We start from the raw sequence: 72,089 nt of genomic DNA, 5'->3' as shown, positions 1-72,089 counted from the left end.
TTAAAACTTTAACCACTTAAGGACCGCCGCCTGTACATATACGTCGGCACAATGGCACGGACAGGCACATCAACGTACCTGTACGTGCCTGCCTTCTAGCTGAGGGGGCGGCCATTGATTTCTGGCCACCCCCTCGCGATCGCTCCTGTCGAATGAGAAGCTTCCCCTGTCTTTGAACTGTAAACACAGCCAGGAGGAAGTGATGTCACTCTCCTCGTGGCAGTCTTTTTGACCAAAATGCCAAGGAGAGAAGACATCCAAGTAAGTGCACAACACTACACTGACACCAGGTACACATAGGCACACTTTCCACCCCCCAGTCACCCCCCGATCACCCCTAAGATCACCCTCTGCACCCCCAGTCACAGTGTCACTGCAGTGGTCATTTATTTACTGATCACTGCATTTAGTGTCATTTGTGGCTGTAAAAAGTTTCAGAGCAGTTAGCTTTAGGCCCCTTTAGGTCCAGGGTAGTCCCCCCCCAATAAGGGTTTAACCCCTTGATTGCCCCCCAGGTAACTATTTCACCCCTTTTGCCAGTGTCACTCCCAGGTAACCCTTTCACCCCCTTTTGCCAGTGTCACTAAGCAATCATTTTTCTGATTGCTGCATTAGTGTCGCTGGTGCCGCTAAGTATCCAATTATTTTTTTTAGGTTCACCGCCAGGTTTTTATAGCATCAGGTACCCCCATATACAACCTAATAAAGGTTTTAACCCCTTGATTGCCCCTAGAGTTAACTCTTTCACCAGCGATCACCGTATAAGTGTCACTGGTGACGCTGGTTAGCCAGTTAGTTATTTAGTTATTTAGGTTCCCCGTCAGGTTTTTATATAGCGTCAGTTACCCTCCTATATTACCTAATAAAGGTTTTAACCCCCTGATTGCCCCTAGTTAACCCTTTCACCAGTGATCACTGTATAAGTGTTACGGGTGACGCTGGTTAGTTAGTTTGCTTTTTATAGTGTCAGGGCAGCCGCCATTTATTACCCAATAAAGGTTTAACCCCCTGATCGCCTGGCGGGTGATAATCAATTAGGTTTTAGGGTCAGATAGGGTCTGCGTCACCCCAGGCAGCATCAGGTTTCTGCCTGTACCACTAACACCCACGCGCAAAGCATACACCTCCCTTAGTGGTATAGTATCTGAACAGATCAATATCTGATCTGATCAGATCTATACTAGTGTCCCCAGCAGTTTAGGGTTTTAAAAAAAGCATGTTAGTGGGATCAGCCCAGATACCTGCTAGCACCTGTGTTTTGCCCCTCCGCCCAGCCCAGCCCACCCAAGTGAAGTATCGATCGATCACTGTCACTTACAAAACACAACACGCATAACTGCAGCATTCGCACAGTCAGGCCTGATCCCTGTGATCGCTAACAGTTTTTTTTTGTAGCGTTTTATACAGTTGCTGACAGCCTAGGTGCTTTTTTACCTGTGAATCTCACTAGTTGTACCAGTAAATTTAGAGCCCAAAATGGCAAATCAAAGGTATACTAGTGAAGAGACCTGCACGTTTCTGAGCATGACAGAGGAGGTCACTCAACTCATCTGTCAGATTCAGGCTCAGAATACGATCCTGTAGAGGATAGCTCTGGCGACGAAGGTGAGGTCCCTGCTAAGGTCAGGCGTACCCAATCTCGATCTTCTAATGTTGTTGAGGTGCCAGTACTAGTGCCGCTATTCCTTCTGGTGAACTGGCAAGCACCAGCAGCCTAGTACACCCTGGACATACCATCCAGCACTGCAGTAACACGTGGTGACGTGGTGAGTCCCATAAGTGCAGTTCAAGCTGGCGAGGTGGCAAGCACAAGTAGTGTCCCGCTGCCACCAAGAAGAAGACAAAGGCAGGCCCGTTGTGCCCATATTGTCCTTCCTGCAGAATTCGCCAATCCTGATTGGGTGCCCACCACTTCTGCAGAACCCGTACTTCCCCCATTCACTGGTCAACCCGGTATTCAGGAGAAAACAGCTGATTTTACGCCACTTGATTTTTATTCGCTGTTTTTCTTGAAAGATCTCTATAGATCTATTGTGGACCAAACTCATTTATATGCTGGTCAACACATCGCCGCTAATCCCCAGTTGCCTTCCCGTTGCCAGAGATTGGAAACCAATTACGGTTTCCGAATTTAAGACCTTTCTGGGCCTTTCCCTCAACATAGGCATACATAAATTCACAACGTTGCGGACATATTGGCCCACGCGCCCAATTGACCATATGCCCTTGTTCTCTGCCTCCATGTCCAGGAAACGATATGAGCAAATCTTGCGGTTCATGCACTTCAATGACAATGAACTTTGTCATCCTCGTGGAGACCCTGAATACGATCGGCTCTACAAAATTCGGCCCCTCATAAACCACTTTAACCAACGTTTTGCAGCCTTGTTTACTCCCCATCAAGTTGTCTGCGTTGATGAGTCCCTGATTAAATTTTCTGGCCACTTGTCTTTCAAACAGTACCTGCCCAGCATGTGTGCCAAATACGGGGTCAAGCTCTATAAGTTCTGTGACAGGGCAAAAGACTATGTATGGAGCTTTACGGTTTGTGAGGGAAAAGATAGTTACATAGAGCTGGAGAACTTCCCAGATTACATAGGGAGCGCTGGCAAGATAGTGTGGAACTTGGTGTCACCCTTATTCAGAAAGGGGTACCACTTGTACGTAGACAATTATTACATGAGCGTGGCACTGTTTAGTCATTTGTTTGATCAGCAGGTTGGAGCATGTGGCACCGTGCGACTAGACGTGTGCAAAAGGAAAAAATTTGTTTAGTTTCGTTTCGTTTTAATTCGTTAATTCATTAATTTCGTTTAGTTATATTCGTTAACTTCCTTAAATTCGTTTTCGGATTTCGTTTAGTTTTCTACCGAATTCGAAAAATCGGCCACATTCGAAAATATTTCAACGAAATTCGAAAATATTTCTACCGGATTCGAAATGATTTCAACATGATTCGACATTATGTCAACCACATTCGAAAATATTTTGTGACCCGACTTTAGGGCCATGTATCTCGGGGTCACTTGGTGCTAGAAACTCCAAATTTGGATATGTTGTAGTGCTAGTACTGTTGTGTTTGCATACCAAATTTGGGGTTTCTAGCTATAAGTGACCCCGAGATATGTGGCCCCAAAATCGGGTCGCAAAATGTTATTAGTTAATAGAGCAGAGAATGACATTTTGCGACCCGATTTTGGGGCCACATATCTCGGGGTCACTTATAGCTAGAAACCCCAAATTTGGTATGCAAACACAATAATACTAGCTCTACAAAATATCCAAATTTGAAGTTTCTATCTCCAAGTGACCCCGAGATACATGGCCCTAAAGTCGGGTCACAAAATAGTTTCGAATGCAGTTGAAATAATGTCGAATCATGTTGAAATAATTTCGAATGCGGTTGAAATAATTTCGAATCTTGTCGAATTCGTTCGAATTCATTCGTTATATTTCTTTCGTATTCGTTGTAATTTGTTGTTTTTTTTATTCGGACATTCGGACATTCGGACATTCGGATGCAAAATTCGGCCGAATTTCGATTTGTTACGAAACGAATTGCACAAGCCTACGTGCGACCTAATCACCGGGGCTTTCCCCATCGGCTTGTAGATTCCCGTCTTAGGCTGGGGGAGAGAGCCGGCTTGCAGTGTAATAACTTGCTATGAAGTGGATAACGTCGCTATGAAGTGGAAGGATAGTACGGATGTTTTCGTTCTTACCTCCCTTCATGCAGACACGACAGTCCAAATTACTACGGGGACTGGTGTTGTGGAGAACCCCCTCTGTGTCCACAAATATAACCAAAATATGGGAGGGGTAGACCTCAACCACCAGTTGTTGGTGCCATATCTAGTTGCCCGTAAGGCCAGATGCTGATGCAAAAAAGTGTCTGTTTACTTATTTCAATTGGCTTTGCTGAATGCTCATTAGGGATGAGCCGAACACCCCTCGGTTCGGTTCGCACCAGAACTTGCGAACGACCCCCGCGTTCGGTACGAACGTTAGAACCCCATTGAAGTCTATGGGACTCGAACGTTCGAATTGGAAAGTGCAAATTTTAACGGCTAATATGCAAGATAGTGTCCTAAAAAGGGTTTGGGGACCTGCCTCCTGCCTCAGGGGACATGGGTCACTGCAAAAAAAAGTTTTAAAAACTGCCGTTTTGGCGGGAGCACTGATTTTAATGACGATTAAAGTGAAAAAAAAAGTGAAATATTCCTTTAAATATGGTGCCTGGGGGGTGTCTGTAGTATGCCTGTGAAGTGCCACGTGTTTCCCGTGTTTAGAACAGTCCCTGCACAAAATGACATTAAACGGAAATAACACCATTTAAAACTGCTTGCGGTTTTAATGTTATATCTGGTTCCTGCAATATGGTTGAAAATCATTTAGAAACATGGCATGGGTAGCCCTCCCTGCCCATTACCAGCCTATTTGGGTCTTGTACGCATATTAAGGGGAACCCCGTACCCATATTAAAAAAAGGAAATGCGTGTGGCCCCCAGGCCCTATATACTCAGAACAGCAGTATACAGGCGGTGCAAACAAGACAGGGACTGTGTAGGTTTGTTGTGTTAAGTTGAATCTGTTTGTCATTTTCAACCGGTACATTTTTAAAGTATAGCTCCAGTCAAAAAAACTATCTTTAAGCTTTTTGGAAAACATAGGGAAGGGTTATCACCCCTGTATAATTTGTTTTGTCGTCCATCTTTTTTCATCTCACTTGCTGCTGTCTCCTTGCGTTTGCAAGTAGGAGATGTTTGTAAGTTGGATGTTTGAAAGTAGGGGCCTGCCCTATATTATAGCGGTATGTACTGGGTACAGAGCACGCAGACAGCACGCACTATCTCCTAACACTACTGACTGCAAGCTCTATTATTAACCACTTGTTAGCCCAATGTTTGCATAAAGTGAAAGATTAAGTTATGCTGAGTAAATAGATATCAAACATGTCACTCTTCAAAATTGCACATGCCCGTGGAATGGCGCCAAACGTCGCTACTTAAAAAATCCCCATAGGCGACGCTTTATTTTTTTTTTTACTGGTTACATGTTTTGAGTTGCAGAGGAGGTCTAGGACTAGAATTATTGCTCTTGCTCTAACATTCTCGGCGATACCTCACATGTGTGGCACATGCGAGCACATGGGGACATGGGCGCTTTAATTTTTATTTTATTTTTTTATTGTTCATTTTACTTTATTTATGTTAGTTATACATTTTTTTCCCCAAAAATATATTTTTGATCACTTTTATTCCTATTACAAGAAATGTAAACATCCCTTGTAATAGGAATATGGGGTGACAGGTCCTCTTTACAGTGAAATCTGGGGGGTCAATATGACCCCACATCTCACCTCTAGGCTGGGAAGCCTGAAATAAAAAATAAAAAAAAAGATTCTGGCTTTGATCGTACTGGCGAGTTGGTAGAAGCACCGGAGGGCGGTGAGGGGTGGGGGGCGTCTATGGCTGGGTATTTCAGGGTATCACCGAGTATGGCTGGGTATCTCTGAGTATGGCTGGGTATGGCAATTTATGGCAGGGTATTACAGAGTATTGGCGGGGTATTGGCGGGGTACTACAGAGTAATAGCAGGGTACTACAGAGTAATGGCAGGGTACTGCAGAGTATTGGGGTACTGCAGAGTAATGGCGGGTACTGCAGAGTAATGGCGGGTACTGCAGAGTATTGGGGGGTACTGCAGAGTAATGGGGGTTACTGCAGAGTAATGGGGGGTACTGCAGAGTAATGGCAGGGTACTGCACTGCAGAGTAATGGCAGGGTACTGCAGAGTATTGGGGGTACTGCAGAGTAATGGCGGGTACTGCAGAGTAATGGCGGGTACTGCAGAGTATTGGGGGGTACTGCAGAGTAATGGGGGTTACTGCAGAGTAATGGGGGTACTGCAGAGTAATGGCAGGGTACTGCACTGCAGAGTAATGGCGGGGTACTGCAGAGTAATGGCAGGGTACTGCAGAGTATGCACTGGTATTGCAGAGTATTGGCAGGGAATTGAGGGGTTAAATTCGGTGAGCAGCGATGTGGGCACTGCAGATGCAGCCCACATCGCTGCTGACACCGATCTCTTTCCCCTCCGCTGTACCGATCGGTACAGAGAGGGGAGGGAGGAACTGGCGTCATAACATGACGCCGGTTTGTTTCCAAGTGATCACTCCGTCATTTGACGGAGCAATCACGTGGTAAACGGCCGCTATGAGTGGCCGTTTACCGTGATCCGTGATGCGACCCGGCGGTCACGGATGCTCTCGAGTGCGCACACCTCGGGGCACGCGAGAGCAGAATTCTGGGAGGCCGTTAATTAACGGCCTCTCAGAGTTAAACAACCCCCCTGAAGCCGTTAATCGGCAATGGGCAGTTGTTAAGTGGTTAAAGCTAGATCACTAGCTATATAGGTGAGGTGAATATAGTGGTGTATACTGCAGTCAGGGCACAGACAACAACCACTACACAGCAGCAAGATAGGAAATCAGCCAAAAACGATTGGTGTGTACTGTGTTGAAGGTACACAGAACACCCACTGCTTCAGATGCTAAGTAACACACTACACGAAGCCGCCTCAAAGGCGGCCTTATAAAGTGTGGGGCGTGCACTACACAGCCTGAGCTATGATTGGCCACAGGCAGGATGCCTGTGGCCAATCATGGCTCTCCTCGCTGCCGGCGCTGCGATTGGCCAAGCATGCGGGGTCACAGTGCATGCTTGGCCAATCATGGGGCAGCAATGCACTGCGCCACCGCAGTGCATTGTGCTCCGCGCGCGCGTCACTCGAATTTTGACGCGAACGGCCCAAACGTTCGGAATTCGCCGAACGGCCGAACAGCCAATGTTCGAGTCAAACGTACGTTCAACTCGAACACGAAGCTCATCCCTAATGCTCATGTGCTATACAGATCTTCAGGCGGGACTTTATACTTCCTTACATTCCAGGAAGAGATTGTCACAGACCTCCTGTATCCAGGAGGCTCTGCACCTCACCACTCCTAACCAAATGCAGTAATCTGGCTGCATGAGAGGCATTTTCCATATGTCCTTGAGAGTACCCCTACCCCACGAGCCCCCCAAAGAAGATGTCATGTCTGTACCAAGCGCGGGTATAGGAGTGACGCCCATTATTATTGTCCATTGGTGAATGTTTTGAACGCTACCACACACTAGTAACGTTTTAGCGTAGGGTACAGCATTTCACAGACTAGGACAAACTTGCACAGGGTCTCCCAAGATGCCATCGCATTTTGAGAGACCCGAATCCTTACAGTTGTTACAATTACTCTTTTTTACTGTATCCTATTCTACAATGTTTTATTATGTTTTATCATACTTGCTTTTCAGGTATGTCATTTTTTTATACTTTACTCTTTACTGTGTTTTAATGTTAACCATTTTTTTGTTTTCAGGTGCGCCATTCAGCTGCAGCGCGGATTTATTTATCTTGACAGCAACAGCGTTTGCTTCCACGATACATAAAGCCGTGACTCCAATGCTGTAGGAGGCGATCTCACCACCACAGTTTAAAAAAAAAAGAGCATATATGCCGAAGCATGGGGGCAGCAGGAGCAGAGGAGCGATTTTGCTCCAATGCCGTGTACATATGGTCAAAATTCCGACGGAGGCTTGCCCATGGAAAAGTCTGACCGTGTTTACGTGGCATAACTTTTTTGTGGGAGGATGGCCCCATGCTTTGGCATATATATATTTTAGGCACAGGTTGCATTAAAAAACGTTTTATTTTTTACTATGTTTTTTTTGGTATTTGCTTTGCAGGTATGGTATGGTAAGGTCTTACTGTTATAATGCAATGTTACTTTGTTTTAATGTTAACCATAATTTGCTTAGCAGGTACGCCATTCAGTTGCAGCGCAGATTTATTTATCTTGACAGCAACAGCGTTTGCTCCCACGATGCATAAAGCCGTGACTCCAATGCTGTAGGAGGTGATTTCACCACCACAGTTAAAAAAAAGAGCATATATGCCGAAGCATGGGGGCAGCAGGGGGGGAGGAGCGACTTGCTCCTAATGCCGTGCACATGTGGTCAAAATTCCGACGGAGGCTTGCCCGTGGAAAAGTCTGACCGTGGCATAACTTTTGCGGGAGGATGCCCCCATGCTTCGGCATATATAAATGGTGCATGTATGCCCATCATTAGAAGTGGGTGGATGAAGGGAGGTATACTAATAGTGGGCATACCCACCGATCAATCTCTTTTTTTTATTCAGCCAACAGGCTGCATGAAAAAAAAGATTACAATATATGTCCAACAAGGACCAGCATTGTACTGGTATGTTGCTAGACTTTGAATGGTTATACCAGAATGATGTCTGCGGGTTTAAGTATCATCTTGGTATCATTCTTTTCAGCCAGTGATTGGCTTTCATGTAAAAGCAATCCTTTTACAAGCAGTGGGAGTGAATGCCCCCCCACCCGAATATAAACAGCACCATTGGGAAATTGGGAAAGCATTTTAACACACTGAACTTGGTGTGGTCAGATGTTTTGAGGGCAGAGGAAAGTACCTGTCACTACCTATTGCTATCATAGGGGATATTTACATTCCCTGACATAACAATAAAAATGATTAAAAAAAAAGTAAGTAACAGTTTAAAAATAATATAAAGGGGGGCGCATGCGCGGCGCGAACCTGGACGGTCGCACTTGAGCGGAGCTCCATCACAGCGGGGACACTAACCCACTCCCAGGGGCCGTTTAACATGCCGATCGAGCACTTAAAGTACCTGCACCCCCGGGGGAAAGATCGGTGCATGCCGTCCGCCAAGTCCCGTCGCGGGAAACCAGCACAGCGGTCCCTCACGAATTATCTCCTCAGGGCCCGGGAGATGGCGGGGAATTTCCAAGATGGCGCTGACCTGGGACGCACGCCGGAGCTCAGAGGCAGCCCTGCAGCCTCCCCTACGCATTCGTTCAGGGATGGTGAGTACCCCTTACAACTCACTAAAGCGGACTTGGATGACAGCCTCACAGCCATGTATACAAAGCTGGCGGAGAAGTTTTAAACTGAACTCCATAAGTCCACCAGCACTTTACAGCAGGAGCTCGCTGCATTAGGGGGCAGAACTGATTTATTGGAAACTAAGCATGATGAGCTGCAGCTTGCATACTCTGACCTCCGTAGAGATCATGAAACCCTCTCTGAGTCTGTCTCCCAGCTCCAGGGCCACTTGGAGGACCTTGACAATAGAAACAGACGTAACAACCTGAGGCTCAGGGGGGTCCCGGAGGACATTACTGACCTAGCCCCTGCCGTGCTGAAGCTGTTTCAATCCCTACTGCCTGCTTCTCCTATCACTGCATTTACATGTGACAGGCTGCATAGAGCTTTGAGGCCCAAGCCCCCGGAAGACAAACCTCCAAGGGACATTATTTTGTGCCTCAAAGATTATTTGGCGAAGGAGGAGATCCTGAGGGCTTCTCGAGGCACCCCTAACATTACCCTAGAGGGGGTCAAGATCCAAATCTACCCTGACATTTCCCCGGCGACCCTAGACAAGAGGCGTAAGTTTAAGGAAATCACAACTCCCCTGCAAGAAGCCCGAATACGGTACAGATGGGGATTTCCATTCAAACTTCAGGTTATACAGAACTGCACCACGTACTCGGTCACCACCATCCAGGAGGGCAAGGAGCTCCTGGTCAAGCTGGGACTCATGGCGAAGGAAGACCTCCCCAGGATGCCTTCTATACCTCGCCCTTCGGCCATCTGGGCCACCCCTTCCCCGCACAGAGACCGCAGGCGGCAAAGGCAAAACATCAGAGCCCACCTCATGTGAGGGCTTGTTTTTTCATTTTTCTATTAACCCGCAGGCCTTGTTTTTTACCCTGGCCTGGGATTTGATGGGGCTGGTGGACTGGTATATCGGCCAGATGGGGGATTTTTTGCCTTGACTACAGTGCCTTCAACACCCTTCCCCCCTCCGGCCTATTGCGCAACTATTAGCTCTACCTAGTCCATGCTGTGTTGGGATACTGGTCCCGCGCTTGTCTGTCCCCCCGCTCTTACGTCCCTGCGGGAGAGTGGAGAGTTGGGGTGAGCGGAGGCGAGTTGGTCCCTGCTCCTCCCGCCCTCTATCTCCTCTTAGGAGGACGAGAGCGTTGGACCCTGAGGTCCTGCTGTTCAAGAAGGTCACTCACCTGACAGATTATGGTCTATCTTTATGTCGGGATGGTCTATCCCCTCCCGACCCCAATGGTTTATTTGTTCACTATGTTTTTTATGGTTGTTTTTATTTTCAGGTACGGGACACTTTTCTGTTATATTGCTCAGTTGACGAATGATATGATCCTCTGGAGACACTATTTTGTATACTTTTATTGCCTTCTTCTGCAGGGTGGCCTATTGGGTTGTCCAATGTGTACATGTTTATTTTTCACCCCCCCCCCTCGGGATCGGAGCTATATTCTTTTATAGGGTTATGCTTGCCCCTCTATATAATCGATGGGGATTAAGATAGTCTCACATAATGTTAAGGGGTTTAACTCCCCTCAGAAACGAAAGAAAGCATTCAGAGCCTATAAACAGTTAAATGCGGATGTGTTGCTTCTGCAGGAGACACATTTCTCTACGGGTAATCACCCCTCATTTTTTGATAAGGCCTATTCTCGTGGTTATTACACCACTTATGCATCCCGATCCCGGGGGGTGGCTATTTTTTTCCGTAATGGGGTACTGTTCAACATGGATAGAGTGTATAAACGCCCGGAGAGCAGGTTTATCATCCTTCAGGGTTCCCTGCAGGGTAAACAGGTCACTTTGGCAAATGTATATGCACCCAATGACTCACAACTTGCTTTTTTTAAGGGGTTCTTTCGGGTCCTAGATGGTTTTATTTCTCCTCACATGTTAGTGGGGGGTGATTTCAACTTGGTAGCTCACTCAATGCTAGACCGTAGTAGGGACAGAGGCTCCGCTAACGCCTTTTCGAAATCTCTGAAAGCAATGCTTCTTTCCCATAATTTGACAGACTCCTGGAGGGCCCATAATATAGGGGCCAGGGAGTATACCTTTTATTCCCACCCTCATGACAGTTACTCCAGGCTAGATTATTTGTTTTGCTCACCGATCCTCCTGGCAAACTCCACTACTGCGACCATTCACCCCTGCCCATGGTCTGACCATCAGATGGTTTCCTTGGACCTGTCCCATATGGGCCTTAAGCCCTCAGTGGCAGGTTGGAGGCTAAATGAGGCACTTCTTTCTGACCCAATTTTGGTAACACAGATTTCCTCCCACATTACAGATTATTTTGCTAATAATGATACGAATGAGGTGTCCCCCTCAATACTGTGGGCTGCACATAAGGTGGTGGTTAGGGGACACCTGATTCAATTAGCAGCAGAAAGAAATAGGCAGAGATTGGCAGACACACGCAGACTCACGATCGAACTTGATAGACTTTATCATTTACACTCTCAAAATCACGACCCTGACCTCCTACAACAAATCAACTCGCACAGACTAGAACTTGACAGAATCTTGTCGGACAGAACTGAGAAATCTTTACGCTGGTCTAAGGCCAAGTTTCTGTTACACAGCAACTCGGCCTCGGCCATGTTTGCTAAAAAGCTAAACCAATTTATTCAAGCCCCTCACACTTATAGGTTAAGAAACGCTCATGGCACAGTGGTTTCCCAGCCCGCTGAGATTCTTAAAAAAATTTCCGGGTTTTACGCGGACCTCCTTTCCCCCCCGGCCTCCCCTCCGGACCGGGCCCTCGAGACTTGGCTGGAGGGGATACCACTCCCTAGTTTAACACCGGAACAAATTCAGAATTTAAATGCCCCGTGCTCTGATCGGCCCAATACTATAAAAAATTTCAGGACTCCCTGACACCGTACCTCAGGGCCATGTTCGACCATGTCCTTGGGGGTAATACCTTCCCGGAGGACATGCTGTTAGCGAATATGTCTCTGATCCCCAAGCCTAATAAGGATCACACCCTCCCACAAAATTATAGCCCGATTTCGGTTATAAACACTGACCTTAAGATTTTTGGGCGCATTTTGGCCGACAGGCTCTCTAAAATAATCACCTCTCTAAGCCTTCGTTCACGGTTTCAGGGCACTTTACCACCACCCTCGCACTCGAATCAAGCTGCCAGGTTGTAACTCAGACTATTTTACTCTGGGTCGTGGAACCAGGCAGGGGTGCCCATTGTCCCCCTTACTATTTGCCCTGGCCATAGAACCTCTGGCCCGGGCGATTAACCTCAACCCCAACATTAGGGGCTATGTTAAGGGGGATCAGGAGTTTAAGCTGAGCATGTATGCGGACGATGTGCTCCTGTTTCTGACGGACCCCGTTTCCATACCTAACCTAGTTTCCATCCTGCATGATTTCCGGGGTCTGTCTGGTCTGGGTGTCAACCTCGCGAAATGTTCGGCTCTACCGATTAATTTTCCCCAACAGACTGCAGCACAGATTCAAGCGAATTTTGTCTTTCCTATGGATGGTCAGACCTTCTCCTATTTGGGGATTAAACTAGCCACTTCCAGCCATAAAATATACCTTGCTAATTACCCTGCTATGTTTTCCCGCGTTAGACAACTGTTACACACCTGGGACTCTTACCATATTTCATTTCTGGGCAGGGTTCAGGCAGTCAAGATGTCGATCCTCCCTAAACTTTTATTTCTATTCAGATCCCTACCCAACTATATTTCCCGCCTGACCCTGGAATCCTTACAATGGGATATTAATAAGTTCGTCTGGCACAACAAAAAGCCCCGTTTAGGCAAGCATATGGTATACAGGAGTAGAGACCGGGGGGGTCTGGGTCTGCCGAACATCTGGTTATATTACCTTTCAGCCAGATTCCTCCAACTAGCCCAATGGCACTATTCCCCGAGGACAGTACCCTGGCTGCGCTTCGAGCGCTCCTCAGTGGCCCCCTATTACCTCCCCGGCCTTCTATGGAATAAATTCTTACATATAAAAGAGATCTCGGCCCTGAACTCAGTTGTGAGTCAGTCACTTCGCCTGTGGTCTCTGTACGGTGGGAAATTCTCACTTCGCACCCCCAACCCGAGGATGGCCTCATTTATCGGGAATCCTGAGTTCCCGGCTGCCCTTCATGATCACAATGGTTTTGTATTATGGACTCGGGGGGATCTGATCACCTATGGTTCCCTGCATGTCAGGGGGACTTTTCGGTCTTTCGAATCTCTCCGGTCCTCCCACGCCCTTCCTAATTCAGAATTTTTTTCGCTACCTGCAAATTAGACATTTTTATAATACCTACTTCCCAAAGGCCACCTGGGGGGCAGACACCTTTTTTGAGAGACTCTGTGGCCCGGAATCTAGGGATAGGGGCGGTATCTCCATTATATACTCATCCCTTGCAGGTGGGCCTCTCGGAGAAATCTGCGGCCATACTTAAGTGGGAGCTGGAGACGGGAGAGGAGGTCTCCCCGGAGGAGTGGACTCGCAGGATTTCTAATATGCATAAGTGTACCAGGTCCGAGGCGGTGAAGGAAACGGTGATGAAGCTACATACCAGGTGGTATTACACCCCTGCGAAAATACATACCTTCTTCCCCACCGTTTCTGGATCTTGTTTTCGGGGTTGCCCTGACTCGGGTACTCACCTCCATATATTTTGGAGCTGCCCGGCTCTCAGGACCCTCTGGCAGAAAGTACAGGATAGGGTATCGGGGATCATCGGCACCCCTTTCACGCTTACCTTCCAAATGTGCCTTTTCTTTGCTGATATCCCAGGTTCTACCCCCCCTGAACAAAAACTTTCCCATACCCTCTTTAGTGCAGTACACTGGTCGATTGCCTTATTCTGGCGATCGCCTACGGTTGCATGGGATCAGGTGCTTAAGAGGATGGCTGCAATACAGTTAATGGAGAGGATTTCCCATACAATCTTGGACACCATGCAGATATACGACCTTAAGTGGAAGTCTTGGACCCCCTGAGGCCCCGGGCCTGTGGGCTGGGACAGTCTGGGAGTCTGCTCGCCCCTAAACGGGGTACCGACTTAGTTCGAGGATCTTTTAGTCCTGTACCTTCTGGAGCACTTATTTAGATATTACAGTTTAGTTTATGTTTTGTGCTATTTTTCTTGTCTTTCTTAGGTTCTCAATGGCATATCCATACTCGGATCCTTATTTGGCGTTACAGTTGCTACTCCAGTACTTGGTATAGTGGGGGATGCTCTGACCCTGATTGTTTCCTTGCGTTCTATACCCCCAGGAACGATGACTAATAGGTTGGGTGGCAGGTACTGTTCGGACAATCTTCTGTTATGCACTAGGAAGCCTGTAACTCCATTAATGCAATCAATGTACTGTTGTCGCTCTGTTTATTGTGATATGATGCTCATGTTCAGGAGCAATCAGTCGCTTAATGTATGTGCCTATTTTTTTTTCTTTCTGTCTCAATAAAAGTTCGTATTAAATAAAAATAATATAAAAAAGCAAAATAAATAATAATTAAAAAAGCTCCCCCCCCCCCCCCACTCTTGCTCAAAGGCGAATGCAAGCTTCGGTCTGGCGTCATATGTAAACAGCAATTGCACCATGCATGTGGGGTATCACTGCGAAGCTCAGATCGAGGGCAGTAATTTTAGCAGTAGACCTCCTCTATAAATCTAATGTGGTAACCTTTAAAGGCTTTTAAAAATGTATGTAGTTTGTCGCCACTGTGCGTTTGTTCGCAATTTTAAAGCATGTCGTGTTTGGTATCCATGTACTCGGCCTAAGATCATCTTTTTTATTTCATCAAGAATTTTGGCAAAATAGTGTGTCTTAGTGCATTAAAATTTAAAAAGTGTATTTTTTCCCCAAAAAATGCGTTTGAAAAATAGCTGCGCAAATACTGTATGGGAAAAAAATGCAACACCCACCATTTTAATCTGTAGGGCCTTTACTTTAAAAAAATATGTAATGTTTGGGGGTTCAACGTAATTTTCTTTCAAGAAAAAAAAGTTTTCATGTAAACAAAAAGTGACAGAAAGGGCTTTGTAGTTAGAAGAGTGGGTGATGTGTGACATAAGCCCCATACACACTATCAGTTTTTTCTGATGTTTTTCCTTCAGGTTTACAAAAACCATGTAGTGCAAGGGCCTGCCTGATTGCATACTGTACACATTGAAACTTTTAAGGTTTGACCTCATATTATATGGTTTTGGTAAATCTGAAGGAAAAAACTTAGCAGAAAAACTGATAGTGTGTATGGGGCTATAAGCTTCTAAATGTTGTGCATGAAATGCCAGGGACAGTTCAACCCCTCCCCCAATGACACAATTTTGGAAAGTAGACACCCTAAGCTATTTGCTGAGAGGCATTTCAAGTCCATGGAATATTTTATATTTTGACACAGGTTGTCACTAAATGATATATTGCTCAAACATTCTGTTGCTTCTCCTGAGTATGGGGATGTCACATGTGTGAGACTTTTTGGGAACCTAGCCGCGTACGGGACCCCAAAAACCAAGCACCGCCTTCAGGCTTTCTAAGGGTGTACATTTTTTATTTCACTCCTCACTACCAATTACAGTTTCAGAGGCCATGGAATGCCCAGATGCACAACCCCCCCCCCCCCCAAAATTATCCCATTTTGGAAAGTAGACACTCCAAGCTATTTGCTGAGAGATGCAGATCTCGCTTTTGGTCACAAAGTTTTGAAAATTGAAAAAATAAATGTTTTTTTCTTAACTTTCTTCATTTTCAAAAACAAATGAGAGCTGTAAAATACTCACCATGACTCTCAGAAATAGCTTGGGGTGCCTACTTTCCAAAATGGGGTCATTAGGGGGAGTTTTGTGCTATCTTGGCATTTTATGGTCTTCGATACCGTGATAGGTAGTGAGGAGTGAAATCAAAAATTTGCGCCCTTAGAAATTGTGAAGGCATTGATTTGTTTTCGTGGCCCCCGTACGTGGCTAGGCTCCCAAAAAGTCCCACACATGTGGCATCCCTGTACTCCGGAGAAGCAGCAAAATGTATTTTGGGGTGCAATTCCACATATAACCATGGCATGTGTGAGCAATATATAATTTAGTGACAACTTTTTGTAGTTGTCATTTGGGACAAACAAAAATGTTCAGTGGGCTCAACATGCCTCTCAGCAAATAGCTTGGGGTGTCTACTTTCCAAAATGGGGTCATTTGGGGGGGGTTGTGACATCTTGGCATTTTATGGCCTTCAAAACTGTGATAGGTAGTGAGGAGTGAAATCAAAAATGTATGCCCTTAGAAATCTTGAAGGTGGTACTTGGTTTTTGTGTGGTATTCCCGTACTTAGGAGAAGCAGACGGATGTATTTTGGGGTGTAATTTCACATATGCCCATTGCATGTGTGAACAATATATTATTTCGTGACAACTTAGTGCAAAAAAAAGAAAGTTTGTAATATTCCCGCAACTTGTGGGTGTCTACTTTCCAAAATAGGACAACACCACGAAAACGCTACATTTGATCTCCTATGCCAAGACACACAATATCCCCACCTGCCTCTTGGCCTGCGATGCCGAGAAGGCATTAGACAGGGTGAGCTGGCAGTTCCTTCGAGCATCCCTGCAACAAATAGGCTTAGGCCCCAATTTACTTTCCAAGATTATGGCTCTCTACTCTCGCCCAACTGCTCGGGTCTCAGCTAACGGGGACTCGTCCACACCATTCCGAATTAGCAATGGTACTAGGCAGGGCTGCCCCCTGTCGCCCTTGCTGTTCGCAATCACAGTGGAGCACCTGGCACAAGCTATACGCAACAATGCCTCTATTTATGGTATTCCTACCCCCTCGGCTCCCCGCAAGCTGTCACTCTATGCTGATGACTTACTTTTGTATGTCACAAACCCTCACACTAGCTTACCACATATTCTCGCGGAATTGGACCGCTTCAGTAGTTATAGTAATTTTAAACTTAACATAGCAAAAACTGAAGCCCTGAACATTTCTCTGCTGGAGCGGGACCTGGCGACCCTGAAAAGGGACTATCCGTTCCGGTGGCAATCACGCTCTATTAAATATCTAGGGACTGCAATCCCGAGAGATCTGCAAGACATTTATTCCTTGAACTATAGCCCCTTGCTGACCAGCATTAAACGTTCCCTTGACTCCTGGTATAATTTGAAGCTCACTTGGTGGGGGAGGATGAACGTCATTAAAATGGACATACTGCCCAAGGTTCTGTATCTGTTCCAAACCCTCCCCATACTCCTCCTTATAAGTTGTTCTCAAGTAGAATCTGTTTGTAATTTTGAGCTGGTACATTTTTTACGTGCAACTCCAGCCAAAAAAACTATTTTTAAGCTTTTTGGAAAACATAGGGAAGGATTATCATCCTTGTAACATTTGTTTTGCTGTCTGTGCACCCGTTCAGAAGATTTCACCTTACTTTCTGTCCCAATGACAATTGGATTTTGAAAATGTGGGGTTTTTAGTGAAACAAGGAACTCTTCCAGGAGAGAATTTCCCTTCCTAGGGGCAGATTTCCTATCACTTCCTGTTGTCTCCTTCCGTTTGCAAGTAGGAGTCGTTTGTAAGTTGAATGTTTGAAAGTAGGGGCCTGCCCTATATACTCTGCAGAAATTTGGGCCTTAGGCATTGATGTTGAGACAACACTGTACGCCCTCACAATTACTCTTGGTGCGTGCAGGAATTGGCCCTGCTGTCAAATATTAGATCAAGAATAGTAATTACACGTCAACAGAAAAGGGTAAAAAAAAAAAAGAATTTTTATAACAGCTTACCTGTAAAATCCTTTTCTTGGAGTACATCACAGAGTATTCACTGATGGGTTATATAGGCACCAATAGGTGATGGACACTGGCACACCCTAGGCAGGAAGTTTAGCCCCCTATATAACCCCTCCCCTAACTGGGAGTACCTCAGTTTTGTAGCAAAGTAATACGAGTGTAATACATATCCCCAAAAAGAGGGGTTGGAGCTCAGTATCCTGTGATGTACTCCAAGAAAAGGATTTTACAGGTAAGCTGTTCTAAAAATTCTATTTTCTTTATTGTACATCACAGGGCACAGAGCCTCAGTATTCACTGAGGAGATGTCCCAGAGCAATGCCACCTGAGGGGAAGGGACACAAACAAGTAGAGAGCCATCAGACCTGAGGAGCCTGCAGTACACTGTGCCCGAAAGCGATATCCTCATGCCTTTTTACATCCACCTAATAGAATTTGATGAATGTATGGACTGAAGACCAAGTTGCGGCCTTACAGATCTGAGCCATAGAGGCCTGATGATGCACTGTCCAAGAAGCACTAACAGCCCTGGTGAATGAATGAATGAATGAATGAAATACTTGTATAGCGCACAATGCGAACTGAATCGCCTCTAGGCGCTGTGGTGAGCTTTGATCATCTACTAAAAGAGGAAGGTCTTGAGTTTTTTCCTAAAAGCCAGGTGATTTTCTTCCAGGCGGATGTTGATTGGTAGAGCATTCCATAGCCGAGGCCCTTGGATGGTGGAGTGCACCTTGATTTGAAAAGGTGGAGCTTTCCCCTTTAAACCATAGGCTTGAAAAATAACCTGTCAAATCCATTTAGCAATGGGCAGTGACGCTGCCTGACCTATCTTAGGCCCTTCAGGTAACACAAACAAAACATCCATTTTGCGAACCTGAGCGGTTGCTTCCAAGTAAGCTTTGACCGCTCTCACTACATCCAGAGAATGTATCGACTTTTCTTCCTTAGAACAAGGATCTGAGAAGAATGAAGGCAGAACAATATCCTGGTTTAAATGAAAATTTGATACCACCTTCGGAAGAAAGCTAGGACAAGGACGTAAAACCACTCTATCCTTATGAACCATTAAATATGGCTCTTTACAAGAAAGGGCCACCAATTCTGATACCCTTCTTGCAGAAGAAATGGCTACCAGAAAAACGAGCTTCCTTGTCAACAGGACCAAGGGAATATGTAGTATCGGCTCAAAAGGCTGCATCTGTAAAGCCGACAGAACTAAATTTAAGTCCCAGGAGTTCAGGGGGGCTCTAACCGGTGGATTAAGCCATGTTGCCCCCTGAATAAATCTTTGGATCAAGGAATGGGAGGCAAGCGGTCATTGAAACAATACCGACAATGCCGAGACCTGACCCTTGATAGTACTCAAGTCCAACTTCATTTCTAACCCTGGCGGTAGGGTCTATGGGGACCCTACCGCCATTCTTACTATCTCTGCATACTAAGATCTTCTGGGCCACGCTGGGGCCCCTAGAAGCACAAACTTATTTTCCTGCTTGATCCTGCGAAGAAGCCGTGGTAGCAGCAGAATAGGAGGGAAAACATAAATGAGTAAGAACTGACACCATGGAATCACCAACGCATCCGTCCGCATGCAAGTGGATCCCTTGTTCTTGACACAAAGTTGTCGATCTTGTAATTGAACCTGGACGCAAACAGATCTACATCCGGGATCCCCCATCTTTGATATATGGCCTGGAAGATGTAGGGGTGAAGCGACCATTCCCCTAGGAACAACTGCTGGTGACTAAAGTAGTCCGCCAGCCAGTTCTCTACGCCTGGAATGAAGACTGACGATATGTATGGCACATGCGTCTCTGCCCAGATCAGGATCTGGTTCACCTCTTTCTGGGCAGCATGACTTTTGGTACACCCTTGGTGACTGATATAAGCCACAGCTGTGGCATTGTCGGATTGGATCCTGACAGGACAACCCTGCAATTTGAATGTCCAAGCTTTTAGGGCCAGGTAGGCTGCTCGAATCTCCAGAATATTGATGGATAAGGTCTTCTCGATCCTGGACTATTTTCCTTGGACAGTCACCTCTTCCAGAATGGCTCCCCAGCCCGAAAGACTGGCATCTGTCGTTACCACTTTCCAGGTGACTGGTAGAAAAGATTTCCCTTTCTGCAGATTCTCGGGTACCAACCACCAACTGAGACTTTGGCCTACTATTGGAGATAAGTGCATTGGAAAATCTAATGCCTGAGCTTTCTTGTTCCAAGCAGAAAGGATACTGTTTTGCAACAGTCTTGAATGAAATTGGGCATAAGGAACCGCTTCGAACGAAGCCACCACCTTTCCCAACAATCTCATACAAAAGCAAATAGAAGGACTCTTCTTTGCCCTGACTAGTTTAACCAGTACCTTTATTGCCCTGATCTTTGCCTGGGGTAGAATCACCCTTTCTTGGGTTGTATCTATGATCAGACCCAAATACTCTAGCCTTCTTACTGGTATTAAAGAAGACTTCTCTAGGTTGAGAACCCAACCCAGATATTCCAGGTAGTTGACATCTCCATTTGGCTTTGGTACCGTGAATAGGTTTGAATAAAAGCCCAACCCCGCTCTTGGATGGGAACTGTCATGATTACTTTTTGCGACAGAAGTTGATCCAATGCTTGGGAGAGAGATTTCTTTTTCTCTGAATCTTTGGGGACATTTGATCTGAGGAAACAAGGAGACGGGAATTCTCTGAACTCTAGTTTGTAACCTAGCATTATTGTGGAAACCACCCATCTGTCCTGAAATTCCTCCTGCCAGACCCTTGAGAACTGTAGCAATCTTCCCCCCACTCGAACAAGCGGGGGCGCCCCTTCATAAGGAGGTCTTAGTGTTCTGTCTTGTAGACTTTCTCCCCCAGGATTTCTTTTGTCCTTGAGGTTGACTCTGAGTTTTACCTCCTGAACCTGATGGCGGAGGCCGTCGCGACTGCCTGGATGCTGATGCCCCAGGGGCTGGAGAAAGAGTCCTTTTAAATGAAGGACGCTTACTGTCTTTTTTAACTGGCTGCTGGCAACTCGACTAATTCCTGGGCCTGTTGTTCAGGGAAGACCTTCAGCACCTGTTTCAAGTGATCTCTTAAGGACTGGTAAACCCCAATTGCCACCATTGCAGGTTGCGCTACTGAGCCTGCCAAGGCAAAAACATTTTTTAACAGAAATTCCATCTTTTTATTAGATGGATCTCTAAGCATTTGAGCATTGTCAACTGGACAAGTCAAATTTTTGTTCACAGAGGAGATAGCGGTGTTAATTGCCGGTATACCCCACATCTTTGTGAATTTTTCCTCCATAGGATAAAGAGTTGAGAACATTTTAGGAGGGAATTTTTTTTATCTGGGTGATCCCACTCAGAATATATAAGCTTTTCCAGAAGGAAATGAACAGGAAAAGCATGTACGGCTTGAGGAGGCTTAAGTAAACCCAAGCTTGATGTGGGTTTTTCAGGCGGGTCAGATACGGGTAACCTAAATGTGGAGCGGACCCTTTCAATAAGCAATTGCACCAGCGATCTTTCAGCTTGTGAAGCTGGAGAGGGACCTTCCTCACTAGATTCCTCAGAAGAGGAGTCATCCTCATCCCTATCTCCAGAGGGGAATCATCTCCCCTTTCCCAGAGTTCCTCCATTTGAGGGTCCTGGGTAGAAGGGAATCTAATACGCTTTCTTCCCCTTAGTGAAGATGTAATCACGGCCGTTAATCTTTCCTCTAATCCACTTATGGTTGAGGAGAAAACCTCCTGAGTGAAGAATACAGGGGTTGAAATGCCAGCAGCAGATGTAGCCCCTGACCCTGATGGCTCATCCTAACCAGCCTCCCTAGGAACTTCCAGAGGAGACGGTGCTGCAGTAGGGGGGTCTTCAGAGCCTGAGGGAGATCCCCTTGAGACCCTATTTTTTGGTGTACCCGTACCTCTTCTGCCCATAGTGCAAAGCACAAATGCCAAGGTACAACAAGAAATGCATGTACCGCCGAGCACTAGTTCAGCAATCTACTGCTGCTATAGAAGGCTTAGTCTGGTGCTAAGTAATGCTGCCTGGGGGATACCTGTGTCAGCCACACTTACATGTCTCCAACTGCTCTGTGTCCCTCTTAAGCAGTGCACCTGCAAAAGAGTGCATTTTAAATGCTTACCAGCCCTCATTTTTCCAGGGCCCCATACCGCCCCTCCCTTTGAGTTTTTTTTCAAACAGGTGCTGTTTTCCCACGCAAGCCGAGTTCCAATCAGAACATGGAGGGGAGGCTGGGGTGGAGGAGTGGAGCCTAGGTGGGAGAAAAAAACCCTGTACTGGCGGAAATGGTGGCGGGAGGTGTAGTGGGTACCGCTAGCTGCCCTTGTAATAAAGAGCACTGTAGAGAGACATTCTCAGCAGAAAAAAAAAACCACACCACCATCCTACCTGCAGCCTGAGCTCTGAGGAATCGTGCAGCCTGATCACAGAGACGAGAAAGACAAGCATGGAAGGTATGTACTCTTCACAGCCCCCGGTGGTGACTTTAGGCATAACAGCATTACTTAAAGGGGTTGTAAAGGTAAAAGTTTTTTCATCTTAATGCATTCTATGCATTAAGGTGAAAAAACATCTGAAATGTTGGCTCCTCCAGCCCTCCCCCCCCCCCCCCCCCGTTTTACTTACCTGAGCCCTTGAAAGTCCCATGCTTGCCCCCAACATCCTCACCGTGGCTGTTTATTGGCTAGAGTGAATGGATTGAAAGCAGCGCAGCCATTGGCTCGCACTGCTGTTAATCACATCAAAAGATGTGGAAATCCAGGGGGCAGGGCTAAGTGATACAGTGAGCGGCTACGGCCACCAGCTGTATCACGGGAGTGCGCCCGCAAGCACTCCACATCATGCGAGGAAGCTTGCATGAAGTTGTGGAGTCTTTGCGGGAGAGAGCGGAGACAGCCGCTGAGGGACCCCAGAAGAGAAGGTTCGGGGCCACTCTGTGCAAAACGAGCTGCACAGTGGAGGTAAGTATAACATGTTTGTTATTTAAAAGAAATGCCTTTAGTAATCCTTTAAAGAAGAAATACCATAAGAAACTGAAAAAATTCCTTAGGAATCTCCCTTACCTTATCCAGCCGCAGGGTCTGTAGGGCCAGACCCAATCTTCACCTCTCACAGTGGGCTCCATTTGAAAAAACCTTCAGGGACTAGGACCTCCTTAAAAAAGGGGGATCCTAGCTCTGGGACCGTAAAGCACCCCACCAGGGATATGGCTGAAAAAAACAAATACCGGGGTCCAGCTCTCTAAAAAGAGAAGCATTACAGTCAGAACCTAATTTCTTCGGACACGGGAACCGGGTACCATTCAATTCTGCCTAGAAAAAGCACTTTGAATGGATCCAGTTGCATGACTTTGCCCCAGTAAGGAATATTCCAGCGGAGCTCAGTCAGCACATCTTTACTCGTGACCAACACCTAAGACACTGGTGAAAAAACTGAGGTACTCCCAGTTAGGGGAGGTGTTATATAGGGGGTTAAACTTCCTGTCTAGGGTGTGCCAGTTTCCATCACCTATTGGTGCCTATATAACCCATCAGTGAATACTGAGGCTCTGTGTCCTGTGATGTACAATAAAGAAATTTGGCCTTTGGTGGTGGATGGTGTGATGGTGTGATGGTGTTGCCACAACACTGTAAGGCCTCACAGTTACTCTTGGTGGGAGCAGGAATGGGCCCTGCTGTGAAATATTAGATCAAGAATTCTAATTACATGCCCCTGTCAAACAGGGGCTGAAAAATTGGGCCTAAGGCACGGGTGCTGGTGCAACAACACTGCAACACAGATACTCTAGTTGGAACAAAAATAAACAACTGTAGAGCTGTACCAACTACAACGATTACTGAAAGGATTGTAAACAATTTGTTTGGCAATCATAAAGTCCATATCAGTTAAACCTCAATTGCCGATAATAACTTTTACATGGTGACCATTCATTTGCAGGATTAAAAGGGTTAAAAAGGAAATAGTCAAAAACGAAGTCCACTCTGGCAAATCGTGTTTAGGCACCAAGGTGATTCCACACATCTAAACAAAGTGAAGTGCCCGACCACCGAGATATAATTGCGCTTACTGGATGTCAAAGCCTAAGGAGCATTTAGATCTGAGTCATCAGCACCCTTAGGCATATGCCAGGAACCATGTATCACCCTGGGACGGGACCTCACACTCAAAGCATCACTTAGGTATCCGAGGCCTCACACTCCAAGCGTCACTTAGGTAGTCCACTGATAATGGCTCAAAGGAAAAGGAAACTGGCCATAGTCTAAAACCGTTTATACATTTTATTAGGATAAAAAAATTATTGCACTTACAAGAATACTTGCATCAATCGCATAGATTCAAAACAAAAGCCGGTTGGTGATTTTGGGAGCTCGTCCTCCCCTCGTGTAGCGTGGTGGCATCACTGCGTGCCTTTCCAGATGCGTTTCATCATAGATGACGTTGTCAATGGGGAACGGGCGTCGCAGCGACGCACCACCATTTTATAAAACCAGACCTCTTTCTGAGATGCTAAGGTCTGGCTAACAGCGCCATATTAGTTATGGGCATGACATCCTTACTTGGCGTTATAGGCAATACGGACAAAAGTTGTATAATTGCCTCAATATATACAGCCAATTATTATAATAGGACCCTAGCAGCAATGTAAATCCCATCTTTAATAAAAGCTACATAAAAAGCAGACAAAAAAACAAAATAAAGAAAAACAGGCAATAAAAAAACAGGGACCGGAAATAGTATTCCATTTTTTTTCCCTATTTTAAACGTCTCCAAACATTAAATGTTTAATTATACAAAACGAATTGATAAAATTAACGTATATGTCTATACATCTTTTTATCCAAATACTCAAGATCATAAATGTGTGAACAATACTGTAATAATAACAATTAAATAATTAATATTAAATTATACTAAAAATTACATATATAATAAACATATACCACATTATATAACTATTATTATTATTATTATTATTAATGAAAATAAATACATTAATTAATTAACAATTCTCTAAGTGGTAACCCCATAGTGATGATTACTAGTTTTCAAAAATTTATTTTTAAAAATAACAATCATAAATGTAAATATGTGATATTTAAATAATTGTATTTAATTATTGAAACTACTAATAATCATAAGTGAAGATATATGAAATTATTTTTAAATTATTAAATATTAGCTACTGTATATAAATGGTACCCTATAAGGGGTATACTAATCCACACATACTCTATTTATATCGGTCTGTGTGAGCTTTATTATTGTGCTTTTTATGTGAAAAAAAAACAACTATATATAAACAAAAATAAGAGTTAACAAATGCCATAAGTACTCACTTATAGGTATGCATATAATCATAAATCTTGGGTCACAATAAATAAGCCCACTCCTGCGTCTCAGATCGAGTTTGCATATGATTAAAAAATCAGATAGTAATACAGAAATGAAAATTTCAAAATTAAGAATTATCTATAAAAGCATTAACATTAGACATCAATAAATTTGTTTCGTTCCGTTCCATTACGGTTCGTATTAGAATTAATTCATACTTCGTATTTTGTGTCCGAAGTTCAGTTTCAATTCATACAAAATATGAATTGTCGTTAGGTTCATTAACTTGTATGAACGTTATTTACGATGAATTTAAAGGCAAAAATATACCTCAATATGACAGTCGATGCTGATGGAAGTTTGGTTTTTATCCGAAATACGAAATTCCATTGAAGAATTTCCTATCTGAAATACGAATTTTCGTTAGATGCGTTTCGGTCCAAATTTCGTTACTACAGAAACAACATGTGAGTTGCTTGACCAATCAGAGGTTTTCTTCTGCTGCTGAGGCCTACAGGGCAGGCCCGATCATGTGACTTCCCTTTGTGGGTTAGTTAGTATAGTGGAGCAGAACACACAATTATTTGTCTGTGCATCTGAGCGAATATCTTTGCAATCCTTAGTTTTTCATTGTTCATTTTAGTTTATATCTGTTGTAGTTTGCGAGTGTATCATCTGTTAGTGTTTAGTTTCTGGTTTTATTTGTTTTTTTGGTTGGTTTTGAGAGATAATTTTTTTTTTCATTTCTTGTTTCATTTAGTTAATATTTTGTTATTTTCTGTTGGTATAATTAATTTTTTTGTACATTTGGTGATTTTGGTGTTAGTTTGTTGCAATCAAAATCATATTTTTTTTTGACTACATTTGTCTAACTTTTAAAGGAAAAATAAGCAGCAAACAAGGCCAAAAGACTTGTTTTTTATGGAATTACACTATATGTGCTTTTTCTGAACATTTATTTTCGAGATATTTAACTAATGAATTGCACATGATGGTGAAGGAGAACACACTAAAGCCGCGTACACACGTAGCCGTCTGTCCGACGTACTTTGTCTGGCGGACTTCCCGCCAGACTGTCCGTCGGACTTTCCGAACGGGCTACTTGCCCACACACGGCACTTTTTCAGCGGACTAATACAGCGTACTAAGTCCGCCGTACTATCTGCCCTACTTTTGAAATGAACGGACTCGCCCACACACGCGGAGGAAAGTCCGCTCATTTCGAGCGCGTATCCAGGTAGGCGGGGCCCGCGAAGGAGACGTCGCTGGCCCCGCCGCCTGGTATGGACTTAAAGGGGACCCCCAACGCCGAAAAAAATTGGCGTGGGGGCCCCCCCAAAGTCCACAACAGACCCTTGTCCGAGCACGCTACCCGGCCGGGCAGGAAAGGAGGGGCGAGCGAGCGCCCCCCCCCCCTCCTGAGCAATACCAGGCCGTGTGCCCTCAACATGGGGGGTGCCCCACCCCAAAGCACCTTATCCCCATGTTGATGAGGACAAGGGCCTCTTCCCGACAACTCTGGTCGTTGGTTGTCGGGGTCTGCGGGCGGGGGGCTTATCGGAATCCGGGAGCCCCCTTTAATAAGGGGGCCCCCGGATACCGGCCCCCCACCCTATGTGAATGGGTATGGGGTACAATGTACCTCTACCCATTCACCTGTAAAATAAAGTAAAAAAAAAAAACACAACACACAAAATAAAATAATTTATTGCACAGCTCCGGGGGTCTTCCGTCTTCTGGGGTCTTCTCGCCGGACTCCTCCACTATCTTCTTGTAGCTCTTTTACTAGCGGAGGAGCCCGGCATTCTTCTTCGTCGCCGCAGCCTCTTCTTCCGACTTCGGGGGTCTTGTCCCCCTCTTCGGTTCTTCTGCCGGGCCACCGCGCCTTCTTATAGCTCTTTTACAGGCGGTGGCCCGGTCTTCTGTTGCCGCAGCCGCCGCCTTCCGTTCTTCTTCTTCTTCTTCTCCTGGAGATGTTGACTCGACGTTCTCTCCGGCCGCAATGCCAGGGACGCGCTGCGCTGCCACTTATATAGGGACAAGGGGCGGTGTCACATGGGTCGATGTCACATGGGTTGGTGTCACATGGTGACCCCGCCCCCTTACGATGTTACAGTCCCGGAGGATGCTGGGACTGTCGCCATGTGACATCAACCCATGTGACCAACCCATGTGACACCGCCCCTTGTCCCTATGTAAGTGGCAGCGCAGCGCGTCTCTGGCATTGCGGCCGGAGAGAACGTCGAGTCAACATCTCCAGGAGAAGAAGAAGAAGAACGGAAGGCGGCGGCGGTGGCGGCGGCGACAGAAGACCGGGCCACCGCCTGTAAAAGAGCTATAAGAAGGCGCGGTGGCCCGGCAGAAGAACCGAAGAGGGGGACAAGACCCCCGAAGTCGGAAGGCGACGAAGAAGAATGCCGGGCTCCTCCGCTAGTAAAAGAGCTACAAGAAGATAGCGGAGGAGTCCGGCGAGAAGACCCCAGAAGACGGAAGACCCCCGGAGCTGTGCAATAAATTATTTTATCTTGTGTGTTGTGTTTTTTTTGTACTTTATTTTACAGGTGAATGGGTAGGGGTACATTGTACCCCATACTCATTCACATAGGGTGGGGGGCTGGTATCCAGGGGCCCCCTTATTAAAGGGGGCTCCCGGATTCCGATAAGCCCCCCGCCCGCAGACCCCGACAACCAACGGCCAGGGTTGTCGGGAAGAGGCCCTTGTCCTCATCAACATGGGGATAAGGTGCTTTGGGGTGGAGGGGCCGCGCGGCCCCCCCTTCCCCAAGGCACCCCCCACGTTGAGGGCACGCGGCCTGGTACGGCTCAGGATGGGGGGGCACTCGCTCTCCCCTCCTTTCCTGGCCGGCCGGGTACCGTGCTCGGACAAGGGTCTGTTGTGGACTTTGGGGGGACCCCCACACCGATTTTTTTCGGCGTTGGGGTTCCCCTTTAAGTCCATACGAGGGGGCCTACCTGGAGACCCGCTCGAAATGAGCGGACTTTTCTCCGGGCGGGAAAAGTCCGTTCATTTCAAAAGTACGGTGGACTGGCATACACACGGCCGGATTGTCCGCCGAAATGCGAGTCCAGCGGGAAGATTGGAGTGTAAAACTACATTCTAAGTCCGCCGTACTTTCGGGTCAAAAAAGTATGCCGGAGGCTACACATGGGGGGATTGTCCGGCGGACTTGAGTTTGCCGGACTTTTCCACCCGCTTGTTTGATCGTGTGTACGCGGCATAAGGGACTTGCCAGAATCTTTTTATATTTATATCTGGATTTGCTGGATATAGATGGATATTTGATATGGACTATATGCATGTTTTGATTTTATCTATTTTTAGACCATATGAACATTTATTACACTTAGCAAGCATCTGAGGTTGCATAAAATGATAAGTGGTGCTTGATCTATTTATGGATTGATTTATTTAACCACCTCCCGCCCGCCCTATAGCCGAATGATGGCCGTAGAGCAGGCGGGTTCCTTCGCCTGGCCGTCCCTGGACGGCCTTGTGTTTACTTCCGCAATGCGCACCGCCAGGGGCGCGCATCGCGGAAGTTTTGTATTCGCCGTGTCTCCCGGAGACAAGCAAACACAGATCGCCGTGAACGGCCAATCAAAGCGGCCGTTCACAGCGCGATCGCAGCTGCCAATGGGAGATGATCTCAAATGTAAACATATGAGATCATCTCCCATTGCCGTGTCTCTCCCTCCTCACACAGAGACAGCGTGTGAGGAAAGAGAGGATCTGTGAGTCAGCCCCAGTGCCATCTGTCAGCCCCAGTGCCAGTGCCATCTGTCAGCCCAGTGCCATCTGTCAGCCCAGTGCCATCTGCCAGTAGTGCCAGTGCCGCCAGTGCCACCTGCCAGCGCCAGTGCCACCTGCCAGCGCCAGCCGTCAGCCCCAGTGCCGTCAGTGCCGCCAGTGCCGCCAGTGCCAGTGCCACCTGCCAGTGCCAGTGCCACCTGCCAGCACCAGTGCCATCCGTCAGTCCCAGTGCCGTCAGCCCCAGTGCCGCCAGTGCCGTCAGCCCCAGTGCCGCCAGTGCCGCCAGTGCCAGTGCCGCCAGTGCCAGTGCCACCTGCCAGCACCAGTGCCACCTGCCAGCACCAGTGCCATCCGTCAGCCCCAGTGCCATCAGCACCAGTGCCGTCAGCCCCAGTGCCGCCAGTGCCAGTGCCGCCAGTGCCACGTGCCAGTGCCACCTGCCAGTGCCACCTGCCAGTGCCACCTGCCAGCGCCAGTGCCACCTGCCAGCGCCAGTGCCATCCATCAGCCCCAGTGCCGTCAGCCCCAGTGCCATCAGCGCCAGTGCCGCCAGTGCCAGTGCCACCTGCCAGTGCCACCTGCCAGCGCCAGTGCCATCTGCCAGCTGCAGTGCCATCTGCCAGCCCCATTTGCCAGAGCAATTAGCCAGAGCAAATAGCCAGCACCATCTGCCAGTGCCATCTGCCAGTGCCAGCCCCAGTGCCATCTGCCAGCCCCATCTGCCAGCCCCATCTGCCAGCCCCATCTGTCAGCCCCATCTGTCAGCCCCATCTGCCTCCAGTGCCATCTGCCTCCAGTGCCATCTGTCAGTGCCACGTGTCGTCAGTGCCACGTGTTGTCAGTGCCACGTGGGGTCACTTTGTGGGCATTTCCATTGTCCTGGTGCTCCAGGGCCTTCAAAACTGTAATAGGTGGTTGAGAAATAAGATGTGTAATTTATGCTCCTAGAACGCCTGATGGTGCTATTTCAATATTGGACCTCTGTATGTGGCCAGGCTGTGTAAAAGTCTCACACATTTGGTTTTGTTATACTCAGGAGGAGTAGTAGAACGTATTTTGGGGTGTCATTTTTGCTATGTACATGCTATGTGTTGGAAATATCTTATAAATGGACAACTTTGCGTAAAAAAAAATGCGTTTTCATTTTTTTTTCACAAAAACTTCTGGAAAAAAAATGAACCATTCAAACGACTCATTATGCCTCATAGATTATACGTTGGGGTGTTAGCTTTCCAAAATGGGGTCACTTTGTGGGCATTTCCATTGTCCTGGTGCTCCAGTGCCTTCAAATATGTAATAGGTGGTTGAGAAATGAAATGTCCAATTTATGCTCCTAGAACGCCTGATGCTGCTATTTCAATATTGGGCCTCTGTATGTGGCCAGGCTGTGTAAAAGTCTCACACATTTGGTATCGTAATATTCAGAAGGAGTAGCAGAACGTATTTTGGGGTGTCATTTGTGGTATACACATGCCATGTGAGAGAAATAACCTATTACATTGAAAATTTTGTGAGAAAAAAAAAAATCTTCATTTTGCAAAGAATTGTGGGAAAAAGATAACAACATCAAAAACCTCACCATGCATCTTAGTAAATACCTTGGAATGTCTACTTTCAAAAAAGGGGTCATTTGGGGGGTATTTGTACTTTCCTGACTTGTTCGTTACGCAAGAAATGAGATAGGCCACCAGTACATCAGGTGTGATCAATTTTGTGCGATTCGCACCACAGCTTGTAGACTCTCTAACTTTCACAAAGACCAAATAATATCCACTAATTTGGGTTATTTTTACCAAAGATATGTATCAGTATAAATTGTGGCCAAAATTTATGAAAAAAAATATATAATTTGCAAAATTTTATCACAGAAACAAAGAAATATGCGTTTTTTTTCAAAATTTTCTGTCTTTTTTCATTTATAGCGCAAAAAATAAAAACCCCAGAGGTGATCAAATACCACCAAAAGAAAGCTCTATTTGTGGGAAAAAAAGGACACAAAATTCATTTGGGTACAGTGTTGCATGACAGTAATTGTCATTCAAAGTGTGAGAGCACCAGAAGCTGAAAATTGGTCTGGTCAGGAAGGGTGTTTAAGTGCCCAGTAAGCAAGTAGTTAATCATTTATTTATGTATTTATTTACTTATTTATAGATCTGGTGTGTATGTTTTACTGTTTATTCTGTGTAGAATACATTTAAAGCAGCTGCAGAATAGGATTGAGATTCCACAACCCCCAGTAAAGAAACACACATTTTTGGGTGTGTAAGCGCTTGTGTTTGTACACTAAACTGGGTGGTGGTTTTTGTGACAAATTTGGATACAATTTTAAAAGAATTGGTGTCGGTCAGAAGGCCAAATGCAATCACTGTGGCAGGGAGGTCAGCCGGGGCAAAGACATAGGGCATCTCAGTAATAGTGGCATGAACCAGCACATGCGTGTGTACCACCATGCAGTGCTGTTATGGGAGAAAATTATTATGGCCACTCCTCAAAACACCAAAAGGGGAACCAATAGTGGCACCGCCACAGCCAACATGAATGCCAGCACCACCAGCCAGTATAAGGCAGAAAAGAAGGCTGTTACCATCCTGCATCCAATCTATACCAGCCAGGTCACCCTGGAAGATTTTGGTGGCTTTCAGAGTAAGGGTATGTCTCGGGCGCAGGTGCGTAAAATAACACGCCTGATTGGCCAGCTCATTGCAGTTGGAGGAGCACCGTTCAACATGGTGGAAGGTGAGCCCTTCAAGCAATTGATGCAGGCTGTTGCACCACAGTACCGTGTGCCATCACGTAAGACCTTCAGCCAAACTGTGGTGCCAGCCTTATACAGGTCTGTGTCGGGGTGCTCAAGGAGGAGATTGGAAGGGCAGGTGGACAGGCAGTGCACCTGACCACTCTCCTGAGGAGTGCGTGTAGTGCCCAGCATGCTTTCCTGTCCCTGATGGCACATTGATGGCAGGCCAAGGTGTCACATGATGTAGTTCAAACATCTGGATCCTCGTCAGCAGTTGACAAACAGGGGCACCGTTCCTTCCTCCTGCACGCTGAGGTGCTTGATGAAAAGCACACAGTGCAAAACATCCTGCAAGCCCTGCAGAAAATGTTGTTGCAGTGGTTTGGACAGGCAGACAGCAACTACCGGATTGGCTATGTTGTCACTGATGGAGGCAGCAACATGGTCAAGGCTTTAAGGGATGGCAGCTTTGTGGGTGTGCGCTTCTCAGCCCACCTTCTCCACCAGGTGGTAACTGACAGTTTTCAGTTGATGGAGACCATTTCTGGTGGCGATGGAAGGCTGTCCAAAGTGGTGGACTCTTGTCGGAAGATGGCTGGCCACTTCCATCAGAGTGTGAGGGACAGACACCTCCTCAGGGTGGAACAGAGGAAGGCAGGCCTTCCAGAACACTGCCTAAAACAGGATGTGGGGACTAGGTAGAATTCAACCCTAGCAATGCTGGAACATATCCTTGAGCAGCGGAAGGCTCTCCATGCCATGGCCTGTGATCATAACATTGGCATAGAGAGACCTTTAGGATGGGAGGACTGGGCCATAATTGGGTAGATTGTGGCAGTCCCCAAACCTTTCCTCTCTGTCACAGAACACCTAAGCCGCAAGGATGCTAGCATTGGTCATGTGCTCCCACTCTTCAACCACCTTCAGAGCAAATTGGAGCGGTTCAAGTCGGTTGAGGAACCTTTGCCTGGTGGTGGCCCTCAACCTGATGTGTTGGCTCTGCTAAACACATTTCTGATGGAGTTGGGCAGGCGCACGCAGGAGTTAACCGCCTCTTGCCCAGAACTGATGCTGGCTGCCATGTGTGACCCTCGCATCAAGGGCAAAATGACTGTGCAGTGTAGTGCTCTGACAACATGGCGGGACAGACTAATCGACAGGGTGCGTCAGAGGGAAAGACAGATAGTAAGGCTGGGAGAAGAGGAAGAGGAGGAAGAAGATATTGAAGACCCCCTCTCCCATGCATCATCTGTCTTGGCTGAGGCACTTGGCACCCTAATGGGAACCTCCAGCATAGTGCGCCCCAAGAAACCCATATCAGCAAAGGAGGTTGTCATGTCCTATTTGTCAGCCCCACCAGTGCACCCCACCACAGATCCAATGTTTTTTTGGCAGGAGAAGAGCGAGGAGTGGCCTGTCTTTGCAGATATTGCCAAGGAGCTACTGTCCTGCCCTCGGACAAGTGTCCAGAGTGATCGGGTGTTTTCTGTGACAGGAAACATCCTGTCACCCCAAAGATCCCAGTTGTCCCCCTAGCTAATGGAGCAGTTAGCATTTTTGAAAATCAATTTGCCAAAGCTGGGGTACCCCTCCCTCACTCTGAACATTCCTTGAACTGACTGTCTGCAGCAGAGATGGCCATTTGGTCTTAGTTGGTCCCTGTCCGTCCACACAATCCCTCCCCTCACTTCTCATCTACCCCTATTTGCTTGTGACATCATCTGGGATGAACGAGAAGAGAGGAGGGGGCCGCCAGGGATCAGCGGAGAGAGTACTTATTACACACACTTCCTGCGCTACTCTGCATGCTGGCTGGTAAACACTGTGCCCTGATGTTCTCCAATGTGCCCTGATGTTCCCCAATGTGTCCCAATGTGCTCTAATATGCCATGATGTGCGCCGATGTGCTCTGATGTGCCCTGATGTGCCCCAATGTGCTCCAATATGCCCTGATGTGTCCCAATGTGCCCCGATGTGCCCTGATGTGCCCCAGTGTGCTCCAATATGCCCTGATGAGCCCCAATGTGCTCCAATATGCCCTGATGTGCTCCAATGTGCCCTGATGTGCCTTAATGTGCCCTGATGTGCCCCCACCATTCTTCTCATTTACACATATGACTGCTAGAACAGATAAAAAGACATTTAGGGAAATTGATCAAAATTGGAGCAAACAGAATCTGGAGCAGTTGTCCATGGCAATCAATCAACTTCTCTTCAGTTTGTTCTGTTAAGATTTGAAAACCAAAGAGAGAAGTGGATTGTCTGCCATGCACCGCTGGTCCAGTTTTCGCATGCTCCAGTTTCGATAGATCCCCCACACTGTTTGGGGTCACCGGTGATGTGCGGAGAGCACATGCGTGGTAACACCAAACAATTTCCAGTGACTTCGCACATCCCCGGTGACCCCGTACAGTGCGGGGGATCAAAACTGGAGCAGGCAAAAACTGGAGCAGCTGTGCATGGCAGCCATGTGCTCATTATGAGGGGCTCCCACCATCCCTGTGCTGTGCTGACTTCCTCCTGGGGCTGTACCCCTGCTGTGCTCAGTATGTCAGCACAGCACAGGAATTTGGTTACAGCCCCAGGAGGAAGTTAGCATAGCACAGGGATGGTGGGAGCCCCTCATAATAAGCATAACGAGTCGTCAACGCGACGACGACTGATCCAAAAATTCGTAAACAAAAGTTTGTATTTCGTACAAAATTCGGACTTATGGCAATTAGTATTTTGAATCCTCCCGAACGTACAAATTTAGGGAAATTTGTACGAATTTGAGATTCGTACGAAACTAATCCACATGTCTAACTAACATCGGTATCTATGTTTAATCCATACGGGGCATACGTTTTCAAATGGTGGATCCAAGCCATTTCAAGTTTTGATATTTCTCTCACTAGCAAGCTCCCTCACCAGTGGGGCTTGAACTTGTCAATACTAAGGATGAGCTGAACACCCCCTGATTCGGTTCGCACTAGAACCTGCGAACAGACCTTAACTTCGTGTGAACTATAGAACCCTATCAAAAAAGCCACTACTCATTTTAGGTGGGTCAATAACATTGGGTGCCAGTTGGTTTCTCAAAGAGGGAACGCCCCTAAACACTACTCTAGACTTTTCAGGTACAACACTTTTTAACACAGCATCACTACTGGCTATATGCCAATGTTTGTTCAACAATTGTTTAATGCTCTTATGTTGCAAAGAATATGCAGTTACAAAGGGGACACTTCCCTGAAAGCAATCATCTCCCTGTGGGCCTCGCTCAGCCAACAACTCCGCCCTATTCATATTTTTGACAACATCCAAAGTACCAGACAAAAAGTCCTGTTGGTATCCCTTTTCAAGGAACTTAGATGTAAGGACCTCAGCTTGCATAAAACTCTCCTGGAAGCCTCATGTATTGGCTCTTATGGACTGACCTTAGCCAGGAAGTATGACGACAACCAGACCCGGACTGGGACAAAAAATAGGCCCGGGCATATAAGACTGAGCAGCCAATTTTTATAGGAACTGGGGGTGGGGGGGGGGGTTGATTTCGGTAGACAGGGGACACTGATATAATGGGGACAGCACTGTAAAGTGGCACTGGAATAATTACAATGCCACTTTACAGGTAGGCCCCTTTATATTACAGTGCCCCTGCAATTACCCCCCCCTTTTCTCTATAATCACAGTGCCCCCTTTTACTCTCTGCTCACTGTGCAGTTCTCCAGCTCCTCCTGCCCCCTTACATCAGAGTCCGCACAGACCCCCCCTTACATCAGAGCCCCTTACATCAGAGTCCACACAGACCTCCCCTTACATCAGGGCCCCTTACATCAGAGTCTGCGCAGCCCTCCCCTTACATCAGAGTCCGCACAGACCCCCCCTTACTTCAGAGCCCCTTACATCAGAGTCCGCACAGACCCCCCTTACTTCAGAGCCCCTTACATAAAAGTCCGCACGTACCCCCCTTATATCAGAGCCCCTTACATCAGAGTCCACACAGACCCACCCTTACTTTAGAGCCCCCTTACATCAGAGCCTGCACAGACCCCCCTTATATCAGAGTCCGCACAGACCTCCACCCTTATATCAGAGCCACCTTATATCAGAGTACGCACAGACCTCCCCTTATATCAGAGCCCCCTTATATCAGAGTCCGCACAGACCCCCCTTTTATCAAAGCCCCTTTACATCAGAGTCTGCAGAGAGCCACCTTACATCAGAGTCCACACAGACCCCTCTAACAGAGTCCCCTTACATCAGAGTCCGTACAGTTCCCCCTTAGAGTCTGCAGAATTTCCACTTACTGTAAGGTGGAGCTCTGTGGACTCCAATGTAAAGGGGAACCCTTATTTAGTCTGGGTTCACATTTCTGCAATCCGAGAACCCTGTGAATCCACTGCGGGTTCCTGCATCGCACCCAGCTTGCACGCCAGTTCACACTGCCATATGCGAACTGCTGGAGAGTGTCATACTACATTAACGATGCTCCCATTTCAGCTCGCCTATCGCACTGCGAACTGACAGTTCAGACATGAATCGGATCGCATGGATGTGAACACACATGTGATCTGATTCTGGTGTGGACCAAAAAAAGTGTCCTGTGCGTGTTTGGCCTGAATGCAGTGCAATTTCAGCCATACTATTTGAATGGCTGAAATCGCATTGCATGGACATTGCATGTGATATTGCACAGTGCACTAGTGTGAACCGTGCCTTAGGCCGGGTTCACACCGCTGCGATGCGGGAACGCCGCGAATCCGCGGCGTTTTCCCGCATCGCATTACTCCCGCCGGCAGTTCACACTGCCCTATGCGGACGGCTGGGAGTGTCAATGATATGTTAATGACACCCCCAGATCCGTCCGCATATCGCAGTGCGATCTGCCGACTCGCACAGGAATCGGATCGCATGGTGTGAACCCCCATGCGATCCGATTCTGTTGCGGACCAAAAAAAGGGTCCCGTGCGAGTTTGCTGCGGGAGCGATGCGAATTCAGCCATACTATCTGTATAGCTGTACTCGCATCGCTACGGAGATCGGATGTGATTTGCGGTGCGAATCACATCCGGATCTCCCCCCGCAGCAGTGCGAACCCAGCCTTAAGGAGGATCTTATGTAAAGTGGTGTTCTGAGGACCCTGATTTAGACCAGGTTCACACTAGTGTGCTATGCGATATCGCATGTGATTTGCATTGCAGTGCAAATCACATGCAATGTCCGTGCAATGCGATTTCAGTCATACAGATAATATGGCTGATATCGAAATGCATTCAGACCAAACATGAATAGGACACTTTTTTGGTCTGCATCAGAATCGGATTGCATGGGTGTTCACACCTATGCGATCCGATTCATGTTCCAAACTGACAGTTGTGCGATATGCAAGCTGAAATGGGGGCGTTGTTAATGTAGTATGACACTCCGCAATCAAGCAATAATACAAAACAGCCAATAAGTTCCTAGAGAATGCCTCTCAAATTTTTGCCCACAATAAGCCAACTTTCAGCATTACCCCATGACTTCCCTGCAGCTACTGAAAGCCTCTCTTCTATTTGTGAGTGCTCCTGTCTTTAATAGGCTGGTTTAGGGGGGAGTACCTGCCCTCCCAAATTAACCCCATGTTCCAGGCTAACTCTCTATAAATGCTGTAAGCATCTAATTCTTTTTGTGACAGTGCCCCACAGAGATCATTTATTAATTCCATTAATATCAGAATGTGATATTAAGCAGACCCCAATCTAGCATGTTGGGAGACATGTCTCATTCTCTAACCACTGAAGGATTTCTGTGAGCACTAGAGATAATCAAACCTGTCAGGATTCACTTTTAGCCAGGTTTAAGTGAACTCAGTGGGAAGTCAGCAAAACCCAGAGCTTAGTGCCAAACCCCAGTGAAGTCTATAGGAAGAGAAAATACCTGTTTTCTTTCTGGCCTGTTTTAAGATGTTGTTGAAAAAAATACATGGGTAGCTGGGCACTGAAATGAAGCAGCATGTACCAATGGAAAGCTAACAAAAAAAAATTCTCTCAGCAGTTTTTTCATGTGGCACAAATGGCAACATTAGAAATACACACATTCTTTAAATAACATGCCTTGGGGGGTATTAAATTACTACAGAATTCACGCTGGGAGGCAGAATAGAGGGTGATCTTACCCCAGGAATGCAGGCTCAGGCACAGGCTGTCTGCTTCCTTCACATCTCTCCGAGTGTGTGGGCGTGGCAGACAAAGAACTAGAGGGGCGGGAAGAGGAGGAGCTATTTAAGTGGAGAGTGGAGGCTGAGCTGTGTGTGAGAGATACGCAGCTCAGCCCGTGCGCCGGAGAAGACACATGCACGGCCACCTCATAGCGGTAGGTGAGAGGCGGCCGCAGGCCTGTGTTAACCCCGTCCAGGCCGCCGCTTACCTCCCACTGTGCGGCCTGGACATCAACGTGCCACAGAGCGGGCGGCCCCAGCCCACGCAGTCCTGGCCCACCGGGCAAATGCCCGGTCTGGCCTATGGCCAGTCCGGGCCTGATGACAACTATCAGTGGGGATGAAGGAGTTCCTATCAGTCACCTTAAAATAGGTAGATGTGACGAACCGATCATCCCTCACTGAAATGTTGAGATCCAGAAAATGGATCCCAACCTGGCTCATCTCATAATTCAGCTGTATCCCCCTTTGATTGTTATTCAGGGACTGCATGAAATTCTGCAGGTCAAAACTCTGGCCATCCCATAGGAGGAGGATGTCATCAATATACCTAGCCCACAAAACCAATTGTGGTACATCATGGGCATCGATGACATCCTCCTCCCATCTGGCCATGAATAAGTTGGCCAGGCTGGGAGCATATTTAGCCCCCATAGCTACTCTCGTAACCTGCCTATAAAATTGATTATTAAACCAGAAGTAATTATGAGAGGCTACACATTTGAGTAATACCATAAGAAAAATCACCTGTTCTTCCGGGAGGCCAGAATCTCTATCTAAATATTCCTGAACTGCCTCAAACCTCAAATCATGTGGGATAATCGTATATAGGGAGGTAACGTCCGCTATTACCATCCAAATCTCTCGACCACCAGCCCCTATCTTTTCAAGCTCCTTCATGTATTGCATCTTAGGGTCAGAGGGCAACTTAATATAAGTACTATCATCATTCACAATTCTATTCATTTCAGCCATGTAGTCTTCCCTATCCAACACCACAATGGATCCCCCCTTGTCTGCTGGCCTGATGACAAGGTCCTTCCTATTACAGAGTGAGTCCAAACCTTCCTGTAATGTCTTTTTCATGTCTTCTTGTAATGTCTTTCTTCACCTCCAAAAGGTCAAGGTAAATACTCGCAAAGATGGTGCAAGTGTCCTTGGGGGGTTGAAAAGTGAGGCATTTGCCAATCCTGAATGAACAACCCATGTAGCCACAGTATCTGTGTTATTTCTGTTAGTAATATTGGAATTACCCATCATATATCTTTTAATATTAAGTTTCCTAACAAATTTATGAATGTCCATGAAGGTATGGAATTTATCCAAGCCTTTAGGTGGTGCAAATTTTAGACCCTTGTCTAAAATCTGTTGCTCAGAATCAGACAAAGGTTTTGAACTTAAATTGAAAATCCCCTTCCCTATTATACTCTTGGCCTTTTTTGCTACTTGGATCTACCTCCCCCCTCTGGTTCCTCTCTTCTTTCTGCCAATCTTTTGATGCCTTGTGGGGGTTTAGAAAAACCCCAATTGCTTGGTTCTGGTAGGAAAACTACCAGGGAGGGTGGGGTTATTCTACTAATAGAGATTTTGACCGGCAATCCCCCTCCTGTGACTACATGGGGGGCGCCAGGATTGGGAGTATAATGTTCCCACAAGGAACGCTTTCTTCCCACTTAGTGATAGGAATGGTCCTGATGGAGATTTTAATTCACATTCCTATTTTCCACCTAACTTGGGTGAAATGTCAACAAATGGTCCCCATCAGGCCCCTAATGTGGACCCTATGGTAAGAGGCCCTCTCAGTTTGGCAGGACCAAGCAATTGGGGTTTTTCCAAACCCCCACAAGGCATCAAAATATTGAGAGAAAGAGGAGAGGAACCAGAGGGGGGAGATAGACCCGAGCAGAAAAAAAGGCCAAGAGTATAACAGGGAAGGGGATTTTCAATTTAAGTTCAAAACCTTTGTCTGATTCTGAGCAACAGATTTTAGACAAGGGTCTAAAATTTGCACCACCTAAAGGCTTGGATAAATTCCATACCTTCATGGACATTCATAAATTTGTTAGGAAACTTAATATTAAAAGATATATGATGGGTAATTCCAATATTACTAACAGAAATAACACAGATACTGTGGCTACACAGGTTGTTCATTCAGGATTGGCAAATGCCTCACTTTTCAACCCCCCGAGATACACTTGCACCATCTTTGCGAGTATTTAGGGACGTGTTATTGAGGGATCTTGACCTTTTGGAGGTGAAGAAAGCTAAAATGAAAAAGACATTACAGGAAGGTTTGGACTCACTCTGTAATAGGAAGGACCTTGTCATTAGGCCAGCAGAAAAGGGCGGAGACATTGTGGAGTTGGATAGGGAAGACTACATGGCTGAAATGAATAGAATTGTGAATGATGATAGTACTTATATTAAGTTGCCCTCTGACCCTAAGATGCAATACACGAAGGAGCTTGAAAAGATAGGGGCTGATGGTCTAGAGGCAGGCATCATCAATCCTAAGGAGGGCCTATATTTAATTCCTAGGGCGCAGCGCACTCCCATCCTGTACTATTTACCCAAATTGCATAAGAATACAGTTTCCTCCCCGGGAAGACCCATTGTGAGTGGGATTGACTCCACGTCCCTGGTGGGCAGATATATTGACCATTACGTCCCTGGTGGGCAGATATATAGATTCTTACTTACAGCCTTTGGTTTGCAAAATACCCTCCTACATCAAAGACTCAAGGCATATCATTAAATTGTTGACTGACGTTAATGCTAAACCAGGCATTTGGATGGTAACGGCGGACGTTACCTCCTTATATATGATTATCCTGCATGATTTGGGGTTTGAGGCAGTTCAGGAATATCTAAATAGAGATTCTGGCCTCCCAAAAGAACAGGTGATTTTTCTTAAGATATTACTCAAATTTGTGGCATCTTATAATTACTTCTGGTTTACTAATCAATTTTATAGGCAGGTTATGGGAGTAGCTATGGGGGCTAAATATGCTCCCAGCCCGGACAACTTATTCATGGCCAGATGGGAGGAGGATGTCATCTATGCCCATGATGTACCACAATTGGTTTTGTGGGCTAGAATATTGATGACATCCTCCTCCTATGGGATGGCCAGAGTTTTGCCCTGCAGAATTTCATGCAGTCCCTGAATAACAATCAAAGGGGGATACAACTGAATTATGAAATGAGCCAGGTTGGGATCCATTTTCTGGATCTCAACATTTCAGTGAGGGATGATTGGTTCGTCACCTCTACCTATTTTAAGGTGACTGATAGGAACTCCTTCATCCCCACTGATAGTTGTCATCATACTCCCTGGCTCAGGTCAATCCCTAAGAGCCAATACATTAGGCTTAGGCATAACTGTTCAGATCCAGGAGAGTTTCTTATGCAAGCTGAGGTCCTTACATCTAGGTTCCTTGAAAAGGGATACCAACAGAAGTTTTTGTCTGGCACTTTGGATGTTGTCAAAAATATGAATAGGGTGGAGTTGTTGGCTGAGAGAGGCCCACGGGGAGATGATTGCTTTCAGGGAAGTGTCCCCTTTGTAACTGCATATTCTTTGCAACATAAGAGCATTAAAAAATTGGTGAACAAACATTGGCATATAGCCAGTAGTGATGCTGTGTTAAAAAGTGTTGTACCTGAAAAGCCTAGAGTAGTGTTTAGGGGCATTCCCTCTTTGAGAAACCAACTGGCACCCAATGTTATTGACCCACCTAAAATGAGTAATGGCTTTTTTGATCAGTTATCAGGGTATTATAAGTGTGGGAGATGTAGGGTTTGTTCCCTCAATTCATGTTCTTGGAGACGTACTACCACGTTTACCTGTACAGCCACAGGGACCAACCACATTATTAAGCCATGTATCACTTGCTTCACAACCGGGGTAGTCTACATGTTGCAGTGCTCATGTGGGCTGCAATATGTGGGACGAACCAAACACCCATTACAGGTACGTTTAAATGAACACATTACAAATATATTGACAGGGTTCCCAAAACATTCCGTATCAAAGCATTATTTATTGGAACATAATAAGGACCCTTCAAAAACATTGTTCCTTGGTATTGACAAGTTCAAGCCCCACTGGTGAGGGAGCTCGCCATTGAGAAAAATATCAAAACTTGAAATGGCTTGGATCCACCATTTGAAATCTTATGCCCCGTATGGATTAAACATAGATGCCAATGTTAATGCTTTTATAGATAATTCTTAATTTTGAAATTTTAATTTCTGTATTACTATCTGATTTTGTAATCATATGTAAACTCGATCTGAGACGCAGGAGTGGGCTTATTCATTGTGACCCTAGAGTTATGATTATATGCATACCTACTGTATAAGTGAGTACTTATATGATTTGTTAATTCTTATATTTGTTTATATATAGTTTTTTATTTTTTCACATAAATAGCACAATAATAAAGCTCACACAGACGGATATAAATAGAGTATATGTGGATTAGTATACCCCTTCATTATTTAAATATCACATATTTATATTTATGATTACTAATTTTCAAAAATGTATTTTTTAAAATAACAATCATCAGTATGGGGTTACCACTTAGAGGGTTGTTAATTAATTAATGTATTTATTTTCATTAATAATAATAATAATAATAATAATAATAATAATAATAGTTATATAATGTGGTATATGTTATATATATTTTTTTTGTATAATGTAATATTAATTACATAGTTACATAGTTAATTATTATTATTACAGTATTGTTGACACTTTAACTAGTTTTCACACATTTATTATTTTGAGTATTTGGATAAAAAGATGTATAGACATATATATTAATTTTATCAATTAGTTTTGTATAATTAAATATTTAATGTTTGCAGACATTTAAAATAGGGAAAATAGAATACTATTTCGGATCCAGTTTTTTATTGCATTTTTTCTTTTTTTCTTTTTTGTCTGCTTACGTAATTTTTATTAAAGATGGGACTTACATTGCTGCTAGGGTCCTATTATAATAATTGGCTGTATATATTGAGGCAATTATACAATATTTTAGTGACAAACTTTTGTCCGTATTGCTTATAACGGCAAGTAAGGATGTCATGCCCATAACTAATATGGCGCTGTTAGCCGGACCTTAGCATCTCAGAACGAGGTCTGGTTTTATAAAATGGTGGTGCGTCATTGCGTCGCCCGTTCCCCATTGACAACATAATCTATGACGAAACGCGTCTGGGAAGGCACGCAGTGATGCCACCACGCTACACGAAGGAAGGACGGGCTCTCGAAATTGCTGGCCGACTTTTCTTTTGAATCTATGTGATTGATGCAAGTATTCTTCTAAGTGCAATAATTTTTTTATGCTAATAAAATGTATAAACGGTTTTACACTATGGGCAGTTTATTTTTCCTTTGAGCCATTATCAGTGGAATACCTAATGCCGCGTACACACGAGCGGATTGTATGGCGTACTTAGTCCGTCTAAACACATTTCAGCGGACAATCCGCTCGTGTGTGGGCTTCAGCGGACTTTTTCAGCGTGCAGTCCGGAGTACTAAGAATTTTGTTTTTTTTCGAAATTCTGTCCGTCGTACTTTGGTTTCAGCGGACAATACGGTCGTCAGTATGCTAGTTCGACGGACTAAGAATGGCGCATGCCCAGAAAGGATTTACACGGCGGAAGGGTGCTTTGCTGTGTCTTGGACTTCCTATTTCTAGTCCCGTCATACGTGCTGTACACATCATCGCGCAAGCTTTCGACGGACTGTTTGTGTATCCGTGTGTGGTCAAGTCCATTCAGTGGAAAGTACGACGGACTGTCCGTCGGATTGTATGACGGACTAAGTACGCCATACAATCTGCTCGTGTGTACGCGGCATTAGTGACGCTTGGAGTGTGAGGTTCTGTCCCAGGGTGATACATAGTTCCTGGCATATGCCTAAGGGTGCTGATGAGTCAGATCTAAATGCTCCTTACGATTTGCCATCTGGTAAGCACAATTATATCTTGGTGGTTGGGCACCTCTTCACTTTGTTTACATGTGTGGAATCACTGTTGTGTCTAAACATGATTTGCCAGAGTGGACTTTGTTTTTGACTATTTCCTTTTTAACCCTTTTAATCCTGCAAATGAATGGTCACCATATAAAAGTTATTATCAGCAATTGATGTTTAACTGATGTGGACTTTATGATTGCACAAACTAATTGTTTACAATCTTTCCAGTAATCATTGTAGTTGGCACAGCTCTTCAGTTGTTTCTTTTTGTACTTTCTTGTGAGTGTATCCCACCTTGAGCTGAAGCCTGTTGATCTATTTAGCATAATTATTTATTTATTTTGTTTTTTTGTCAAGCGCAGTTTATTTTTCCTATACTCTAGTTGGAGTGCAGGAATGATCCCTGCTGCAAAGTATTGCATCAAAAATTGGAATTACACGCCTCTGTTAAACAGGGGCAAAAAATGTGGGCCTTAGGCACTGGTGCTGGTGCCACAACACTGCAACCCCTCACAGATACTCTAGTTGGAGCACAGGAATGAGCCCTGCTGCAAAGTATTGCATCAAAAATTGTAATTGCATGCCCCTGATAAACAGGGGCTGACAAATTGGGCCCTAGCCACTGGTGGCGGTGCACAAAACCAAAAATGTTCTTACAAGCTATCAGCATGAACATTGAGGAGGAAAGAGGATAGTCACTCAGCATAAGCATAGTCAGTCTTGAAGGGATCTCACATTAAAAATAAATATTTGGTTACATCAACATCAGGTGCTTGGTAGCTGGTGATCCAAGACTTATTCATTTTTATGAAGGTCAGACGATCGACTAATTTGGTGGACAGGCGCACACTGTGATCGGTTACAAAGCCTCCAGTAGCACTTAATGTGCATTCCAAAAGAACGTTGGATGCAGGACAGACCAGTAGCTCAATTGCATACTGTGCAAGCTCTGGCCAGTGATCCATCCTCAAGACCCAGTAACCCAGAGGATTTTCGTTGGGAAAGGTGTCCAAGTCTGATCTTGTCCCTAGGTATTCCTGCACCATGTGAATCAGACACTGGCGATGGTTGCTGGAACCTTTCATACCTTGGGGCTGTGGACTAAAAAATTGTCTGAACGCATTGGTCAGAGGGCCACCTTCTCAACCTCTCCTTCTGTGACTGACCAAAGCCTCAGCGACACATTGTCCAAGAGGACCAGGAAATTGTAACCTCCCAGGCATGGAAACGCGCTGCACAGTGTTGCTTCCTCTGCGACGGCAAGATAAGGTCCGCAACCTTACCCTTGTAAGGTGGATCAAGAAGGGTTGCCAGCCAGTAATGATCCCTCTCCTTGATACCATGAATACGAGGATCCTTCCGCAGGCTTTTCAGGATCAGGGAGGCCATGCAGTGTAGGTTTGCTGAGGCATTTGGTCCGGAGCCCTCTGGGTCACTAAGGATGACATAGCTACCTCCTCCCAGCCATGTACAAGTCCATGGGTTTCTTCGGACTGTAAATGATCCCATGAAAACTGCTGCTGATGCTGAGTGCTAGGCTCCATCTCCATGCTGACACAATCCTCCTCCTCATCCTCTTCCTGTGTGATCGGCAGGCATACAGGAACACCGTCTGGATAAAGGGGGCTTTGAGAGGTAAGGAAGTCCTCCTCTTCCTGCCTTTGTTCTGCATCAAGTGCCCTGTCCATTATTCCATGCAGCGTGTGCTCCAACAGATGGACAAGAGGGACAGTGTCACTGATACATGAGCTGTCACTGCTCCCCATCCTCGTGGCCTCCTCAAATGGTGACAGGACAGTGCATGCATCCCTGATCATGGCCCACTGGCGTGGGGAAAAAAAAAACAAGCTCCCCCGACCCTGTCCTGGTGCCATAGTCACACAGGTACTCATTGATGGTCCTCTGCTGCATTTGCAGCTGCTGCAGCATGGCCAATGTTGAGTTCCACCTGGTGGGCATGTCTCAGATTAGGTGGGGCTTGGGCAGGTTAAATTCCTTTTGGAGGTCAGCCAGCCGAGCACTGGCATTATATGACTGGGGGAAATGCACACAGACTTTCCTGGCCTGCCTCAGGATATCCTTTAAGCCCGGGTACCTGCCCAAGAACTGCTGTACCACCAAGTTAATGACGTGAGCCAAATAGGGCACATGGGTCAGGGCACATTCCTGGCTTAAGCTGGTGTGGCATCAACGACCTCTGAGCCTGCCCATGCAGAGCTGACAGAATCTCTGCCCCAGTGTGGCTCCTGTCCCCCAAGCACACCAGCTCAAGCACCGCATGGCATCTTTTTGCCTGCATGCTTGCATAGCCTCTTGAACTCCTACGGTGCACCGCTGGTTCTGAGGACAAATCAGCACAGGAAGAGGCCATGGAGGAAGAAGAAGAGGAGGGGGTGGAGGAGAGAGGTGTGGCAGAATCACCACTAGTAGAATTTTGGAGGTGTGGTGGCAGAACAACCTCCAACACTAATGCACCCTGTCCTGCATTCTTCCCAGCTGCCAGCAGAGTCACCCAGTGCACAGTGAAGGATAGTTAATGTCCCTGTCTATGCCTGCTGGACCATGAGTCAGCGGTAATATGCATCTTACCACTGCCCGCCTTGTCCAATGAGGCATGGACATTGCCTTCCACATGCCGGTAGAGAGCCGGAATAGTCTTCCATGAAAAAAGTGGCGTTTGGGAACCTGCAACTGAGGTACCGCACTTTCCACAAACTCACGGAAGGGGGCAGAGTCTACCAACTGAAAAGGCAGCAGTTGAAGTGCTAGCAATTTAGCCAAGCTAGCATTCAACCGCTGGGCATGTGGATTGCTGGGAGCAAAATTATTTCACCGGTGGAGCAACTGGGGTAGTTAAATATGCCTGATAGAATCGGATGTTGGTGTACCAATAGCAGATTGCCCGCAAGTACTTGGCAGTGGCAAACCTAATTCTACATCTTAATTTCTCTCAGTGCAGGTTTCTGAGGGGACTCAAGGTATAGTGGGGTTGAAGAACCCAGCTGATGAGAAGGAGCAAGGAGAGGTCCACCTTGTTCTTTGGTGTGGGTCTTTTAGGTTGTGTTACCAACGGGCTGTATGGGAGCTTGACATATGTCTGATTAAGCATGTGGTGCCCAAGCACTTGCTGTCTAGTCCACGCATGATATGCTTCAGACATATGTTACAAATATCAAAGGTGCGATCTGTTGCACACGTCTCAAAAAATGCCAATAACGTGCTGAGTCACCAGCACCCTGCACTTGCAGAGCTCTGCGGTGTGATACAGTCAGTTGGCTGCCCTTAAACTGTCCCCTGGAGGGCTTCCTGCCTTGTTGGAGAAGTGTTTGCTTCTTCTCTGCCTCCTCTCTCCTATCAGGTACCCACAGAGAGTCAGTGAGCTCATCGTCCCCTCCCTCCTCATCACTGGAGCAAACCTTGCAGTATGCTGCAGCTGGGGGAATATGACTGCCAGTTTGTGGTCCTTCTTGGGAAAGCCCTCTCTCTGGGCTCATGTTACTGCCTTTCTCAAGCTGGGTACCATCATCAAAATGCTGCGCATTCTCCTGCAGCATGTACACAACATTGTGGTCGAGCAGTTTGAGGGCCTCCTCCGGTGGGGCTAGGGAAGGAGTAACTGATGATGACCTCGAGGTCAAGGAATAGGCTGCTTTGGCACCTGCATTGGCAGCCAAGGTAACCTGGGTGACAGAGGATGAGGAGGATGAGGACGGCTTGGTCATCCACTCTACCAACTCTTTGGCATGTTGTGGCTCAACACGGCCAGCTGCCGAGAAAAAGGACAAGCATGCCCCACGGCCAGGTGCTGATGAGGATGCACTGTGCCCACGACTAGCACTGTTGCCTCTAGACACAGAGCCTGCTTGCCCTCTTTTATTGGCCTGTGACTGTCTGCCTCTCCTTGTTGGCCTTCCAGACATACTGTCTTTGATGTATTGGAATAGGTACACAAGTAATGGCCCGTAGTGAGATGTAACTGCACAAAGCTGGGATGTATATATATATATATATATATATATATATATATATATATATATACCGATTATTCTGCAGCTAGCTGAATCGCCTACCTGCCTGTAGTATTATTAGGAAGAAAACAAAAGTAATTGTCTGCAGTGAGCTTTAGCTGCACACTGTGCCCAGTATACAGTACACTAACATACTGCAGCTAGCTGAATCAACTGCCTGCCTGTGGTATTATTATGAAGAGAACACAATCAATTGTCTGCAGTTAGCTTTAGTTGCACACTGTGCACAGGATACAGTACACTGACTGAAAATACTGTAGCTGCATGACTGTGGTATTATGAGGAAGAGAACACCAGCAATTGTCTGCAGTTAGCTTTAGTTGCACACTGTGCACAGGATACAGTACACTGACTGAAAATACTGCAGCTGCCTGCCTGTAAGTATATTAGGAAGAGAATAACAGGAACGGATCTAGCTAAACTGAATACAGTATATATATATATGTAATACCTGGGATGCATATATATATATACTAAATACACTGACTGCAGCTAACTGACTCGCCTGCTTGCTCTATCTAACTCAAATTAAATGACACTGTCTCTCTTTCTCTTTATCTCTCAGCACGCTGGAACACACTACACAGGGCTGACTTCCAGGCGGCCTTATATAGACTGGGGCGTGTACTAAATCCCCTGAGGCATAATTGGCCAAAGCCACCCTTCCTTTGGCCAATTATGGCTCTGCGTTCTTACCACGCTTTGATTAGCCAAAGCATGCGAGTCATTGTGCATGCTTGGCCAATCATCAGCCAGCAATGCACTGCGGTGCCGCAGTGAATTATGGGCCGTGACACGACACTCGAATTTGGCACAAACGGCCCATAATATTCTTAATTCGATGAACGGTCCTTGTCACCTAAAAGTAGTCAATATTTCCTGTTGGAGCATTGAGTGGCCATCCTATTCCTTCCTATGGTACAATAACACATGAAAAATCAGGCCTGGAAATTAAGCTACAATAAACTCTAATGCCTGTGTACAAATGAATTCAAATTTATATTGGAAGGTGTTCAAAATGCTCATCATTCAATTTGAGTAAAAAGTCACTTCCCTGAAATTAACAATATATACTTTATCCACGTTTTTATCTAGAAGCTTATGTTCTTTCTTAAAATGTTTTACCCACTAAAATAAATGCATTCTAGGAAAATGTTTTATACATGGCAGAGGGGTGGAAATCAATTGACAGTTTTTTGAAATTTGCTCTTCAGTGAGTATATTTTGTATAATATATATATAAAATAAAAGATTTTAAAAAATGGTTTCATATTTATATTCGATGAGCCAAATTAAAGCTGAACTACTGAGACAGTCAGTGTTGCTTTCTTCTAGGCTTTCTTCCAGGTGCCCCTGAAGCAATGTACCTTCTGTATACTAAACACAGGGGCTTCTCACTTGGCACCTCCACTGTTTAAAGAGTTTAGTGTTTTTTTTTTTAAAATAAATAGGCCTTCTCTGATTGGACGTAGAGAATGTAACATCCTCTGACTTTCCTGTGTTTAGTATACTTAAGGCAATTGTTCCAGCAGCATCCAGAAAAGACTATCGCAGGCTATTGCAGTGAATTTCTGCATCTCCAGTGGCCCTCCATATATGAACTGAACCAATGCAAGTTAAGAAAAAAAAATCATCATTAGAGCTCAGTTTTACGTTACTGTGCAATACTTAATAACTAACCTACCGTATATAAATACAGTTTAGGGTGCAGTATTTTGGCTGGGCAAGAATAATCCATTATGGTGTTACCAGACTTATGCAGTAAATACAATTTATATACAAATTCTATAACTGGTGGAATAAAATCATTAGTCCAAGAGGAATTAAGCAACCCTGTAACTAATTTCCAGCTGCAATCTGAGTGTGTTTAAATAAAACTGAGCCCACTTAAAAAGGAGTTTGATAGAGTGTTAAGAATCCTCTCATTCACATTAGGCTGTTTACCTACAAAGTAGTCATTAACTGTTGATTATAATAGCATTTGCATATTACTACTGAAAATTATATATGTTTAACACTTTAGTCTCACTTTATCACTTAGTAGTGTATTTTCGGTTGCCATTTGCTCTTAGCAAGTTTAAAATAAAGGATTAAGAAGAAATTAAACTATTTCTTTAAAACATGTAAAATTATGAATACCATTTTTTATGAACAGATTTATGTGCATTACTCTTATGTTCATTTCTCTAAAACATGTTAAGAGAGGGAGAAGTGAAGAAGGAGAAAGGAGAATTCTGTGCAAATTTCTGAAATAATTTGTTAATAAATCCTGCTATGAATTATTACTAATGTATACAGTATTTATGATGTTCTGCATTAGGATTGTATAATTAGTCTAATTCTGGTGGTAGGGGACTCAATTCTTAGGACAGAGAGGGCAATCTGTGACAAAGACCTGAAGCGCTGAACTGTAATACTGGAAGGGGCTGGGGGAGACCTGGTTGTCATGGCACCAATGACAAAATCAGAGGCAGATGGAGTGTCCTAAAGAACGATTTTAGGGACTTAGAAGCCAAATTGAGGAAAAGGACCTAGAAGGTAGTATTCTCAGGAATACTACCGGTAGCTTGAACCACACCAGAAAGGCAGAGGGAAATTAGGGAAGTAAACAAGTGGCTGAGGAGATAGTGTAGTATGGAGGGTTTTGGGTTCCCCGGAGAACTGGGACGACTTCTCAGTCGATCAGAGAAGAAAGAAATAGCTGCACATCCAGAATTCCCGATTGCCTTTTTATCGTTTATAAAGATAACACCAAAGACACCAACATATGGTCACGTAGATGCGTTTCACACATACATATTGTGCTTAATCATTACAATGACTGAAATAACTGATAGATCTTAAATAGACTGCCCCGGTATCTACAGGTGTTCTGGGGGTGGTGATAATCAGTAAAACACAACCGATCACTTATCAAGCTTCAGCCCCTAGGACAGTGATGGTGAACCTTGGCACCCCAGATGTTTTTGAGCTACATTTCCCATGATGCTCATGCACTCTGCAGTGTAGTTGAGTATCATGGGAACTGTAGTTCCAAAACATCTGGGGTGCCAAGGTTCGCCATCACTGCCCTAGGAGCATCCAGTTGGAGACCTGAATGGAAAATCAAACTGAAGGTCCATGCCCCGATGCATACCGAAAAATCATCCATACACACAAGGGCATGGACCGACAATCACATAGAAACATTACGATTTATATACATAACGCCAAGAAAAATATTGGAAAAGTAAAAAACAAAAATAATAAATATACATACATCAAACATAATTAGGATAGACATTAAAATGGATGATAAACCAATCATCTCATATGGACATGCATGCACGTGCAGGGGCACATATAAATGTGCACCCACACGTACATACATGATTGATTGGCAACCATTCAAGGGTATTCCCTTTATTGCATGGATAGAGATGGTAAAAAAGGGGGAGGGGTATGCCTATATATCAAGAATAATGTACAAGTCAATGTGAGAGATGACATCAATAAGGGAACTAGGGAGGAGGGGGAATCCTTATGGGTAGAGAGCCCCAAAGGGATGAAGCTAAGGGGAAAATAATACTGGGAGTATGCTATAGGCCCCCTAACCTGAGGAAGGAGGGGGAGACAGACCTCCTAAAACAATTTGGATTAGCAGCAAGGATGGAAAATGTTACCATAATGGGGGAATTAAATTATCCAAACATAGACTGGGCGGAGGGAACCATGCATTTGTCTAAGGCTCGCCAGTTCCTAAATGTCTTGCAGGACAATTTCATGGGTCAGAGGTAGACGCACCAACTAGAAACAAGGCATTACTAGAACTACTGATTACAAACAATACAAACTGGATCACGGATGTGGTAATACGTGGCAATTTAGGAAACAGCGACCACAGGTCAATTGGCTTCAGTATATATCATGCAAATAGGAAACACAAGGGGAACACAAAGACACTGAATTTCAAAAGAACCAACTTCCCTAAACCACGAACCTATGAATTGGGATAAAATCTTGGAAACAAAGAACACAGAGGAGAGATGGGTTTGCTTTAATAGCATATTAAATAAGAGCATTAGCCAGTGCATCCCATAGGGAAATAAATTTGAAAGAGTGAGCATAAGTTCTGGGTGGCTTAACGCCAATGTAAAAATGCGTATAAAAGCAAAGAAGAAGGCCTTCAAAAAATACAAGGCTGAGGGATCATCATCAGCATTCAGACTTTACAAAGAATGCAACAAGATATGTAAGCGTGTAATTAAAGCAGCTAAGATGGAACACGGAAGATACATAGCGGAGGAGAGCAAAAAAAAAAAAAGAAATTTTTTAAGTATATAAACAGTAAGAAATGGAGATCAGATCACATTGGTCCTATAAAGAATAATGCAGGGAATCTGGTTATTAAGGATGAAAAGATCGCAAAGGTATTTAATTTATTCTTCTCCTCAGTCTTTATGAGGAAACCCGGGGGCTTCATTAACAAAAACTGCAGTGTTTGTTCTCATGACACAGCACAGGAAGCACCCTCATGACTAACGGAGGATAGAATTTGAAATAGACTTGAAAAATGTAACAATGATAAGTCACCGGGACCAGATGGCTTGCACCCGAGGAACTCAGTCAAGTAATTGCCAGGCCATTGTTCCTAATTTTTACTGACAGTCTAGTGACTGGAATGGTACCAGCTGATTGGAGAAAAGCCAATGTAGCACCAATATTTAGAAATACATCCCTGGGAATTACAGACCAGCTAGCCTAAGATCAATAGTATGCAAGCTCTTGGAGGGGATGATAAGAGACTATATACAAGATTTTAGTAATGAAAACAGTATCATTAGCAGTAATCAGCATGGATTCATGAAGAATCATTTTTGCCAAACCAATCTATTAACCTTCTATGAGGAGGTGAGCTGCCATCTAGATAAAGGAGGGCCTGTAGACGTGGTGTATCTGGATTTTGCAAAAGCATTTGACACAGTTCACCAAAAACCTTTACTGTATAAAGTAAGGTCCGTTGTCATTGACCATAGGATGGGTACATGGATTGAAAACTGGCTACAAGGGTGAATTTAGAGGGTGGTGATAAATGGGAAATACTCAGAATGGTCAGGGGTGGGAAGTGGGGTCCCCCAGGGTTCTGTACTGGGACCAATCCTGTTTAATTTGGTCATAAACGACCTGGAAGATGGGGTAAACAGATCAATCTCTGAATTTGCGGACAACACTAAGCTAAGCAGGGCAATTACTTCTCTGCGGGATGTGGAAACTTTGCAAGAAGATCTAAACATATTAATGGGGTGGGCAACTACATGGCAAATGAGGATTATTGTAAAAAATAGTAACTACATGGCAAATGAGGTTTAAAGTAGAAAAAGGTAAAATAATGCATTTGTGTGGCAAAAATAAGAATGCCATCTACTCACTAGGGGGTGAACCTCTGGGGGAATCTAGGATGGAAAAGGACCTGGGGGCCCTAATAGATGATAGGCTCAGCAATGCCTTGCAATGCCAAGCTGCTGCTAACAAAGCAAACAGAATATTGGTATGCATTAAAAAGGAGATTAACTCCAGGGATAAAGCAATAATTCTCCCACTCTATACCACTCTTACCTGGAGTATGCTGTCCAGTTCTGGGCACCAGTCCTCAGGAAGGATGTACTGGAAATGGAGCGAGTACAAAGAAGGGCAACAAAGCTAATAAAGGGGAGGATATTAGTTATGATGAAAGGTTGCGAGCACTGAACTTATTCTCTCTGGAGAAGAGATGCTTGAGAGGGGATATGATTTCAATTTACAAATACCCTACTGGTAACCCCACAATAGAGATAAAACTTTATTGCGGAAGGGAGTTTAACATGCCCACTCATTAAAATGAGAAGAAAAGAGGTTTAACCTTAAACTGTGTCTACTATAAGAGTGGCAAGGATGTGGAATTCCCTTCCACAGGTGGTGGTTTTAGCGGGGGGCATCGATAGTTTCAAAAAACTATTAGATAAGCACCTGAATGACCGCAACATACAGGGATATACTATGTAACACTGACATATAATCACACACATAGGTTGGACTTGATGGACTTGTGTGTTTTTTCAACCTTACCTACTATGTAACTATGTATTATTAATCATTTTTTGTATTATTTATAAAAATTTGGTGCACAACTATAAAGCCTACATTTGACCCGATTTGAAGTGCATTGCTTTGCATTTCTCTAAACATGTCATGTTCTATTTGAGATATGTTCTATTTGAGATATGTTTGCATTGCAGGCAAAACAGGTAAAATTTAACTTCTTGGATTCAAGCTCAAGCATTTGAGTAGCACTGCTTTCAAATGTAAAATCCAACGTTTACTGTGCTAGGTTAGAAACCATGGGAGGAGAGGGGCTGCTTATTTATACTCTGTGATAGAATATACCTGCTTCTGATGCTGAAGTACCTTCCATGTTTTAATTTTTGGCATCCTCTGCAACAAAAATTTTTGGTGTGATACTCCCAAATACAAATCATGTTCAAAGGGATGCAGACCCTGCTACTTTATCCACTTGTTTACTGGGCACTTAACGCCCCCTCCTGACCAGACCAATTTTCATCTTTCAGCGCTGGTGCATTTTGAATGACAATTGCGTGGTCATACAACACTGTACCCAAATTACATTTTTATCATTCTTTTCACATAAATATAGCTTTCTTTTGGTGGTATTTAATCACAGATGGGGGTTTTATTTTTTGCTGAACAAACAAAAACAGATGGAAAATTTAGAAAAAACAAACAAACACTTTTCATAGTTTGTTATAAAATTTTGAAAACATAATTTTTCTCCTTCATTGATATGCACTGATGAGGCAGCACTGGTGGGCCCTGATAGGCTGCACTAATGGGCACTGATAGGCATAGATATGGCAGCACTGATAGGCACAGATAAGGCGGCATTAATGGGGACAGATAAGGCAGTACTGATGGACACAGATATATCGGCACTTATGGCCACTGATAAGATGGCACTGATGGGCACTGATAGGTGTTACTGATAAGTACCACTGATAGATGGCACTGATGCGCACTGGTGGGCACTGGTAGGTGACACTGATGGGCACTGGTTAGGTGACACTGATGGGCAGCACTGTTGATGAGGCACTGATTGGTGACACTGAAAGGTGTCATTGTGGGCACTGATGGGTGGTACTTGCTAGACAAGACCTGCTGATCACAGAGTGCACTGCACATGCCCTGCAGGGAGCATGCAGGCTGCTCGGCCACGGGAGCACGTCTCTTGACGTCTCCCGGCAAAGTAGGTCCGCACTGTAGCCGTCATTCAGCTATTATTATTATTATACAGGTTTTATATAGTGCCAACAGTTTGCTCAGCGCTTTACAACATGAGGGCAGACATTACAATTACATTACAATTTTGTACACGAGGGATCAGAGGGCCCTGCTCGTTAGAGCTTACAATCTAAAAAGGAAGGGGCAATTGATACAAAAGGTAATAGCTGTGGGGGGATGAGCTGATGGAGGAAGTAAAACAGTGTTAGTTAGAAGCAGGCTATAGCGCGGATCTGAAGAAGTTAATGATTAGAAACCTGAAAGTGCAGCAGCTGATTTCTAATTATAAAACCACCCCCATTAGATTCACTGTGCACATGGACACAAACAAAAAACAAACAGATATTTCTTCAGAATAACAAATGGTAGGATTCTGCAACAAAGTTTGTTAAAATCCTTGCAATGTACACAGATCGTCCGGAGGGAAATGTTTTTCTCAACAAAATTGGAGGTACTCTTTATTGGTAATATATGGATGGGTTGAACCTGTCTACTACTGTTGGAAATGATAAAAAAAAAACATAACTAAAGTTGATTGTTTTATTCCCTTTTTGAATTAAGCAGGAGTTAAAACGCTGTTTTATTAAATGTATCTTTAGGTTTTTGTAATCTGTGTTGCATTTAGGAAATCTGCCGTCACTTCCTTGCATATAGACTTAACAGGAAGTAGGAGGATATTTTTTGCAATGTGAGGGAAACCCCTTCTTAGACAGATGTCACCAGAATTAGTGTCTACATTGAACGATGTCCCCATTATTCCTGTTCTGGTGGCAAAATACATTTTTCTGGCTCAATCGTTTTTGTTAGGGTTTTAAAATGTAATAAAAAAAGCACCAAAATAGAGCATCCAAGACTATAAAACACAAGTACAGTAAGTACCAATGTAAATCAAAACAAAATAATATATTATGTAAATCGAAAGCCCAAAAAGAGAACCCCAAAGTATAGTTCCATATAATACAAAAGGGGGTTTCCCCCCCACCATGGTGCAACCCAGTACAAAATGAAAATTATATTATAAAGAGAGATTGGGGGGTAGAGATCCCAAAGATAAGAAGAGAAAAAACAGGAGGGAAGACAAACATAGAGGGGGGTCAAGTTGAAGGGGGGAGGAGCAAGGAGCAAGAACTTGGGACCACCACACCAGCAACCATAAGCAATACTGACCAGGTGTAGGAAGGGAAAGCATACTTAATCCAAGGTTCCCAAGTTTTAAGGAAACTTGGAATGGGAGTTCTTCAGGACACTAGGACAGGACATCTGTTCATTAACCATTAAGGTTGTCATATGGTCCTTACACCCTGAAATGAAACACTTTTTTTTCCAGGCCTGAGCAATAGTTCTCTTAGCTGACAGGAATAGGTATGATGCCAATTTCTGCTAGTTGGCAAATAGACCTGGGATAGGACATTGTAAAAAGGCAAATTTTGCATCCTTATGGGTTGTCAAATAAAGCAAAGTTCTCAACAGAAGGAAGACCCGAGACCAGAAGCCCACTAATCATGGGCATGCCCACCAGATATGAAGGGCATCCTTGCGATGGCCACAACTCCTGAAACAGCAGTCAGTATAGCTATGATTGGCATGGGCGATCCTAACAGGGACCCAGTACCAATGTAATAGAACTTTGTAAGCAGCCTCGAGAGTGATCATATTAAAAGAACATTTAGCTACAGAAGATCAGGCCCAGGTCAATGGTGGTATTCAAATCTCATTCTCACTGAGCAACATAAGACAGAGGTAGAAGTTGCACGTTTTTTTAAGGAGGCCTAGAGGGATGAAGCCCGGTGACCCTGGGGTATGTTGGCAAACATTTTTTTTTGAGTCAATAGTTTTTTATTGGTATAATAGAAAATGTATACAGAAAGAAAGAGTATACAGACCTGTATACCAGGATATACAACTGTATAAATGGTTATACAAATACGGTACACAGGAAATGCCAACACTGAGGTATACATATAGATTAATAGTGGTAGAAGCTAATAGGTGGTAAAACAAACTATTAGAACAAACTATTATGCCATTTACACATGAGTGGAATGAGCAGAAAAAGTCAGGAGCTTTTCATCGTATATACTGATCGTGTGTATGCCCCTTCAGACTTTTTACTTTGAAAATTCTGACGGACCTAGAAATAGAACATGTTCTAAATATTTCCAAAGGAAACAATTCCTATTGGGAAAACTGCTCATCTGTATGCTTGTCAGGTCCCCTTGAGGCGAGGTGACAGATGCACACCGTAGGGATCAGGAGTGCACCGCAAGGTTGTGGACCCTACGGCTGACTGCTGTGGACGGGAGACAGGTCCCACCGGGGTTAGAGCGTAAGATTCCCTGGGACGCGGAGTCTAAGAGCCAGCAGGTGTTCACCAGAGCCTCGAGTGGTGAGGATGGACTTGGCTGCAACTGGCTCCAGGTCGTGACCCCCAGGGTCTCCCAGCTCACACTCACAGTAGGCAACAGGAGGATAGGGATGGTGAGGGACAAAGCCAAGGTCGGGGCCACAAGCAGACAAGAATAGTCGGGGACAAGCCAAAAGGTCAGGATCACAGGCAAACAGGGATAGTCAAAGACGCGCCAAAGTCGGTAACGGAAAACAGTAGAAGAGCACACGGCAGGTAACAGGAAGCTAACACACAAAGGAATATACAATGGTTGATCAGCACTGATGGCCTGCAGTGCACAGGTTAATATAGGGCTCCCTGATAGGGCCTGGGGTGGAGCCATGCTTAGAGGAGAGGTTATAAAAACCATCAGGTGGAAGTGGCTGGCCTCTTAATCTGAACACATGAGGGGAGGTAAGCAAACACAGGAAGATCACTGCATAACCATGACAATGCTGTTCCGACGTACCAAAATCTACGCATGCTCTGAAGCAAGTATGAAACAGAAGCACTCGGTGTGGTAAAACTAGTGTTCATAATGGAGCTATCACATTCCTCACGTGGTAAATTCTGTGATCTTTTAATGCAGAACATTCTTTTCTTCTTTTAATGCTAGAATAATGAAGTTGTTTTGCTGCTCATATTCACACAGAGTTCTCACAAACGTATTTCTTGATTATTTCCCCTGATCTCATGAATAATCTTTTCATTTTTAAAAGCCCGATCTCCATAATAATGTTTAGAATTAATTTTTATAGTCTTTTTTATTGTTAATTTCATCAAGATCTCTTTTTTTGGATTATTGAAAAATTATTTTCTAGTGATCTCCATATATAATTTTATTTTTTGTGTGTCAAGTTACCACAATAACATTATTATCTTGTATTGTTTATTAACCTCAAGGAGGTTGGTGTCCATTGTTAATTTGACATTGTCTGTCTTTTAGAAATGCACCTGCCTACTCACAAACCTTTGTAGAAAAACATATAGACAAAAATTTTCAGAAAAAAAAAACTCAATTTATTCTGGCTGATAATAAAATAAAGAGGAAGGCAACGCTGGAGAAACTTTTGGAATTTGCGAAGCCTTTTGGCCCCCAGGGCACACATAAAGTGTGTGAAAATAAAATTCGTAGCTTGAGGAGTCCATATAATTTGGAGCACAATCTGATCCAAGAATCCCAGAGATTAGGACCAGCAGCAGATGACATATCTGTCCCCAGGTTGTGGTACTACACCAGCCTGCATCTTCTGTTAGACCGGACTGAAACCAGATCATCACTTTCTTCTCTTTGCTGCAGCCTTCCCTGCACCCTTCCCTGCAGCCTTCTTTGGAGGCTGCGCCTCTGGTGGTGGACATGTGGCAGGAGGAAGAGGAGGAGGACGGGTCAGCTCATATATGTGGCTGTTCTCAGTCAGCTGGCCACTCAACCCCTTCTGAAGGGCCTCACCAATAATTCCCTCACAGAGGAGGCATTGGCCCTCCTCCAATTTCAGTAATCTTGTGGCTAGATAGCAGCCATAGGCCTCTTAAACATTGGGGGGGCTTCAGAGGACATCGCTTGCTTCCCTAATGAGGCCCAGTGCTACCTCCTCCGTCATAGTCCCCTTCCTGGGCCTTTTTATGGTAAGGCAGAGGGAAGGCACCTGGGATTGGGTGAGGCTCCCACTGGGCCTGTCCACCTCCTGGCTGACACTGGACCCGGCCTCCTCCTGGCTGACACTGTGCCCGGCCTCAGGGTTGCCACCTGTCTGGGATTCACCTGGACAGTTTGGGTTTTTAATCATGTGCCTGGGTTTCAGACCGCCTTAAACCCCAGCACATTATTCAGACCAGGCTATGTAGCTCACTGTGCCTGACATACTGAAGTGATTGAGAAACACTCCCCACCATCCCCTCCCCTCCGCAGTCAGTGGAAATCAGTCTGTCCCTTCTGCAGAGGCGGGCCAACTGTTGCCACAGAGAGCACCAATCAGAAGTGGCCAGATTCTCTGGCCACTCTTCCTTAGATGTTTCCCCCGGCAGAGCAGATTCGGGCAAAGCTTGAGACATACATGGCATGTTTCGGGCTGACTGTCTCTCCAGGGCCCCCCTCCTCCTCATCCTGGCCCTGTGTGTGTCTGCTGAGCCTAGAGTGGAGTCTGGTGTGAGGTCCTGATCTGGATGCCTCCATCACCTTCAGATATTTCTGCATGCAGGCGGTTGGACAGTGCAGGATTGGCGCTCATCTCCTCTCCGGGTAATGATGAGCTGCTCATCCCATCCCAGGTGATTCTTGTATCCTGCCAATACAGCCTGCATAAAGGGACACCCAACCCTGCCCCCTCTGATGTCACCTTCCTCATTCCTGGGATTTAACCCTTTCCTCGCCCCTCCTCCATACAGGGCTATGCATGGCACATCACACCTTCCTCTGACAGTGCTAAGATGAGGGGATCAGAGTAGATCTCATGTCTGAGCAAATCATACTGACTACATGAAAGCTGGCCTCCCCTCCACCTGGCTGTCATGCAGATCCTCATGTCCCAAAGGTATTGAAGCCGGCTGATCAGAGTGACAGCCAGGAAAGTCATATTTGTGGAAGGAATGACATTTCCACTAATAGGTCTATTTAGGGCTTATTCACACCACATGCGCTGTGTATAACACCAATTGATTTTTATTCACACGATTTGCAGTGTGGAAAACGTACATTTCCGCACACATTTCCCACACCACACAGAAATGTGCAGACCTCTGCAGACATGCACAGGTGCCAATAATACTTAATGGCATCCTCACATATATTGTTTTCCTTTTCTGCTTCTCTTTCCCCTCCTACATCTTCTCTTCATCCTATCTCTCCTCACAGGTGGGGTCCGCTCCTCTCTCACCCCTCTCACGTACACACCAAGTTAGCCCTTAGACAACAAAGGAGCCTTAAGCCCCGTACACACGAGCGGACTTTTCAACATCCAAAGTCCGTCAGACCGAGTCCGTCAGACTATCCGATCGTGTGTGGGCTGCAACGGACTTTAGCTTCACAAAAGTCTGACGGACTTTAGAAATTAAGCATGCTTCAAATTTTCCCGACGGAACTCCGCCGGACCCGGTCCCCTTCGAAAAATCCGCTCGTGTGTATGCTACTCCGATGGACTAAAACCGACGCTAGGGCAGCTATTGGCTACTGGCTATGAACTTCCTTATTCGAGTCGGGTCGTACGTCATCACGTTCGAATCCGTCGGAGTTTAGTGTGATCGTGTGTGGCCGAAAAGTCTGTCAGAACTCCGGCGGAACTCCGGCAGAACTCCGGCGGAACTCCTTTGGAAGTCTGTCGGACATAAGTCCTCTCGTGTGTACGGGGCTTTAGACTTGTGGCAAAAATGCAACAAAAAGTACTCCCTCTCCTTGGCCTGCCTCCCCCTCACGAATGTCCTGTTTAACCCTATTTTCCCTGATGGATTGTGTCTGGGTAGGATTTCCCCATGGCTAGACCCCCCCCTTTTCCAACTCAGATACCTGGTGCACCCTGTTTCACGTAGACTTCATGCCTTTGAGACTTGCCTTTGAAAAATATGACATCCCCAAGCACTCATTTTACTTTTACCTACAGGTCAGATACTTCTTTAGCTCCAAATCTCCGACTTTAATCCTTGACAGTCCCACGGCCTTTGAGCACCTGATGTTCATGTTTTGCGTTACTTCTTTGAATACTCAATAAATAAAAATTTATTGAAATCAAAAATATCATGCCTGGGGGGTGTCTATAGTATGCCTGTGAAGTGGCACATGTTTCCCGTGTTTAGAACAGTCCCTGCACAAAATGACGTTTAACGGAAAAAAAGTAATTTAAAACTGCTTACTGTTTTAATGTCTGGTTCCGGCAATATGGATGAAAATCAGTGAGAAAAATGGCATGGGTAGCCCCCCTGCCCATTACCAGCCCCTTTGGGTCTTGTACGGATATTAAGGGGAACCCTGTACCCAAATTAAAAAAAGGAAAGGCATGGGGCCCCCAGGCCCTATATACTCAGAACATCAGTATACAGGCAGTGTAAACAAGACAGGGACTGTGTAGGTTTGTTGTGTTAAGTAGAATCTGTTTGTAATTTTGAAGTGGTACATTTTTAAAGTGTAGCTCCAGTCAAAAAAAATATTTTTAAGCTTTTTGGAAAACATAGGGAAGGGTTATCACCCCTGTATAATTTTTTGGCCGTCCATCTCACTTCCTGTTGTCTCCTTCCATTTGCAAGTAGGAGACGTTTGTAAGTTGGATGTTTGAAAGTAGGGGCCTGCCCTACGTGCTCTGCAGAAATTTGGCCCTAAGGTGTTGGTGCTGCCACAAGTTAACACTGTAAGCCCTCAAAATAACGCTTGGTGGATGCTGGAGCGCCCTGCTGTGAACTATTATATCAAGAATTGTAATTACATGACATTGTTCTACAGTGGTAGAAAAATTGGGCCTTTAGTGATTGTGGTGGTGGTGGTGCTGGTGACACAACACTGTAACTCCTCAGAGTTACTCTTGGTGGGTGCTGGAACGGGCCCTGCTGTGAAATATTATATCAAGAATTGTAATTACGGGGGGGCGCATGCGCGGAGCTCAGCATGGCGGACGCAAGTCGTTAGAGCTCCGCACTCACCACTGCTGAACCGGGGCATATATCGCTATATCTTGCCGCAAACGATTCCCGAACCTGCCCCGATCCTCGGGCATCCCACTGCCCCTCACCCGGGATGGTTCTTACGGGCCAGCGAGGGAAACAGAAACAGAAACCCATTAAAGAGGCCTTGGCGCGTGCCTCCACTAAAATGGCGGCGAAGGCCCTTGCTGCAGCGCAACAACAAAGCCTTCCCCGAGACCATGATAGCAGTAGCGAGGAGGAAGATGAAAGACCTGAACCACCGGCCTCCCCGACGCTACCGGTCCCTGGCATGTCTCAGGCTGACTTTCTGGCACACATGGACTTAATGCTCAAGAAAGCGTTGAAAACAACTTCAGATCAGATAACCGATAGACTTTCCCGAGAAATTCGTAAGCTGGGCCAACGAACGGCGGACTTGGAAACCAGGGCCGATGACACCGAGCTCAATTTACGTGAACTGGCACAAGAACAGGAGGCTCTCCGAGAGGAAAACGCTGCTCTGCTGACCCGACTGGAAGATACAGAGAACCGTTCGCGTCGGTCGAACCTTCGTTTGAGAGGTATACCTGAATCAGTCGATGATCTCCAGTCCTTTACGACGGCTTTGTTTCAAGAGCTATCCCCTTCTATTCCGATCGAACGATTAGAATTCGATCGTATTCATAGAGCACTCACTAGACGCCAAGCGGACGGACCACCTCGAGATATCATTGTTAAACTACATTTCTTCCGAACGAAGGAGCAGCTTATGTCTATAGCTCGTGAAAAGAACAACCTTCAATTCCAGGGCCATTCCTACCAGCTATTCACGGATTTAGCCCCACTGACAATTGCGAAGAGACGTGCTATGAAGCCACAGCTGCTAATCCTCCAACAGCATCAAATTAAATATGCATGGCGGTTCCCATTTGCTCTTTACTTCTCATACCAGGGACAGCAACACACCTGTTCTACGCCAGCAACTCTTCAAGCCCTCTTAGAGAGCCTCCAACTGGCTCCGTCAGCCCCACCCCCTCCACAGGGAGATCAGGTGCCTCGAACCACGGCACGAGCAGCACCCTATTCTAACATGGCTACCCCGAGGAGGAATCGGCAGGATCTCCCTGGCTTATCTTTGTCTCGGCGAGGCACCCCCAAACCCTCATCTAGATTGAGCTACCCTAGCCCAAAGGTATTCATACCTCGCTGATCCCCTTTTGTTTAGTTACTAGTTTCTTTTTTTCTCTCCAAATTTTTTTAATGCCGTAGCCTGAACTTGCCACGAGACCCACGCTATTTGAACGCAGGCCTACACGCCTTTACTGATCCCGGCTGGAAACCGAGACTGAAAGACGCTACCACTTTCTCCAAAGTACTTTAACCACATTTTTACCCCTCAAGCCATTTGCCCCCCCCCTATTTTTTTTTTTCTCTCCCTCCCAGGGCTCATTTGTTAATGATGTTAACTTAGACATACTATACCGGGCTCTCCTGTTTCGATGCCCACATTGTTTCCTTTTATACTGTTTCGCCTCAATACTCGCTAAACCTGTAAAGCTTTAAACTTGTTCTATGTGACAGGTGGCGACCGAGTTAGACCGGAAATGGATATACCTTCTGACCATCCTAGATATTTTCTCGCGGGCCGATGATCTGGCCAGGATTGACGAGTCACTGACTCGTAGGCCTGATCATCTCCTCGCGAGTTATTTGTTTATTTGTTTATTTGTTTATTTTTAACTACTCTTAGACTGGAAGTGTCGCACGATGCTCCTATTATCTGTGCTTACACATATCCTCCTGGGTTCCCCCCTTTACCTTACCTTGTTCCCCTCCTCCCCCTGTTCCCCCCCCCCCATCTTTCTCTCCCTGTTCCCCGTCCCCTCCTTCCCGCCCTGTTATTTGAGCTGTTACAGCTCCTCAATTCTGAGCAGAGCAATAACAAGGTTAAAAGACATGATATTACTTGATAATCTCTATGTTTCACAGTCCATACCCCTGGATTTTTTCAGCTCACCTTATGTTTGAATCGTATTCTGTTATTGACAATGTTTTTTACTTGCAAATGTTTGTGTTTACTTTACCGGTTCGCAGCGGTGGATTGTCACTGCTCCCCCTCCTGATGGTGCGACCCCCTGTTGACTGGCGAGTCGGCAGGTTGATTGTCGTTCCCCCTAGTTGCTGGGTTCGGTTCATACCACCCCATGCAACGCTCTTTTTCTCCTTTTACCTTTTCTATTCTCTGTTCTCTACTCTATCCCTTCTTCTTTCATGTCCTTTTCTATCGTTCCCTTTTCACTCTTATGGTCGATCGGTCCGTGCGGCCCTGGGTAGGCAAAAGTCAGCCTCTTTCTACCAAACTTCATGGCCCCCCTGAGCATTTTATCACTTAATGTGAAGGGACTCAATTCCCCCAACAAACGAGTCAAGGCCTTTAGAACCTTTATCTCCTTGAAAGCCCAAGTAGTCGCTCTACAAGAAACGCATTTTGCGGCCCATACCACACCTAAATTTTTCAATGCCAAATTTCCCCAAGTTTACACAGCCTCCTCCTCCACGAAGCATAGAGGAGTCCTTTTAGCATTTCACCATTCCCTTCTATTCTCTTTCTCATCGGAAGTAAGAGATCCAGAAGGCCGTTACCTATTAGTTTCAGGGCATATACAGGACACGGAAGTTACCTTTGTGTCGTACTACGACCCCAATACTAACCCTAACCCTTTTTTCTCACATCTACTACAGATAATTCAGACACATGCTAGAGGAGCGCTGTACGTATGCGGCGATTCCAACTTAGTCCTGCATCCACACCTAGATAAGTCCCCATACACATCAGAAAATTTCTCTCTCTCTAAAAGGCTAAGCAAGCAACTTGCTCACGCGACACTCCTCGATACATGGCGCGAATGCAACCCACTTAAGAAGAACTATACTTTTTACTCAAACCCGCATAAATCCTTCTCGAGGATTGACCACATCTTCATCCCGCTAGCTGCCGCGCCCACTCTGTTGCACTCCCGCATACACCCGATATCCTGGTCTGACCATAGCGCGGTGATTACGACAGTTTCGTCAATAATCCCACAGAACACAGATAGAACATGGTCTCTGAATGAAATTCAGCTTTCTAACCCATCTTATTGTCTAGACATTCAGACGGCCTTAAACGATTATATTTCTTTTAATGACACCCCGGGAATATCTCCTACCCTTCTCTGGGAAGCCCATAAACCAGTTATCCGAGGTACATGCATTTCGGTATCCTCTCGCCTTAAGAGATTCAGACAGGCCCATCTACAACAGCTAGAGGAGGACCACCAGCGTTCCTTTCTTCTCTTTCAGTCTGACCCCAAAGAGACTAATAGACTTGCTCTAGATAAGGCCAAGTTGGCCCTGGATCTTGTGCTTGCTGAAGAGGCAGATAAGTCTATTCACAAATCGGCGCATACACTTTATACAAAGGCGAACAAGCCTAGCACCTTTTTGGCACTGCGCCTACGGCAACCTGATAGGTCCTTTAAACCTATTAAGCTTCAGCTGGCACAAGGTGGCATGACCAATAACCCTGTGAAAATCTTAACAGAGTTTAGTACTCGACTGTCTAAGCTATATGAACCTGGTGTACCCTTCTCTAGCCCCCAGGCGAATTCCCTTCTCCACCCGCTATCTCTCCCTAACCTTTCAAACTCTGACCGTTCAACAATAGAAGCTCCTATATCCAATGTAGAAATCCTTGCAGCTATTAAGTCCCTCAAACCCAATAAAAGGCCCGGCCCAGACGGTTTACCGGCATCCTACTACAAAAAATTTGCCCACACCCTCTCCCCCCTTCTAACTAAATCTTTTAATTCTCTCCTCCAGCAACACTCCTTCGGCAGAGATGCGTTAACGGCTATCATTTCGATGATTCCTAAACCGAACACTGATTCAACTTTATGGTCCAACTTTAGACCGATATCATTACTTAATGTTGACGTCAAAATTCTGGCCAAGGTCCTAGCTCTACGACTTAATCCAGTAATAGGGAAACTGATACATAAGGACCAGGTTGGGTTCATTCCTAAGAGACAAGCCAGCGATAATGTCCGGAGGGTCATTTTGCTGCAGCACATTGCTAAAACTCGTAAGATTCCTATGCATTTGCTCTCACTGGATATACGCAAGGCATTTGATACAGTGTCTTGGCCCTATCTACAATATATACTTCAATATTGGGGATTTGGTCCTCACTTTCTCAAATGGATAGGAGCCCTATACACCCAACCTTGTGCTTATGTATGCTACGCGGCTTTAAGTCAGAGGGCTTTCCTATGCAGCGAGGAACGAGACAAGGATGTCCCCTCTCCCCCTTGTTGTTCGCGTTAGCTATCGAACCCTTAGCTGCACTAATTAGGGCAGACCCGAACATCCGGGGTTTAGAGATAGCAAACACGACACATAAATTGTGTCTGTTTGCTGATGATGCCCTGCTGTTTGTCACAACTCCTCATACGACTTTGCCAAATTTATGTAAATTACTGGAGAAGTTCGCTGTTATTTCTGGCCTAGAGGTCAACCAGGCTAAATCTAGAGCCTTAGACGTATCTCTGCCGAGTGATGAGCTTAATCTTCTTCGCAGCAATTTCCCTTTCCTATGGTCCTCATCCTCTATCCCATATCTTGGTGTCCACATTACGAAAGACCCGTTGCATTTGTTCCAATATAACTATCTCCCGTTACTTAGGAAGCTGACTAGTCTCCTTTCCTCTTGGCAGCCGCTGGGCGTATTGTGGTTGAGTCGCATAGTGGCAGTCAAGATGACACTGTTACCTAAATTATTATACCTATACCGAGTCCTTCCGATTCGAGTCCCACTATATTTTCTTCGCCTGGTACAAGGTAAAGTATTCAAATACATTTGGGGAACAATTAGGCCTAGAATCACTAAAGCCACTATGTACCGCCACAAGTCATTTGGTGGACTTGGAGTACCAAATTTTAGATACTATTACTGTGCAGCTCAGATTGCACAACTCACTCTATACCATGCTAAAACGGAGATCCCGATATGGGTCAGCCTCGAGGCTATAGACGTCTCCCCGATAAGCATATCTAATCTCCTGTGGCTCTCCCCTACGCAGAGAAACAGGCTTAGCAATCCGGTCACAGCCCATTCCCTCAGAATCTGGGACGAGACTCATAAATCTTTCCGGCTTAAATCCCGTCATTTACCATTACTCTCTATTATCGGCCACCCATCATTTATCCCTGCCTTTTCTGAGCCTGGATTGTTTACGGCTTGGTCTAGGGCAAGGCTTGACCGAATCGGCACCCTTATACACAATGGCAAAGTTAGGTCTTTCCCTACACTCCAGGCCCAATCACACATACCCAATGGCGAATGTTTTCGTTACCTACAGATCGCCCATTTCCTCAACTCAATGCCTAAACCTACTAATCCACATGATAGTAATTCATTTTACGAGCAAATATGCGAAACAGACCCACACGCTCCGGGCATTATCTCCCAATTGTACACTCATTTCACCTCCCCCCCTACATCTCTCCCATCCTATACAAGTGGCTGGACTACAGACCTTGATTTAGACCTCGAAGTAGATACATGGAACACAATCTGGACCAACACAAATAGAGCAACGCAGAATGTTATAGCCTCTGAGGCTAATTATAAAGTCCTCATGCGCTGGTACTTGGTCCCAGCCAGGATAGCCAAATGTGTTCCGGGATATCCCGCTACATGCTTCAGGGGTTGTAACACAGCGGGCACACATTTCCACATATGGTGGTCTTGTCCAGTAGCACAGCGTTTTTGGATAACTACCTTCCAGATTGCATCGACCCTTGCAGGGCATTCTATTTCACCAGACCCTTCGTTGGCTCTTCTCAACTTGACTCCCCATAACTACACTCGTAGTCAATTGGCTTTGTTTCTGCAACTTACCACAGCAGCTAAACAAACTATTGCCAAGGCCTGGAAAACCCCCACACTCCCGATGGCAGAAATGAAGAATAGGGTTACAAGGGCCATGATTCACTCCAAATCAGAGGCGAAACGCCTCGATCGTATGCCCCAATTCTACAAAATTTGGCAACCCTGGATACAATACTTCCTACCCCCGGATTTTGACCCCTATTTATTTGAATCCTAAATTACCCGCAGAATTGGGATGGTCTCCAGCTTGTGAAGGCCTGGGGCTGCGCGGACCGGTTGACCGACCCTCCTCCTTTTCTTTCCTCCTATTCTTCACCTCTCCTTTCCCTTCATTCTATTCTCCTGCCCTTATTTCTGTTTTCTTTTAGCTGTGCTTTCCTTCTTTTCCCCTCTCTCCACGTGGAAATTTTCTGTACATGCAGTACCATCATTTCTTTGTTTACAACTAATTTAAAGGAAGAGTGTAACTGAACTAGCTGACTCCGATACAACCGGAATGTCTCATTTCTGTTGACTATAAGTTTCAGCAAGTACTCTCCGTACAGCCTGAAGCGACATACACATTTGCTTGTCTGTATCGCGTTATTGAGTATGATGTCGCAAGTTGTTTGTTTCATTGTTTTGCATACTTTGTTATACCTAAACCCCTTTAACAATGTACTGTGTAATCTGTCTGTGAAATGATAATAAAAACTTTTTGAAAGAATTGTAATTACACGCACCTGTTAAACAGGGGCTGAAAAATTGGGCCTTAGGCACTGGTGCCACAACACTGCAACACCTCACAGAAACCCTAGTTGGAGAGCAGGAATGAGCCCTGCTGCAAAGTATTGCATCAAAAATTATAATTACACGCTCCTGTTAAACAGGGGCTGAAAAATTGGGCCTTAGGCACTGGTGCTGGTGCCACAACACTGCAACCCCTCACAGATACTCTAGCTGGAGTGCAAGAATGAGCCCTGCTGCAAAGTCTTGCATCAAAAATTGTAATTATATGCCCCTGTTAAACATGGGCTGAAAAATTGGGCCTTAGTCACTGGTGGTGGTGCCCAGAACCAAAAATTTTCTTCCAAGCTATCAGCGGGATCATTGAGGAGGAAGAGGATAGTCAGTCAACATAACAGAATAGTCACTCAGCATCAGCATAGGCAGTCTTGAAGGGATGTGATATTTAAAAAAAAAATATTCGGTTACATCAGCTTCAGGTGCTTGGTAGCTGATGGTGATCCAAGACTGATTCATCTTTATGAAGGTCAGTCGATCAACCGAGTCGGTGGACAGGCACACCCTGTGATTGGTTACAAAGCCTCCAGCAGCACTGAATGTGCGTTCCGAAAGAACGCTGGATGCAAAAAAGGCTAGTAGCTCAATTGCATACTGTGCAAGCTCTGGCCAGTGATCCATCCTCAAGACCCAATAACCCAGAGGATTTTCGGTGGGAAAGGTGTCCAAGTCTGACCTTGCCCCTGGGTATTCCTGCACCATGTAAATCAGACACTGGCAATGGTTGCTGGAACCGATCATACCTTGGGGCTGTGGACTAAAAATTGTCTTAACGCATCGGTCAGATGGCCACCTTCTCCACCGCTCCTTCTGTGACTGACTGAAGCCTCAGCAACACGTTGTCCAGGACTAGGAGTTTGTAGCCTCCCAATCACTGGGAATGCGTTGCACAGACCTTTCTGCAAGGCCTCCCAGAGATTTCTCATCCTCTGCTCCCTCTGCAATGGCACGATAAGGTCCACAACCTTACCCTTGTACCGTGGATCAAGGAGAGTTGCCAGCCAGTAATGATCCCTCTCATGCCTGTGGCCAATTATGGCTCTCCTCGCTACCGACGCTGTGATTGGCCAAGCATGTGGGTCACAGTGCATGCTTGGCCAATCATCAGCCAGCAATGCACTGTGATGGCGCAGTCCATTGTGGGCTGTGAGCGGCACATGAATATGGCGCGAATGGCTCACAAAGTTCTGGCTTCGCCTAACGGGGGAACAGCCGGTGTTTCGAGTCTAACATGCGTTCAACTCAAACACCCAGCTCATCCCTACTCACAACCAGGGCCACTGACCACTTTAAGAGGAAACCCAAACTTTCCCCCAGGAGAGTCGAATACATTCCTACTAAAAGAATGGCCATATGATGACATCCTATCACATCACTTCTTTCACAAAGGCCAACTATGATCATATTAAAACCTGACATCCATGTCTCACACAAAGGAATTTCCCTTTTGGTCTTACAGACAGTTGAGACACTTTTTTACCTCTAGCGACTCATCTGATATATGGTCAATACAACTTACACCATTTGAAACTCTGTACTCTCATAATACACCACAAAGACATCGAATATCTCTTATTTACTCTCTCCTCCAAGACAATCCTCACCCCTCCCAGACAGAATCCTCACGACTATCTTGGGGTAAAGACCTACAAATAACCTTTACTGATGACGAATGGAAAACCATCCACACATACGCCCATAAGGGCTCATTGAACGTAGCAATACAAGAACATGGCTACAAAATAGTCACAAAATGGTACAGAACACCAACTCACACATTTTCACCCTCAATTCCAAACATCTGCTGGAGGTGCAATAGAGATGAAGGTTCCATGATGAACATATGGTGGGAATGCTTGGAGCTTCAACCATTTTGGAAAGAAGTACACCCTATAATAGTACGAGTCACTACCTACACCTTGGACTCTAACCCAGCTCAGTATCTCCTCCATCATACAATCCTGCCTAAACAAACCTATCATAAATCGTTGGCCATGCAAATGGTTAACATGGCTAGACTATGCATTCCTGTACAATGGCAATCAACCAATGCCCCAATGATCAGGGAATGGCTAGGATTGCAAAGATTGAGGAGATGGAAGAACTGATTTACACATCACAAGACCGTATACAGAAATGTGCCACTATTTGGGCATGCTGGACTAATTTCAAGACTACAGAATGTTATAAATCCTACTTCCTGGGATTATACTGCCCAATTTGCATAGAATTGTTCCGGTCGCTCTCCGACCATAACTAGGAGGTCTGGGAGAGGGGCAGCCCCCCTCTTTCTCTTTTTCTCTACCACCTCAGCTGTCCCTCCCTTGTAATCTTTTCCCCTTTACCCCCCTAATATCCTCCCCATCACCAAACTCTCTTTCTCCATCACCCTTATCCCCCACACTAGCTCCATGCTATGGCATAGAAACAACCACAAAATATGCTTTAATTCCCCCGCTGGAGACACTTGAACCTTATCTTATTTTTTTTTTGTTTAAATAGTTTTTATTGGGTTAAACAGGTCACAGAAAGAAAACAGCATTCCCTTTTTCATTTCATAAACACAGAGATACTGAATGCACAAGAAATTACACTACAACATAAGATACTGATACATCACGTTATCAGTGTGAGATAATGCACAATACTGTTAAACATTTCTGAAAAAAGTAAAAGAGGAAAGCATTTTAACATTATAGTAAGGAGGGGGGGGAAGGGAAGGGCGGGTGGGGGAGGGCGGTAAGTGGGGGGTTTGGTCCGACTTACATCCTGGATGAAGGTCAGTTAGAACAGAAAGAAAGCAGTGATACCAGATAGACATTTACTTCATTAGTTACTGTGAAGCCACAATACCCACATTTTCCAATGCTTGTCAAATTGTTTAATGTTACCATTATGCCTGCCAGCAGAGATTCATAGGCATAGTGAACTTGGGTTTTAGTGAGGACCTCTGAGGCATTTGGGGCTCTATCGTCTTTCCAGTGGCTGGCGATTAGGGTTCTTCTAACTAGAAGGATATGAGTAATCACCGTTCTAAATTCAGCAGGGAAGGATTCATTGCCTAGGTTCAATATCACAAGGCCAGGGTTAGGTTTGGTCAGGATGTCCGTGATGGTTGAGATGGAGCAGAAAACAGAGTTCCAGTAACTGGTCAGATGTCTGCAGGCCCAGAACATGTGGAGCAAATTGCCTGTTGCTCCACATCCTCTCCAGCACAGTTGTGTGTTTTGTTGCCCAAATTTGGACAGTCTGTAGGGGGTGAGGTACC

Source organism: Lithobates pipiens, unplaced genomic scaffold (assembly GCF_037356315.1).
Source record: "Lithobates pipiens isolate NorthernLeopardFrog02 unplaced genomic scaffold, aLitPip1_a1.2 Scaffold_19, whole genome shotgun sequence".
NCBI classification, from domain to species: Eukaryota; Metazoa; Chordata; class Amphibia; order Anura; family Ranidae; genus Lithobates; species Lithobates pipiens.
Note: the sequence above shows the minus strand (reverse complement) of the source record.